General features: G+C 43.8%; 16 protein-coding genes across 16 annotated transcripts; 4 read left to right on the top strand and 12 right to left on the bottom strand.

The window, feature by feature from the left end:
- Positions 1-4,939: 4,939 nt before the first annotated feature.
- EV420DRAFT_1652635 (uncharacterized protein) lies at positions 4,940-6,679 on the bottom strand (the record flags this gene model as incomplete). The annotated part of the gene is made up of 7 exons (XM_060478677.1): positions 4,940-5,188; positions 5,249-5,325; positions 5,378-5,567; positions 5,623-5,815; positions 5,879-6,177; positions 6,231-6,431; positions 6,488-6,679. 7 exons carry the CDS (start codon positions 6,677-6,679, stop codon positions 4,940-4,942), a joined length of 1,401 nt encoding a protein of 466 aa, XP_060322210.1.
- Positions 6,680-8,594: 1,915 nt separating this feature from the next.
- Positions 8,595-10,678, bottom strand: EV420DRAFT_1487615 (uncharacterized protein; the record flags this gene model as incomplete). The annotated part of the gene is made up of 6 exons (XM_060470541.1): positions 8,595-8,766; positions 8,801-9,771; positions 9,819-10,264; positions 10,314-10,328; positions 10,358-10,619; positions 10,670-10,678. The coding sequence occupies 6 exons, from the start codon at positions 10,676-10,678 to the stop codon at positions 8,595-8,597; spliced, it is 1,875 nt and encodes a 624-aa protein (XP_060322209.1).
- A 445-nt stretch (positions 10,679-11,123) lies between these two features.
- On the top strand, positions 11,124-12,507 carry EV420DRAFT_1652633 (uncharacterized protein; the record flags this gene model as incomplete). The annotated part of the gene is made up of 6 exons (XM_060478676.1): positions 11,124-11,215; positions 11,263-11,430; positions 11,481-11,895; positions 11,955-12,180; positions 12,231-12,375; positions 12,426-12,507. The coding sequence occupies 6 exons, from the start codon at positions 11,124-11,126 to the stop codon at positions 12,505-12,507; spliced, it is 1,128 nt and encodes a 375-aa protein (XP_060322208.1).
- Positions 12,508-16,635: 4,128 nt separating this feature from the next.
- EV420DRAFT_1652632 (uncharacterized protein) lies at positions 16,636-17,061 on the bottom strand (the record flags this gene model as incomplete). Its single annotated transcript, XM_060478675.1, has 2 exons — positions 16,636-16,722; positions 16,777-17,061. 2 exons carry the CDS (start codon positions 17,059-17,061, stop codon positions 16,636-16,638), a joined length of 372 nt encoding a protein of 123 aa, XP_060322207.1.
- A 430-nt stretch (positions 17,062-17,491) lies between these two features.
- EV420DRAFT_1673529 (uncharacterized protein) lies at positions 17,492-17,764 on the bottom strand (the record flags this gene model as incomplete). The annotated part of the gene is made up of 1 exon (XM_060479118.1): positions 17,492-17,764. A coding segment is annotated over one exon (273 nt), but the record flags the coding sequence as incomplete, so codon positions are not given.
- A 5,138-nt stretch (positions 17,765-22,902) lies between these two features.
- On the bottom strand, positions 22,903-23,176 carry EV420DRAFT_1281273 (uncharacterized protein; the record flags this gene model as incomplete). Its single annotated transcript, XM_060468256.1, has 2 exons — positions 22,903-23,022; positions 23,078-23,176. Coding segments are annotated over 2 exons (219 nt in total), but the record flags the coding sequence as incomplete, so codon positions are not given.
- A 773-nt stretch (positions 23,177-23,949) lies between these two features.
- EV420DRAFT_1232057 (uncharacterized protein) lies at positions 23,950-24,346 on the bottom strand (the record flags this gene model as incomplete). Its single annotated transcript, XM_060466547.1, has 2 exons — positions 23,950-24,011; positions 24,067-24,346. Coding segments are annotated over 2 exons (342 nt in total), but the record flags the coding sequence as incomplete, so codon positions are not given.
- A 2,870-nt stretch (positions 24,347-27,216) lies between these two features.
- On the top strand, positions 27,217-28,154 carry EV420DRAFT_1487611 (uncharacterized protein; the record flags this gene model as incomplete). The annotated part of the gene is made up of 6 exons (XM_060470540.1): positions 27,217-27,253; positions 27,294-27,316; positions 27,356-27,424; positions 27,501-27,569; positions 27,613-27,669; positions 27,720-28,154. 6 exons carry the CDS (start codon positions 27,217-27,219, stop codon positions 28,152-28,154), a joined length of 690 nt encoding a protein of 229 aa, XP_060322203.1.
- Positions 28,155-28,575: 421 nt separating this feature from the next.
- On the top strand, positions 28,576-29,564 carry EV420DRAFT_1652630 (uncharacterized protein; the record flags this gene model as incomplete). Its single annotated transcript, XM_060478674.1, has 3 exons — positions 28,576-28,599; positions 28,648-29,164; positions 29,407-29,564. The coding sequence occupies 3 exons, from the start codon at positions 28,576-28,578 to the stop codon at positions 29,562-29,564; spliced, it is 699 nt and encodes a 232-aa protein (XP_060322202.1).
- A 13,517-nt stretch (positions 29,565-43,081) lies between these two features.
- On the bottom strand, positions 43,082-44,308 carry EV420DRAFT_258314 (uncharacterized protein). The gene has a single exon (XM_060481455.1). It carries the CDS (start codon positions 44,255-44,257, stop codon positions 43,331-43,333), a length of 927 nt encoding a protein of 308 aa, XP_060322201.1. The 5' UTR covers positions 44,258-44,308; the 3' UTR covers positions 43,082-43,330.
- Positions 44,309-44,621: 313 nt separating this feature from the next.
- Positions 44,622-46,105, bottom strand: EV420DRAFT_1673527 (FabD lysophospholipase-like protein; the record flags this gene model as incomplete). The annotated part of the gene is given in 5 exon segments (XM_060479117.1): positions 44,622-45,279; positions 45,295-45,530; positions 45,585-45,825; positions 45,879-46,017; positions 46,066-46,105. 5 exon segments carry the CDS (start codon positions 46,082-46,084, stop codon positions 44,622-44,624), a joined length of 1,293 nt encoding a protein of 430 aa, XP_060322200.1. The 5' UTR covers positions 46,085-46,105.
- A 1,009-nt stretch (positions 46,106-47,114) lies between these two features.
- Positions 47,115-47,423, bottom strand: EV420DRAFT_1652627 (uncharacterized protein; the record flags this gene model as incomplete). Its single annotated transcript, XM_060478673.1, has 1 exon — positions 47,115-47,423. The coding sequence occupies one exon, from the start codon at positions 47,421-47,423 to the stop codon at positions 47,115-47,117; it is 309 nt and encodes a 102-aa protein (XP_060322199.1).
- A 3,173-nt stretch (positions 47,424-50,596) lies between these two features.
- On the top strand, positions 50,597-51,477 carry EV420DRAFT_1281267 (acyl transferase/acyl hydrolase/lysophospholipase; the record flags this gene model as incomplete). Its single annotated transcript, XM_060468254.1, has 3 exons — positions 50,597-50,739; positions 50,795-51,031; positions 51,075-51,477. Coding segments are annotated over 3 exons (783 nt in total), but the record flags the coding sequence as incomplete, so codon positions are not given.
- Positions 51,478-55,703: 4,226 nt separating this feature from the next.
- On the bottom strand, positions 55,704-56,951 carry EV420DRAFT_1673514 (uncharacterized protein; the record flags this gene model as incomplete). Its single annotated transcript, XM_060479116.1, has 8 exons — positions 55,704-55,842; positions 55,892-55,939; positions 55,989-56,065; positions 56,115-56,206; positions 56,613-56,629; positions 56,686-56,751; positions 56,805-56,812; positions 56,865-56,951. The coding sequence occupies 8 exons, from the start codon at positions 56,949-56,951 to the stop codon at positions 55,704-55,706; spliced, it is 534 nt and encodes a 177-aa protein (XP_060322197.1).
- A 3,458-nt stretch (positions 56,952-60,409) lies between these two features.
- EV420DRAFT_1770348 (uncharacterized protein) lies at positions 60,410-62,744 on the bottom strand (the record flags this gene model as incomplete). Its single annotated transcript, XM_060481070.1, has 4 exons — positions 60,410-61,672; positions 61,734-61,778; positions 61,807-61,901; positions 62,444-62,744. 4 exons carry the CDS (start codon positions 62,742-62,744, stop codon positions 60,410-60,412), a joined length of 1,704 nt encoding a protein of 567 aa, XP_060322196.1.
- A 2,046-nt stretch (positions 62,745-64,790) lies between these two features.
- EV420DRAFT_1281272 (acyl transferase/acyl hydrolase/lysophospholipase) lies at positions 64,791-65,668 on the bottom strand (the record flags this gene model as incomplete). The annotated part of the gene is made up of 3 exons (XM_060468255.1): positions 64,791-65,193; positions 65,237-65,473; positions 65,529-65,668. Coding segments are annotated over 3 exons (780 nt in total), but the record flags the coding sequence as incomplete, so codon positions are not given.
- Between the last annotated feature and the right edge of the window lie 4,527 nt (positions 65,669-70,195).

Here is a 70,195-nt window from a genome sequence, read left to right as displayed (position 1 = left end):
CACACCTTATACGTACCGTTGCCTATGATGCCTTGTAGTACATTTATAATCATAGATATTGCACAGGATAACTCTAGTATTAGTTTGAATAGAAGGATTTCTTTCCATCCTATTCAAGTTCAGTGTGATAAAAATACAAAACCTGAGGATACTTCTCATGGTGTAGTAAGTAATTTTTATAATGATTTGAAGGCTGCTATTGCAACCTTAAGTCTTCCTTTACAACCTAGAGAATCTGATGTCGCATTCTCTCGACGTCAAGATGCTTGTGTATGCCTAGCTTCAGAAGACTCATCTGTTTAAAATACAGTACCTTCCTAGTTACAAAATGCTAGGAGGAGTAGTGGGAGTAAACGATTATGGGACGATTATGAAAACAATTATGAGGTCCATAATCATGGGAATAATCCTAATTGACTATAATCATATAAGCGACTCTGGAGGTGCTTATATGATTATAGCACCGATTATGAACGGCGATTATGGATCCTCTCCTTTACATAATTCTTGGGTCAATGTAATTGTTACCCATAATCGGTACACGGTCAGAGTCAGAGCAATTATGATGACAATTACAACTCATAATCAGACTCATAATCGACCTCATAATCATTGATAATCGATCACTCTGACTCCCACTAATCTACATGATTCTTTAATTCTGACAGGGGGAGAGCTCTGAAAATCAATCCAACACACAGCCTTCCAACTGAAAAGCCTGCTTTATATTAAGCATGACCCATCCATCTCGAGGTCAGGTAAATGCAGCTGACTCAAGTTTCCTGAGTCGTGTTGCCACAAATTCAGGGTCTAGTCCCCACCACCCACATTCAGCTTCGTGGTCATCCTCCAATAGCATGCCTCACCGTTCGCTTTCTGCTGTTCCATTTCAGGACTTGCAACATCAGTCTGAAAATCTGATATTTAATGACAAGGAAATATTTGAATATCATCCTGTTTCCCAGTGAGGCTGATGTCATGCTTGCCATTTTCCAGTGTTTCCAGTGTCTCATAGCTTGGAGCCTTCTTACGCCTCAACGTGGACTCAATTTTCCTGTCCAACAGACACCTCTGCAAAGTATTCCATGACCCCACAAGTTCTGAGGGAACTTGGATATTATTGAATTTGACAATTGGCTCTTCTCAGTCATTCGCTTGATAAAGATTGCGAATATCTGTGGCCCTGTCTACCTCACGGATGACTCAGGCATTTCTCAAGTCTCAGATACTGATGTTCAATGTACTAACACACTCACAACATTTTTAGCTGGTGATGCGTGAACTTGGTACAAGAATTTTGTAGAAGATTCTAACGGAAATGTTTACGATGGGTTCCTGACCTTTATGCAAGTCATAAATGGTCTCTTCTGATAATTCATGAATGAATCTTCACTTTATGACATCATGCAACACTTCAAGAGTTTTAACTATGTGTCAAATGGCAGTGTACACCAATTATTTGCTGATCTTACTTGATCATTAACTGGGCCCCAGGTAAGCCAGAGATGACCAATCAACTGGCACGTGATGAAGTCACGTCTGTGTTTTTTTTTTTTCCTTTCATTTACCTTCTTTGACACGTTCCTTGGCCACTGAACATAACATGTCCCTTGCAACATTGTCTACAGCCTCAATAAGAGGTTAATACACCAACAGCTCAATAGTGGAGCTCTCAGTACCTGTAATAACACTTGAGGATGTAAGGGACTTTGTACTCTTGCTGATCAGTGAAAGGAAGTCACGTAATCCTCCTTCTGTTGTGGTATACATCAAGATATAATGGGCTTGAGTGCATCAGAGTTTCCATTATTTGTCCATAAGAATTTTGTATGCATAATGGGGTATATTGAGAATGAATAAAAGATGGATGCACTGTCATAAGCAATTCGAGGATTGGTCATAACCCCTCTTATGTGGTTCCATGAGCGTGACAACTACAAGACTAACTTTGATGCTTATCATGATTTTCTTCTGCCCCATCAGTGTCCTGGCACGAAATTCGACCTTGGGAAAGACAGGTTCATTGAGAGAAAAGGATGTCCATAAGTTATCCTACATGAACGAAGGAGTGGATGTGTTCACAGATGTGACGCTGGCTGCAGCCATGCAGCAGGAGTCTCCCTTACTGGACGGACCACTGACAAATGGAGTGGTGGTAGCAGCCAGAGTTGGTGTTGGGTGTGAGCTTCATTGGAATCAGTCATGAAGAATATGAAGAGGAATAGGGAGCATACCATTTGATCAGTGAAAAGCATGACCAAAAACCCATCCATACATCCATTAGCATCTCCAACAGAGCTCTGAACACCATCTTTAATGACAGCAATCTCTGCGGCCAGTCTAACAATGGCAGGAGGCTCATGTGCAGCCAGAGTATTAGTGACATAGATTTGCAAGCAGTTAATCTTGCAAAATGCAGGGAGGATGTTGGCAGCCATATTAGCAGCACAGTGGAGATTTTGATCGAGGTGCTTTGGTGGTCTCATGAACATCGGGGGGGATAAGCATGCCATAAACTTTAGCACAAGTCGCAATCTCATTGACGGGAGGAGGTACATCCTTGTTCTTTCCTTTTGAATTAGTTGCAGTATGACATGAGGACATTCAGAGAGGGCAGTCTGTTAGTATCCGTAATTCTGCCAAGATTCTGCTAGAGTTGAGATGCTGCCGACATGCTGGACCCATGTTCCTGTGTTCCGTCATGAGCACATGACAATTCCTTTCAACCCAATATGACGTGTACTGTGACCATTCTTGACTGTTTACCCTGGCATGTTAATGAAAGGTATACTATTTCACAAAATCTGTAAATTTTTTTGCAATTAATTACTCACCAGACATGTTCAACCCCTATGCCACTGAAGGAGGGGATGTATTTGACTCCACAGAAAGAGAGAAAACCACCCGAAAAACCAGCCAACTTAGTATGTCCCTCCGTTACTTGCTCATACAAACCACAACCCACTTTCATAAGATAGTTGGAAGACTATATATGAGGCAACTTCCTGGAAACTATTCAACTGGGAACCGAAAGTGCAGTGGGTTGCGCAGGTGCACACTGATGATGGAACCATCAAACCATTGTCCAAACAAGAGGCTGGGGAAAAGGCATACCAGCAAAAGTACACTGCTCTGGGAAATGTGTGGGTTAGTGCGCAGGTTGATCTCAACACAGCTGAGGTAAATTAGACACTTTTGGCCTCAGCATCCAAAAACTACTGACTTGCATGTGATAGATTCCATCAGAGAGATGAGACTGGTCTCCATGCAGAGGGTGCCACGATGCGTACGCATCATTTTGCTGTGTCCAAATGCTAGAATTGACCATGACATAGGAACATACCAGTGCTAGTCTCACCACATTCTTGTCCAATCCAGAGGTGAAACAACTTCTGGACATGCTAGCTCCCACATTAACATGCCTTCACGAGAAGGACATTCATTGAGAAGGTGGGTGTAGGGGGGAAGCGATTCACAGAAGGACATCGGAAAGTCTCAATTTTGTGTATATAGTTCTATGAGTGCAAATCACGCAAGGCTCCTGTCAGGATTCAAAGGACCCTCAACTGTGTGTTCAATTCGATGAGTACTTCTCTTCTCTTTTCATTATAACATGATTCTATGCCTTCAAAAATCTTCTGGATAGACTCAAAAGGACTTGATCATTCAACTTGTCATATTGAAGTGAATATCAGACTATTTTTCGGGGTTTTCTATGTATATTAGGATTACAGAAAGTCAATAAATGAAATATTAATCCTTGTCAGGCAAAGAGATGACTGAAATCGTGTCGATATGAAGAAGTAAGTGAACAGGTCAAAATCTCATGTGGCGCCATTATGTAATAAAATTGAACTGCTACCAAAGGGGTACATAAACAACAGACTACATACAGACCATCCCTCCCTCCGATCAATAGGTCTCTGTCTATGAGAGACTAGGTTGTTGCACCTTGCCATAGATGGATGAGTGGCTATCTGGTATGGCCGGATTCGCATCAGTTTCATAGTTGCTCATTTGACTCGTTAGCTCCACCGTCCATGAATTCAACTTGACATCAGTAATAGCTTCTAGTTACTGGTTGTGCTTACAACCTAACACAGCAGTAACTTCACCTTCTGCTGCCATGTCAAGACAAATGATGGCCTGGAGACAAAGCTATTGCACATTCTATGAACAATATATTGTTCCATCCAGTCCATGGGATGCTTGCTGCCTGCGGTAATTTGCTACTTGTTATCATTTTGAATGCCCTGTATTAAAGTCCTCAGGATCTGATAGAACTATTCAGTTCTGGGATAAGGATTGCTGAAAGGCTTTGAGGAATTGCATTGGGTCTTTTGAATTCGTACCCACATACCTTAACCCAGTTTCTTGTTTAGCACTCCAGATCTGTGAAGGTCCAATCTCATGTTGCAATTTTAACCTTGATGGCACGATATTAGTGAATGCTGTCAATCGTCAGCTGTCAGATGGTGCTCCAGCAAAGTATGAGGTCAAACTACATAAGTGTAAGGACGTGGAGGTTCTTCCGCAGTTGATGTGAGCAAGGTGCAAGGAGGGGTATACCAGCTACTGGACTTGAAAGTGTCGTACATAGCCTATAAGGAGCACCATCTTCAAGGAAAGGGGCAATCCTAAATCGGGGGTTTTGCAATCATGGCATATCTAGCCATCTGCCTTTCCTAGAGCAAGCTAGAGCGATAAGAGTAGAGCAGTTACACTACCTACATTGTGAACTCCAGCTATTTTTTCTTTAATGGATAACCTTATTCTAATCAACACAATGCGAGAATTGGTCTCTCACCAGATGAGGTACCTGCATTTTTCATTTGTGGCACTGTACTTTGACCAAGGAGCTTGATAGTGAGAAGGCTTTACTTCATTACATAACATTGCGCATTACAAATATAAATATGTATGACAAAATCCCACAAACTTAGGTTTCCATTACTTCATCATCAGTCCCTTGGCTGCTAGCACTGCTGCCTTCCATGGTTTCTGGACTGGGCTTTGTGGACACTGAACTCGTTGAAGATGTATGATCATTTGCCAGGTGACCAATGTATGCAGGAGATAGATTGGGGTCATTCAATTTGAGCAAACCCACTTCAACCAAGCGCTGAAGAAGAGGATACTTGCATACCATCTCCTTCAATACAGGAATGGAATCTCCTGGAGTTCCATCCTGTCAGATCGAGAGCAGGCTACTCATCAAGTTGTTAATGAGCACCTTCATGTTGCTGACTTCGAAAGCAACAATTTGAGACAGGCCAGATACTAAGGACTGACAGTGTTCAATCTGTGCTACCTGATGAGTGATGGCTGAGAGATGTGTGAATTTGTGTCAAGATCAGAAAAGGCGATAATTACTCACCTTCATTACTGCTATGGGATGCTTGAAAGACAGTATTGACCAACTGCCTTTGGTCGCCAGGGGAGCAGGCAAGCGATTTGCAGCCTCTATGACCATCGTGGCAGCACATGCAAGTGCCTGAAGTAAATTCATCATGGTCACAGGACACCCCATGACCAGCCATGAAGCAAGAATAACACATGGCCCGCTGCTGAAAGAGATGTAAGCTGACACGTCATAAAATTCCACTAGGTGAAGTTACATACAGGAGGTCCTAAATCCAATACACGGGAAAGCAAGACCGGGTCGAAAGAGAAAGTGCTGGCAGATGATGCATCATTTGTCTCCGAAGGTGGGAGTGGGATTTGATGCAGATTTGATGCCTCAAGACAAGCAACTTTCAAGACATTTTCAGGTTCAGTAAATGACTGAAATGAAGTGTAAGAGATGGAAAGCTGCCTAGAAGCAAGAGATGACTTACATCTCTTCAAAGGGTTTGCTATCGACGACCTGATTTAACACATGCTCTCCAGCATTTGGACCTTAAATTGTCCGTATCTCTTTGGCTTCTGTGAGGCTTTAGCCTTGGGATCAGTTTTGGTTTGTCCAGCTACAGCAAGCAGCTTCAATTTCTTCTCCTTGAGACCTTTTTTGGCCTTCAATTCTGTGGCAGCTCTAGTCTGTTTGGCTTTTTCGTGAAGCTTTATGGCTTGCTCGTGACTCTTAAGCGCATCTCTGTATGCTTTATCACTCTCGATCCACTCCATCTTGTATTTGAGGTACTGTGCCTCGCGATTTTTGTAGCGATGTGTCACAGAGAACTGTTCAGTTTCATCAATGGCCTGAACAAAGAGTAGTGCATAAGTTAGGCAACAAAATGCAAGAAAAGGAAACTAGCCTTGTCTGGAGGTAACAAATCATACTCCTCGGCTGTAGGGGCCCAAATGCTCCACTCCTTCATCTTATGGTGACAGGGAGGGGTTTGACAAGCAAATGAATAACAAGTTTGGCACAATAGTATGCCTATGCGATCGCTTTTCTGATTGTTCTTCTTCAACTCTTCTACATAGGCCACCTGCAAAGCAATACTCAATTAGTATGAACACGTAAGAAGATGTGTGGCCATCTCACCAGCAGTGGATGAACTTGCTCTACAACAGACAAAATCTCTGAAGTAGTGGAACAACCACTGTCAGCGAGTAGAAGAGGGCAGATGATCTCTGAGATTTCATGCGGGTACTTGAAAGGGTTGCCGAATTGTTCTTCACTTTCCAATAGCGTGGGTGGACAAGGTTCGGGAGGGATTGGTGGCAGGTCAACCATGTTTGTTGAACTTGTGGATGCTTGTTCCATTTCCCATAGGACACAAAAGTTACAGCAGCAAAACAGGGTGGGAAGTTAAATGCTGAGGGGTGGAGAGCCACAGTTGAGTACAAGCAGGGGGGAGTGAACAAGGAAGGGTGAAAACTACAGCATATATTTGCCAAAAAAACTGACCAGACATGTTCTCCTCCTGGAAAGGAAAAGAACCCAGAAGACTTTCCCAGGGGATCTGGGAACGAGTCGCTGCAATGATGTAATTCAAACTTCAAAGCCTTGACGTCTGGTGTCTCTAGCTGTGACATCAGAGGCAGGTGCAGGGTGCTTGATTGGCCATCTCCACTGATACAGCTCAGGTAAATAGAATTAAACTACTCCTACCAACCTCGATGGCTCATTGTGAGAGGATCCATAGGATGGTGTTGAGCATGGTCCGGTCCCTCTGCGACCACATGTGTTCTAGGCCCCAGCTGAAAAAGGTTCCCATGATTCCATCTTGGAAATCAGATTTTTGGCAGGAAGAAAGTTTGTTACCTTATGGAAACGGTATAAGGAAAAATTTTCAGTGCCTTCCTCTGTGTAGAAAATCAGGCATGATCGGAGTGAGGGCAGGTTTCGGAAGCTTCACCGTAGTGTCTTGCTATCCATTCAGTTTTGCACTATAGCATCCAATTGCCTAGGTTTGGTACTATAGCAGTTATTAGTGGTACATCTTATTTTTATCTAACTGTAGTATGGATGTCGTTATGTTTCTGTTCAGGAGCACCAATGACTAATAAAACCTCCTTCCTTCCTTCCTAGCAAATCCCACAACACAGTTCCACTAGTACCAGTACAGAGGATATGTTTGAGTTGACGATCTACTTAGAAGTGGCCTAAGGGAGGTTCAATTGACATGCAGGACACATATCATGATGCAAAGACAAAGTCCATGTCATCATTATCATCATCATTTTGCTCATTGAATGATCACCAATCGGAAGCTGTTCAGGATTTCTCCTATCCAACCATCATCAATTTCTGGATTTCCTTCATTGATCTTTCACCTGCACATGTTCTCATGATATGTACATGAAGCTTAGTTGGTATCTTACTGGAAGAGTGCATATTGGTAGCGCGATGGTTTAGAGTCTTTTTAATCTCGCTGGAAAGTTCTGAGAATGTTTTGTTTGCCATCCCTCCTCTGGATCACATTATGCCTCCATGCATTCATGCTTATGGCATTAATACACACCATACAATGACTGCCATCCATTGAGGCACCCCTACTACTACTACTACTACTTTGCTCATGTATTTTCTGAACCATCAGGAGGATGTCTTTTACTATGTTATCCGCTTTCTGACCTTAAACACAGGTCATGTTCAATCATAGGCAATCAAAAACCAGTTTTGAGGAAGGAAGGAAGTCTGATTAGTCATCAGTGCTCCTTAAAAGAAACATAAGGAAGGCAAATGAGTACAGAATACTACAAAACTAGCCACTTAAATATCTTTCTGTATCTTCTAGTACTTTCTTTCTCTTATAGTAAACTTTTACTCAGCAAGACTCGGACTAATGTGCCAGCTTGCACAGCCACAGGGACATCAATATTCTACACTCCCTCATGGCATCAGCAATGGCAAGGTGAAATATCAGAACAAAGGCACTGATTTCCATAAGGAAAACATGTTGTGCATGAAGCTAGCTGTATGAGATGCCTGCATTGGACAATGCCAAGGCAGAGACAAAGTATGCACCTATGAATATAGGGGCAAACAAGGGAAAGGTAGTGTGACATGTGGAAGCTTTGTGACAGCTCTACATGGTAGCAGTAGCCTTGCCAGGAAATTGGCACTATAGCAAGAAGCTATGGAGCACCAGCATGCATTGACACTTGGAGCAGACAGCAAAGAAATGTTGCAGCCCCTATTTATACTAGGACATCGCCTGCATAGCTCGCGCAATATGTGCACTGCCCATCAGATTAAGGTCCTCCTGAAGTATGTGCAGCATCGCCAGACACACTCGGAGGCCATTCGCATGAGAGGAATCAGAAACCGCACCCACGAGAATTGATGATGGTGCAAGGAATTGCATCAATGAGTGGCTATAAATACAACAAAACAAAACATAACAATCACTAGTAATCTTGAGAAGGTAATCGTAACTGCTTCTTCAAATTTAAGTTCAATGCCTTAGATTCCTTGGTCTCGTCGGCAATGGTCATCTTCGAATTGTGCAAGATCAGCTTTTTGTCAGTCACATCATCTGGGAGGTAGGGAGCTCTGGGAACAACAACAGCAACAGTCCAATCAAGATCTGAGTTATCGTTGTGAGAGTGCTTTTCAAATTTGATGCTCCTGACCCACTTCCCACAATGCTCTCCCAAAATTACCAAAAACATGTCATAGTGCCGGGTTTTAGGGTGGATTGCCAGCACTCTTGAGGGATCCAGGGCTTCTTCTAGTGGTGTATCATTCCTGACACAAACTATCTTCCCTTGGTAGTTGTGTTTCACCAAGACCATGATTTTGCAACCATTGTACTGCACATGGAAGTTGGCACCAGGGAGGTGAGGATCAAGGCACCAGTGCGACGGTGGGTCTGGAGATGAGGGATTCCACGCTGGAGAGAGGCATTGTTCCAAGGGATCTGGTAGAGGAGTAGCGTTGCCTGGCTCTTCTTCACGTTGTGGAAGAACGTGTCTGCCCTTCATTTCCAGCACGTTGGTTTCCAGTATCAAATTATGAAACAAGTGATGGTCATTTTGCAATGGTTGTGCTTCATTGAGGGGTAGCCATGATTCCTCCTCAATGATATCAAGGTATGAGAACCATAGAGAAAGGAAGGGGGCATTTGGATTGTAGTGTGTGAGCTGTACAAGCACTTGTAAGACTGGCACATCAGTATTAGGATCCATTATGCAGTTTACATCAACCACATATCCCATCTTTGTATGCCATATATGGCCTGCCTTTGTTACCTGGACCATAGTCCCCTTCCATGGCATGGAGTGTGTTGATTCCACATCCAGAGAGGTTGTAGCTGAGAGGGCACACAAGTTGTGTGGAACAGGGATCGCAATGACAGCATTGGGGTGAACACCACATACCTGAAAATGCCATGAGATGGAGATGAAGTTCTATATATGTGACATACCTCAACTTGGTGATTTGTACACCCACGAGTGGAAATTAAATGTAACATATCATCTTCAACAGCACTAATCCATCTGGACCATCTATCCACCAATGCTCCCTCTGAGATCTCGACATACTGCCCTATGTTAAATTCCTTTCGATAGTCGGCCCATCTAATGGGGAGAAGTCCTTCAACAAATTCTACCTCTAAGTTTTGTTTGCCAATGCTACGGATGATCCCTGATTGGCCTCTGCTGGTGTCTGTGATGGAGATAGCATGAAGCAGCACCTGTTGATTGCGACAGATAACACCAGGTATATCAGCCAGCTCTTCAAATTGGCTGACATATCGGCCTCTAGCCACACTTGTTTCTCCATATGTGGCATAATGAAGGGGGCCTTGATGCCCTGTCCTGGTCAAATGCAGCACCCAATGTGGAACATGACAAATTCCTCCCAGCCCAGCTTGGAGATCAATCAGAGATGAACAAAGAAGTTCAACTTTTCTACTCACGATGCACGATAGGACCTAAAGTTCAGGGGCAGCGTCCAGAAGACCAAGGTCAAATCCTTTGCTACCATTCGGCAGGCTCTCAGGGGTGCTTGCACAAGCTCTTGCCCTCTCCAAGAGGCTGCCCCATCTATCTTCCTCCACAAATGGAGCGGATAAGTTGGCAATGAGGTCCACATCCGGTGAATCGGTTGTTTTGTCCCAATCCTCCTCTTCAACAATAAAGTTATCTTCGCCTTCATATTCTGAGTCAGAGGACTGGTCATCTCCATCATGAGCTACACCGGCTTCAAGATCCAGAAATGCAGACTGCAATCAGAGTGAGCACACCACATTGCACTTATATGACAGCAACATACCATTAACATCACACGCGAGATGGGGTGGGTAGCTCTTCACATGTTTACAGCTGTCATTTTGTGTCAGTTTCAAGATTAGCTTAACAGTTTTATCGACCAGGATGTTTGAATGCAGTATTCATGGTGTCTTAATATATATACAAGCTCTGTATGTTAAAATTCGAAAACTTACCATACTACAAGTACAATGAGCTTAAGTGGATCGAAAGGAAGAAAAAAAAAATCCACGTGACCTCTACCACTGTCTGGTATAGGGACATCGTTTAGATTATATAAGCTTTCCCTGCTTGGCTTGCAATTTTTAGTTGGTAGACATCAGATGTATGCCTTGATGTCAATCAATCATTTATGTGAATTATGAGTAGCGCAAATGCAAGAATGGATGTGCTGAATGTGTTTCTTAGTACTGCTATCTCCATCTCCATCTCCAAGCCCTTTGACCAACGACACACCAATGGAATGGCCAGGACATGACAATGACATGCTATGCAAAGAGCAGACTCATAAGCTCAATAGCATTGCTTCATTCAAGAGAAGGAAACCAGAGTACATAGTGGTAGCTTGTAAATTCACAATTACTGAGGCTATCCTAGTGTAACTGAGGAAGAGCTCCAAGCCAGATACCCAGTCATTCCAGAAGTCCCCAGGAAGAAGAGTAAAAGAGAGATTACAGCCTGTCAAAAACGTGAAGGAGAGAGCAACGATGCATTTTCAAGGTGTTTGCGAGCCACAGAGAATAAATGGAAGAGGGATGTGCAACAGTACATCTGCAGGTTTTCTCTGCATGAACCTTTGATGACGATGAGGGCAGATCCGAAGTAGAAAGTGAAGCTCCTGCTGCAGGTCCATCCAAACGGCAAAAGCGCACTGAGGAGGCTTCTTGGAACATTCCAAGCAATCCTGATCTACCTCCTCATATTAGGGTTTGGTCTCCCTCCATCAAGACCATCAATAACCTATCAGCATCATGTTCGGCAGGACCATGTCCTGTTGTTGACATCCCTGCTCCTTCTAGCACTGACAAAGGGATCCAATGCGACCTCAGAATGCCCCCACGCCATGTAACAGATTTTGGTGTCAGTGCTTCTGGTGTATCCAACGACATGCCAACCATATCCTGGCATCAAATACGTATGCCTGGCAACTCTTCCATACCCCCGGCTCACATTGTACTACTGTACATTCCTGAAGGATCAGAAAATTTACTTCAGCACATGAGTCCTTTGGTTTCCTGGAGTTAAATCCATTCATATATCTACAGCATGCTGACAATGTTCGTAGCCAGGCCTCATGTCATCTCATTCTGGAAGATACCAATGAGCATATCATCTTTATACACCCACCCTTCCCAGACGATATGCAATTGATTAACACCATTCTCAAGCATTTAGCACACAATCGAGGTGTTAAACTAGAAGGATTTCGCAAACCAGACATCGTCGAGGCATTGACATCAGAGTACATGGCAAAGCATTGGAATGTTCAGCCTGCACAGCTCGTCGAGGTCCATGGTATGTGTTCTGCATGTTCAGTGTGCTCCTGCATCAAATCAGTGCCACAGATACGTTGCAAAGCATGAAGAAACCTGCTGACCCATTCAAGAAGATGCTGCATTCCGAGTTCATTGAAGGCGTCACTGATCCAACATGTAGTGAAAAGATCCTTGATGGTCCCATGTCACATCGAGGAGCCCCCCCTCCTTTTGGGTCCATGCTTTGTTTCTTGCTTTCTAATGCTGCTTCTGATGTGCAGATAGTCTCATGGATGACAGCTATGGCGCTTGGAATAATATCTCATCGCAGTACAATTGGCCACATGGACTATCCAGAGAGCAATAGGCTGATATAAACTGGAGGCTTCTTCATCACGCCCTCACATGGACTGATGAACACCATGATGCAGATGGTAAGATTATGCTTATAGCCGCAGAACAAGGTTGCAAACTTTGGATCGCGATTTTACCTATGTGAGCCCTCTGTCGCAATGAGGTATACAAGTTTTACCATGATGCCCTCAATATCAATGAGCATGACAAACTAAGATGTGGACAAGATTTGTGTGTGGGATTTACTCTAGTTTTGCTACCAGGAGATTGCTAGTATGCCACTCTGTCTATTTGTAGAACAGCACTGATACGATGCTCCCTAGCTTCCAGCCTTCTGGCACAGTCCACACCATATATACCCCAGAGCCTAGCTTCACCCGAGGAGCATCATTTTGGTCCTTAGCCACTATGCACCAAGTTGAAGTATCTTGTTTATATGACATTGAGGGAGGTATTTGGTTGACAAACCTTGACCACGATCCTGAATGTGTGTACGAGGCACTGGTACATATGATGTTGTACCTACTGACACACCCCGATAAGCATATGCACCATTTTCTCAACATAGCTGCTCTTCACATCTGATGAGATCTTCAGCACTCTATAAATGGAGCCTAGCGTCCTTTTTGCTTATGGTACTGGACCCCATGTCATATGTTCCAACACATTGCAGAGCATATGGATTCCCCCTCAGCAAAGATCAGGCTGCTGAAAAAATTGTGTGTAGGCTTCATGAGCAGGCATTGTCCCATTCATGGAAGAGAGTGGCTCATTGTTCCTGGGCTTCTCTGGCTCAGAATTATGCCAGAAGGGTCGTCACGTTCATTGGTTTACCTCATGTAGAGGATCTGAAAATGTTTCTGGAAATGGGTGTAGCACTCTCTGATCCTGGTGAAAAGATCTCCCTTTCTGGGGTTTTGAATGAGATATTGCAAGAACAGAAGAAGCAATGGGAACAAGAGGGAAAAAAGCAGCTTGAAGAAGATTGAAGAGGAAGAACAAAATCCCATAAAGGCAAAGGAGACACAAAGAGGACGGCAGGGCACGAGGAGGCCGAAGAAAATTGAAGAATCAGGAACTAAAATAACAGCAATGATAGAGTCATATACAGTAGTAGAATATTCATTACGAGATGTGTCGCAGTTCACTAATCTAGACTATCATGATCCTTGATGATATGTGAATCTATACTTATTCTCTGTTCAAAAGTGAAGTTCCAAACGACAAAGAACGATTACTGAGGTGACAACCTTTCCTATCTACTTGTTTGGCATGATGCTTCCTTCAGATTTTTTTGAAAAAAGTTACATTGACTCGTTTATGTAGATGGATGCCATGTGTTCGAATCAGTGAGTCCAAATGTCATCCTCACCTTCTGCTCCTTTGGGGAGTCTGAAGAAAAGGCACCTTTAAAAGTCACTTTCAGGACTTGATTGGGAGGTGAGCATGGCTGATGTTTGCAAGAGAGAAGGATGTAACATTGGGTGTTCAGGTATTGATCATGCTTTAACAGGTGCAAAAGCAAGGGGTACCTGGAAAACAAATTGTCAGAAAAAGTGTCGAAGCTTAATAAGGTAAATGAAATTATTAAGTAATACAATTGTGTGACAATGAGCTTTATCACTCTTATCAAACCGAACACCCCTAACAATGGCCACTCTGTTCCTCAAAATGACAAAGTCTTAGCAGAATGTCTGGCGAAGTCACATAACTCAATGCCTTTCAGACCGGACTTTCATCTGGCAAGGCCTAGTCAGGCCACTGGCTGCCTTTCAGCATTTCAACCCTTATTGTGTCTAAAAAGCCAAATGCAGAAATTCCGACAAAAGAACACAACATTCTTGCAAGATTCATAACGAATTAGCATTGGAGTAGTTTGGTCAGCAGTTAGTAAGGACCAGTATGCCTCATAGATAGCTATCCAACATAATGCAGACGTTGCCCATGTTAGGAACACGGAATGCCTTTGTTTGTTTATGCTGCCTCTTCCATGTTTTTAGCAGAAGGAAGGAGATTTTATTAGTCGTCCATGCTCTTGAACAGAAATGTAATGACATTCATACTACAAGGAGATGTTTCAAACATTTGTTATGCAAGTTCCACTTGAATTTCCATACAGAGTAATCTGCAGGATTGTTCTACCCAAAAAAGCGCATATAACTCTGATATCTCTCAGACTGTCTTTCCAGATGGATCTGTTCAATATATTCAACATTTGGTCCTGTAGCAGGTAGAGATCTGCCGATTATCATTGACACTTGCAGAATGTAATTTTTAGATATCTACCCATAGTATGGACATCATTATGTTTCTGTTCAGGAGCACCAACGACTAATAAAACTCACTTCCTTCCTTCCGAGTGGGCTAGATAAAAACATTGGTTGACAGTCCAAATCAGGTGACCTCCTCCCAACATTGAGGAAAATAAGCAAGCTTTAGAAAATGATGGAATCGTTGTACTTACGCGATTGTATGGAAGGACATGCTGAATGCATTGACCACCTATGATAAGCTTGATTTTGATAAAGGGCAGATAATTTAATCTGTCTGTATCACCTGCAGGCCAGATGGCAGCTGCAGCTCTAAAGACATCAGAAACCCCATGTCGAATGTCCTATACATATCTGGAACAGGCAGCATTATACTCAGGCTCCCAATAGTACACAACAGTCTAACTGCAATATATATGCCTTTGTTCGGGCTCCCACAGAGCTGTGCAGTGAAAATCCATTGTGTCTGGGTAGTTACTGTGAGAATGTCTGGATGGATTGAGTGGCTGACGAGGACAGGGCTTCCACACAGCTGGTGGATGGAATATTCTATGCTGTCGATGGCCGTTCTGTGCAGATCCCTGAAAGCCCAATCTCGAAAGTTTAGGTGTTCGTCACATCCATGAGTGAGAATGTACGAGCTGAATGGCTCCAGAATACTATTGTCAGGGAAGTATTCCTGACTGTGATCAACAGCGTTGTCGAAGGAGAGATCCTCAGCTAAGATTCCCACACCAGCCCTTGTTTCCCTTTCAATCTTGTGGTACTCTTCAATGAGTTTGGGCGCTTGCTTGTGGATATCAGGATCCCCTTTAAATATCACGAGGAAATTAGATGCTTGTGTGATGGTACATGTGAATGTAGACTCCCAGTTCACCTGCAGTATGTGCTCAGCAGCAAGGGGAACATCAGTTTGAAAATGTTAGCCTTACCGGATTTCAGGTTGGTGTTTCCCTGCTGCATCAAAAAATTGAGGTGCTCAAAAGCAGGTACACGATATGAATGAATAGGTCCTATGCATCGCATGAATTCGCCTGACGCCTAGATGGAGGGAAATTTGATGAATCAGCTTCATTTTGAAATCTTTATGTAAAATTTGGGCAGTTTGAAGATAATGAAAAGCATGACGTTCGTAGGAGTCAACGAAGATGGTAGATATTGTGCGATTATGGGTGGTGTCTATAGCCTTGACCATATCAAGAAAAATTTCCAACATCACCCTCTTGTGTCCTAAATCAGAACCCCAAAGGTGCACCAGGGTAATCAGTAAATGAATTGAACATATCATTTTCCATTGATCAGCACTAAGTTTTCCTCATCGGGAGGTTCCCCAATCTAGCAGTACTGGATATAATGCAAGTGGAAGAACACATTGTATGTCCCTTCTGAACTTCTTCCATAATGGACTTGCCGAGGACATGCCATGGTGGTCATGGTATATTTTCGACATCTTTCATCTAAAATTGGGGCTATAAGCATATGATAGCAGGAATATAGCCACCCAAAGTCGAAGGAATGCCCTTGTCTGTGCACAAGGCCTTGGGATATGTTTTCACGAGTCGGTTCAACTGATTCTCAAACAGTTCACCCACTTCTCTCGATACAGATCCTTGTCGAAGATGAAAGGTGCACTGCACCTTCGCTTATTCAGCAAGTTAGTGACAGGTTGGAAAGACTGAACTGACAATGCGAGCATGAGTGATTGGTGTCCGGAAAACCCACCAAGCATTTGAGGTGGTGTATAATACAATTCTGACATCACTGACAACGTAGCATGTATATTTCCAGGAGACATCAAACCAGAGGTGGTTGGGCCATGAGGAACTGAAAAACTAAAATGATCTGGAGCAGTTGTATCAGCAACAGCAGGCCTAGGGAAGGGGAGTCATGGAGGCCTGTAGCATCATTTCCTCAATGTCAAGTTGGGGGTGGAAGGTAAAATCCTCCATTACTTCATGCTGAAGGGGGCAGGTTTGAGGGGTGTAGAGGACTGCATTGAAAAATACACTTACCCAACCCACAATCTCATCAATTAACTGACTTTTGGTTTTTGTGTTGGGAAGGTCGTTGTCGTAGCATATATACCATAATATAATTTTGGTAGCTTTCATCAGCTGCTTCTTCAGAGCTTTGGTTTTGGGCATATCATTGATGATTGATATCCAATGTAGAAGGATGGCATTGCTGGAACAATCTTCGGGCGGCGTTTTGATGGTAATTCTGTCACCTCCTTCAAATTGTACATCAATGCCCCAAACAACATGACAGTGTTTCTTGAAAAGACCCAAGGAGCCCATATGCATAGATTCAACTACCATATGTATTCCAGTACGGTAGCCTAAGAAGGGCAGACCAGTGAACATAGGTCCGTTTGAATGCCTTCACTTGGTCTTCCACAGCCACCACATTCTTCCAAGCTGTTGCATCCATGAGATGATCATGAACATCACATTTAGGCCATCTATCTCTGTTGAGGTTGTTGATGTCTTGTATCGCTAACTTGCAACACGTGCAAAAGAATTTCGATGTCGCACTTGAGAAACTGCCTGCTTGCTGTGCTGCCAGCATATCACAGACAACTGGAACCAAAGCTGCTCTGCAGAGACAACCCCCAGCAAAGTTATGTGTGCATGTAAATCTAACACCTGGCTGCCAAAAGTCTAAGAGGTTGTCGACCAATATGTCCAAAGCATGGTTTATGGCATCCAGCGGAGGGTGGCCTGGTCCAGGAATGACATCGACAAAGTACATATTTTCAGGAAGGTTGTGAAGGTGAGGGGGGGGGGGGGGGGGGGGGGGGGGGAAGTTGAGAAGAACCAGGTATATAGCAGTGCATGATGTGGTTTGCTTAGCCTCTTTGACTTGAAAAGGGTTGAAGCCATCCATTCCAAAGCTGAACATAAACCTTCCTTCCCCACTACCTGTGCCAGTTGTCATAAAAGGAAGGTTATCAGGGCTAAGGAATGCATTCCAGAAGGGCGAGTCATGAATATCTGACATGTTCTCCTGGAGTATTGCTTTGTTTGCTTTCTGCAATATCTCTTCAACACCCAGCTGAGCTAATGTTACGAGGTCCAGTCCAGTCTTTTCTAAAAGTCACAAGTGAATTGTCATTATGAGAAGGATAATAGGCAATGAGACGATGGATGTAAGCATCGATTTAACAAGATACTGGTAGAGTATCGAAGTGATAATCGCAAGGAATGAATCAAATGAGAGCAGGCAGAAGATAGTACTTTTCCAGACATACGTGAGCAGTCAGGGTTTCAGTCCACATGAAAAAATACAGCCATAGACAAAAATAAGAGAAGGTGTGAGGATTTGGTACAGTTGTGGCAGCCAGGCATGAAGAAAGCACGTCGCGATGATGGTCTCACTCCAGGACACAAAATGATATTCAAATATCTCCTTGTCATTAAATATTGGGTTTTCCGAATGATGTCACATGTCCTAGAATGGAGCAGAAGAAAGTGAACAGTGAGGATGTGAACTCATGGGAGTATGACTCAGGACTATGCTAGCATGCACATTGTCTCGAGCCAGAAATTCATGGGGGATTGATTATAGCTTATGGTTTCACACTGTGCACTAGAACCCTGTTGTTGGTATAAGTATTGACCTTGTGACAACTCAGGGGATTGCGATTTCTTCAACGAAGCACATTCTTGAACTGGGTACACTTTTCTTCAATTGAACCTTGAGGAGAGAACTGCTTAGGTTCATGAAATGAGGATGATTCATACTCAATGAAATTTGCAATACAAAAATAGACTGTTGTCAAGCATAAGGTGTGATAGGTTCCTAGAAGACAATGGTATTGCGATACTAGTCTTAAAGTTCTACATGCATTCAACAAGCATTCAAGTATATCTAATGAAGACAGTTGTTCTTATCAGCTAGTTTCATTCGCTGAGGTGCTTGAACACTTTCTATATGGGGGGGTTCAGGTCAGTTGGTCAGTCAGTACATTGAAATCCCTGAATACTGTCTGGTGATTCCAATCATAGAACAAGTCATGGTATTTTTGCTGACAGTGGCTTGATCTTCTTGACCAATGTATTACATCTTCGATGGTATTTGGGCACATCGTGCATGAATGTGCAGACACGTATCATGATGCAAAGACAAAGTTCGTGAGTTTTTGCAGGAACATTGAACCTAGGTCAGTTTGATCCTGAATCGACTGGGAGACGATGCAGAGATGTCTAACTGATGCGAAGGATATATATCATGACTTTACAAAGCTATGGTCCAATGTAGGGATGATCACCATACCGTTACAGGTATGGCCATAGGGTATATGACCTGCTACAGACATGGTTGGGTCTGTACTGTAATTTCCTAGTCAGGCTTTGCAACAGTGCTAACAGTCAAATATATGTCCATGACGGTCATACGTATGGCCATATGCATTGCATGTACATATTGCACCTATAATGTCTATGATGCAAGGTCAGTCATTAGCAAATGTAGCAGCAATATCACTAAGTGTGATGCAAGCTTTTATATTAGACCATGCATGCAGTTTCATTGACTTCTAAAGGCTTTTTGTGCTTAGTCATGTCCATAGTAAACTCATGGCATAGTGTATGCTCGATATTTTTGCACAAATAAGGACATTGCACATTTAAATGTGTGAGCCTGTGAAACAAGGTACCATATGTGGATGCTTCAAGAGAGCAGCGAGCATTGCCACATTGATGTCCATAAACAGCCATATACAGCTGAACTTTAACATGAAATATGGTCCATAGAGGTCAATTGCTGTGCCATATCTGTACTGTAGGGTCCTTCATCAGTGCACTCACGGCACTAGGACTGTATCCATAGGGACCGTCTGTATACACTGTACTATGGTCATGGTGATCATCCCTAGTCCAATGTCATCATTGTCGGTCAGTTGTATAGGATGTTGCTAATAGACTGACACCTTGTCTGCTGTCGATACTTCAGAGCTCAAATGCAGATTACAGACTAGGAGAAACATCATGACACAAAAAAGATAAAGTTAGTGAGAGGTTGCAGGACTTGGAATTAGAGGTACATGTTGATAACATAAAAATTATATTATCATAATTACATCGCTACATGTCTCCTAGCTCATATGGTACCATGGCAGAACCTTTACCAGAAACAACCTGTCCATTATACTTTTCATGATTGATAAGATCAAATTCGAAGGGTGACTGGGCATTCCCCTCACCAAAGGCAATGTCGGTTTTGTGAGAAAGAGATCAGCATCAATGACATGAGAAGGCCTGGAAGCCCTACTCATAACATCAAGATAACCCTCAAGTTCCTTGCAGGTAATTTAGAAAATGGGTCTGAAAGGAGCATCTATGACAGCATACTAGTTGAAGATGGTGCCATGCTTGGTCATCTTTCAAGTCTCAAGGGAATCATCCCTTCCATGCACATTGTACCAAAATCCACCAGTGATGAAGGTTTGCGCCACCTTTGATGTCTTGGTATGATTTCACTATGTGCTTGATGAAATTGGCTCTATTAGAGTGTTTCATTAGGTGCAGAATAATCTACAGGGAGACAGGATCAGAAAGACACAAGTCACACATTAACGCTATGCAAAAGCTTACAGGACCCATGGATCAGATGGCAGGCAAGTAGACAAGGGAAGGGTTGAGACAGCAATAGCAAGCAAAATGACAAAGGAAAGTGAGTGCAAACTTGGGTGGAAACAAAAATATGGAGGACTTTCCAACAGCTCATCGATATACTAGTAGCAATAGAAATGGATTTAAGAAGGCCAGCAGAGCATGAAGGTGACACCACAATGTAATACTACGTGCTATTGTCGGGTGGCTCACAGAAGCGGGAGCCTTATTCTGAGAGGTATTGATGGCTGCAGCTCATCATCAGAGAGTCGGTTATGTTGACCAAGCATCTCTGAGAGTTATTTCCCAATCGGGAGCCACTATAAGATATCAAAGCAACCTCTTAATTCTAGATTCTTCCACTTGTGGAGAGTCAGTTATGTTGACCAAGTGTCTCCTAGTAGTTAGAATGCTAGTCGTCAAGGAGGTGAGGGAAAAGGATACCTGGTCATGCCAACCTGGATGTTGATAAATACATTGCGAGCATGGCAGCTGTCTTGCAAGATTCCCCAGCGACGTTTTGAACTGTCAGTGGTTGCAGTGGCAACCAAATAACTAAAATGAGATAAGTCTGCCAATCAAATGTCAGGCTCAACAGCTGCGATGTAATTGCGTCGTTACCAGACTTCTCGATCCCATAAGTACTCGGCCAAACAGTATCCCATGGATTACAGAAACAGCGAACCCTGTTTCCCATCCAGAAGACAATAATTCAAAGCCCATGGCTAAATCACTGTTCTCTGCAGAGAAGCAATGGCCCCTGCCCAAGGCAAGAGGACTTGATGGAATGCTTTCACCCAAAGCAAAGCCATCTTCAAAATGGCAAGCAAAGATATACCAGTCTAAGAAGGACAAATCAGGAAACACGAAAGCAATGGAAAAAGAGAACCCTTACTAAGTATCTGAAATATGTCCATCACCTAAAAGGTGATGTGACATCCACGTTCATATCATTGGCATGCTGTTCCAAATCTAACAAATGCTGGTTAGTCCCAAAGCGAACAAACATTAACGATGCATATGCACCAGTAGTCACTGCCGTAGAAGCAAGTACCTCATTGTAATAAGTAAACACACTTCTTTGAACCTCTCAAGAGCGGTGTCAAGTCCAACACATTTCCACAGATCATTCCCTACCTGAACAGCGGTCATAAAACTATCATTCATTGCTCGACTATTGACCAGGTCTATCGTGTTTATGTTTACCTCTGGGCCATGGAGCAGGATGACACAGACCACCTATGATGTGTCCACATGTACTTCTCCCTTTCCTCGGATGAATACAACTGCGAGACAATCTGTCTACTTGAGGAGGACCCCTACTGTCAGGTAGTCATTGCAACAGTTGCATTTGCCAATGGAATCGACTGTCGTACTCTTGATAGTTTATCTATCGGAGTGGCAAAGGCATTAGACTAAATCTGGCAGGAAAAGGATGCATTGCTCAGTTTCTTGAATTCATAGGACACGGTATAGTGCTTGTCCAGCTGAGCAACTTCAAGGCAGCTGAGAAATTTTTGAGTAGTAGTGGATTGTCTCCAGGAAAAGAACGAAGAAATTGAAGTTTGAAGACTCCATGGATTATGCCAAGACAATGCTTCTGGTTGAGAAGATTTCCTACATTGCCATGATCAACCACAACCCACTGACCAAGAAAACATATCTGGATTGTCTGACTGCTAAGCGATGGCTCCCTTGCTCGTTATGCTGTCTAGAGGAAAGGTTACACTTGAATTTGCTGCACCTTCGTATCCTGAGGAAACTGACCTGCCTCCGCCTTTTCTTCTGCCGAATGGAGTTGCCGCCAAACCTCGTTCCAATACCAAGACTACACTGACAAAAAAAAGTCTTTGCAGGTGCAGGCATCTCTAACGGAGTATGGAAATCAGCTTGATCAGCAGGAATGCCTCTTGAATCCTTTCTTGTCTCGAGAGCGCTACTTCCTTTTGACTCCATGCCTAAAGATCGCTAGATGTCTTCTTACAATTACTTCTGGTCCTATTCCCTGTCATCTTAAGCGATGCCTCCTGGCATTTCACTTTAAACATATGAAGACAATCTCTATGAACATATCCTAATGCAATTAACGTGATAAAACCCGGATCAAACACAATGCCAAGAAGTGAGCTCGAAAGGAGAAGCAGCTAATGATCTCTGATGAAGATTCAGGGGAAGATTCAGCACTGATCTTCAAGTTCGTTCTGATCCAGATTCGTGTCTCCAGTGTCAAGCTTCAAACGGTCCTTCTTGATGACTCTAGCAATCCCATAGGCTGAATGCATTTGGGTCGCAATCCTTGAGTTGAATGGCAGTAGCTGCAGTTCCAACCTTCAAAACACTTTGATACTCTATCCCTGCCCCCTGGACAAGACAATACCCCTGAATATTGTCGATAACACAACAATATCCTGCTCCTCGACATGCAGTATGGTTTGCAATAAATGCTTGAAGCGCAGAACGACCCTTATCCATCATGGAATTATGAGCTGTTGTGTCATGAGATATCATCTGAAGACAACATGAAATTCATTTGACGTTGACATGAGATTGGCAGGCAAAATGAAAAACCGAAAATGCAAGGGCAAAATATCCATTTGCATGAGAGTTCTGGCTCATAATAGCAGAGTTGATCATGGAAAAAGCAACCTTAAGAGGATGGTAAGTGTTTATTTCTGTTTGTAATCAGTATAGAATGACATACAGGCAAATATGGCCTTTGCTGGTGAACAACAAGGACACCATTCTTCATTGGTGCTGCCATTGACTCAGTCATATCCCATACAATCTTCTCCTCTTGCTTAATTCAAGCGATGGATGCCTCCAAGCTAAAGTTCTCAATATCACCCCAAGAAGCGGTATCTGGATTTTGAACATGACTGTTTGTTGCTGCAGGAGGGTATCGTCACATTTTGTTTGAGGGATCTTTCAGATGTGCAAGATGGTGAACTCCGCTATTCAAACGGCACTGCACAAGCTGCACAGCCCAGGCTGATAAACCCGGGTGAGCATACCGAATAGAAAAAGGATTTTCGGTGGTAGAGAAGGCATGATGGCACTCCGAGATGTACTTTGATCGAAAGGAAGCTGTCACGATGCTTGTATACCTTGTTGATGATACTAGCAAAGGAGTCAGTTTTGACCTCTCAGGTAGGCTTGGACCATCCACCAATGTCGAACAGAACAGAGATCAGCAAGCTCCTCTACTGATCTGTTTCAGAATAGGACATCCAGAAATGGTCCTATGCTGCCAAAGTCCTTCTGAATAACACCAAGAGCACCATGGGCCCTCTGAGAAACACTCCATCAAGGAGCCTTCACTTTCAGGCTGGTTTCAGCTCTGTAATCACAATGTTCTCGATGTGGGTTGGGATGGCAGAGAAATCAACTACAGGTGAGTCCAAGAGATCTAAGCATTCCCTGTTTACCGATGTAACTGTTGTAGTGTAGTATAACAAAAACATTGCTGTAAATGCATAGACTGGAGGTAGAGTCAGTACCAATGGTACAGGTGATGTTGCCATACAAGAGCCAGACAGGTAACATGGGAACCTCATGCACATCATTCCTTGGAATTTTAAGTGGATTCAGCTTGTCCAAGGCTTTCAGGGAGTCCAGCATATTCAGGCTCATAAGACCTGAAATATCACGCATGATAAGTCACAGCTAAGATGGGTGTTAAATGCAACTTACCTTCCATATACATTGCGATAAACACCAGAATGTTTGTGATGGCCAGACCCATGCCCTGGGTAAGAAAGGTGTCCATCATCATGCTGAGAGATTCTCTGGTGTTCACGATACACAACCCATTCAAGGCAGTTATGAAGGAGATCGAAACTGTCTTCCCAAGATTGGTGGAGATTAAAACAAACAGTGAATAGATCAATGCAGTTATGACCTTGAAAGGGTGCTCCAATAAGGTGCATGAGGTTAAGAACACCTCCACAGAGTTCATGCTGTCTTCATATTCCTAAGAGAGACAGTCGCCCATCAGCTATACCTTCAAGGGTATCTCTCTCTCTATCCTTCTCTGTCGGCCCCTACCAGGAAACCAACTGAGTTCGCATTGCAGGTCCAGCACTTCAAAAAACTTGGGTGAAGCTGTGTTGCACTGGGAACAGAACTTATTAAGTACAGGAGGGCGTAAACTTGGGTTGTGCATGAACACATTATTGTGTTTGTGTGTTTACGGACTTGTGACCAAAATTGGTCACTTGCGCTCGCTACTAACCAACTTGCCAATGGATAATGTGACTTGCACCTATATGAATTTTTGCACGCTATTACACCTATAGGAGTGCGACTTAAGCCATTTCCTCCATCCCAAGCACCAGCCTTGGTCTGTATGCTTCACCATAACCTCCAGAGTTAGTCGTGCATTGGGTCAGCGCATTAAACAAAAGTAAGAAAGTCGATGTATATCTCAGTATGTTGTGAGTAGAATATCTGATATAAAGTTCATTCAGATCTGTGATGCCAAGAAAAGGACATGATACAACATCTGTTATACAGTCAGAAAAAGAGCGAACTATAACTACCAAGAAGTGAGAGTATACCACAAAGGGTGTCTAGGAGGCAGATGAGTAAACCTGGAAAATATTCGTCACTCAGGAGATGTACAATGATGCATTATTATTGAAGATTCAACAGTTTAAGTCTACTGTTCCACGACATTGGTGCCTCTTGATGCGTTTGCAGAAGAGGGCCTTGAATACCATTCCCAACTTGGGATTGATGGGGGCTTGTGGTATGGGAGCTGATCCCAATGGCTGTGGATGTTCTGCGCTATTTTCCATGATTTGAATGGCGTTGGCATCATTCTGAGAGGAGGTGTGTGCATCTGTCTCAGTGGTGTTGCAATCTCGATCTGCATTGACGCATATAGGCACCCCAGTGAATGGTTCTGTATTAGTCAATACTGCCAGCAGAGACTGATTGCGTTACCCAAACCCACCTATCGTCGGGTGTTGAGTCCAAGGGCTCAGAAGATGCTGCAAGAGGGCAGGGTGATCAACGTAGGTTGAAGCAACGCGAGCCACCCCCCATGGTGGGACCTAGCGGCGGACCCATGGAAAGCAGCCAACGGAAAAATATCCAAGGAAGAGTGAGAAAAAGACAAAGTAGAGGGTTGAAAAGAAAAGAAAGTTATGGTAAGAAGAAGCTGTGTGTGTGGTGGGATCAGATAAGGTCAATGACACTGACATGCACATACAAATGAAACTCAGTAAAAGAACTCAGTCTCAACCTTGGAATGATTACAGTGACACCCATACACAAACCAAAATCTGCTGAGTAGTGGGATATCTTTTTCACTAACATTTAGTCTTGCAGTTGCACACACATTTGACAAGCATTTAAATACCTCTAACTAAGACAATCACTCTTTCAAGCTCATTTTGTGCACCAAGGCACTTGCCCACTCAGAACCTTAAGAACACTTACCATATTGGGGGATCAGGGTGCTTCATTGGTCAGTACAGACAGTGGCTCGCTGTTCTCCAGATATCTGGACAGGATGCATGGCACAGTTCAGACATGTATGGACATCTATCAGTTCCGCCATTCTAAGGGAGGTCTCAAATGACCGTTTCTTCTGGAGTGACCGATCTGAGACTGATTTTTGCTGATGTGACCGTTTGAGATAACGTGACTTGGAAGTGAGCAGGAAAAGAAGTCCCCCTACCTTGAAAATGTTTTACCTGTGCTTGGCATTGACACAGTCTTCTCTGTTCATTATTACTGATTTTGGAAGCGGAAAAGCTGATGCTAATTTTACATCTCTGCTCAATATTGCCGTTAAACGAGGCTAAGATAATTAAAAGTTATCTCACTGTACACTCAAGGTATGCTGGCGAATCATACAGCAATGTTGTTTTAATTCTTATTAGCTGATTCTTTGCCAGGAAAGGCTGATAAAAGAGGTCTGATTATTTAAAATAATATGTTAAATTTTTCAGTTTTTAACGTTTGATCAGAATTTTCCGCCTTCGATTGACTGATTACCCCCATAGTTAGTCTCGTTATCATCCTGCATATGAAGCAAGCTGTCGATATACAGTCTGGTCATTCTGAGTTTAAATTTGACAGGCGGTACAGATTTCGCTCAAAAGGCTATGATTGGGTTTCGCATGGCATGCAAAGAGCACTATTTCAATGTTCAACACTGTTTTTGCACCTAAGGTATCAGTATCTGTAGAAATACCCAATAAATGCATCAAACTTGCAAGTATGTCTTTTTTTTCACAATATCTGACTGCATTGTGCAAAAACACATGAAGGTACCAAAAACTGTGAGATAGATGTGAATTGGGCAGAAATGAAGCCGTGGGCAACCAAGTAGATGGAACAAAGAATTAACATACTGCATTCTGCACTGTTTCCAAGGCCCTATGGGCACTAATTTGAGTCCAGGAGAGTGTCCAGCGCTCTGAGAGGGTCCATTTGAGCCACGCAAAACTTTGATCATAGCCTTTTTAGGCAAAATTTATACTGCCTGCCAAGTTTAAACTCAGAAAGCCAGGACCTTCTATCATTGGCTTGCCACATAGAAGGTACTGTCACAGGACTACCCTGTAGTGTAGGCTCATGTGGCTTTGCTGATTACCCAATTACCTGTTTAAGATACTGCTGGGAAAGTCCAGGCGTAATGGCACTTCCCGGCGGTGTTTAAATGCATGACCATTACCAACACTGCGCAAGGCATTACGTGTCCTTTTCCTCTTCTTCTTTCGACTATTGTACATCGTAGAGCGGTCAGTTTTTGAATCCAGCATACAGACGTTGTACATGTATTAAGACTTCGTGAATACAATATTCAAACATTTTGGTCCCAAAAAAATTATGAGGGTCCTGAAACTGATGCCAATTAGTGACAGCTGTAAATGCTTTTTGAGCTACACACACCATTTTGCATGTAGTATTGATGGTACATTGCTCTGTTGTGTGTGGGGGTAATCTAGTATGCTCATTTTGGTCACAGTCGCTGTTTCTGGATGTTGAGGCCAGTGTTGATCATGAAGATGTTGAGTCCTCCAACTGGGAGGATAATGTCAAAGATGATTTTATCGATGACGATTCAGAAGATTGGGACAACACGACCAGCTTACTGACTACCGACCTCTTAGCCAACCCATCTGCTCCATCTATGGAGGAAGATAGATGGGGCAGGCCTCTTGGAGAGGGCAAGAGCCCATGTAGGCACCTCTGAGACTAAGTTGTGTGTTGATGGTATGCAAGGATTTAATCTGGGTCTTTTGGATGTCTCCTCAGAACTTTGGGTCCTATCGTGCATCAGTGAGTAGTAACTTTTTGTCTTCTTCATACATCTCTGATCAATCTTGAAGCCGGGCTGGGAAGACTATGTTGTGTTCCACATAGGACGTTGTGCTCAACAAGAACAGGGTGTAAAAGCAGCTTTTGTCATGCCACTTGTGGAAAAACAAGTATGGCTAGAAGCCAACATGTCGATGAGTTTGAAGAACTGGCTGGTCGATATACCTGGAGTCATCTGTCGCAATCAACAGGTCCTGCTTCATGCCATCTCTCCCAAAGAAAGTCAGCACATGCTGTCAAGCACAGTAACACCTCCTTCCATTCCTGGTAGCTGGGTCGAAGTTCGCCACGATCAATTAAAAGGCAATGTCGGGATGGCAGGTCGGTTATATCCTTGGGGGTGTAAGGTTCTTTTGGTCCCTAGACTCTGTCATAGGGCCAGGGAAGATCAGTTGACACACCAGCTATTCAACCCTACAGCAGTCAATGCCACTAAGAAGAGGTAGTCGCGCTACCACTTCCAGAGGTCAATATATGAACACGATCTTCTTACCATGCGGTTTAACTTCTCCCAGATTCAGACTGCCTACCAAATTTCAGACAATCTCACCACTCTTTTTTCCCGATCTTGGCATCCCCAAGTTCACCAGAACTTACGCAGCTTGCCCAAAATCTCGGAATGGTGTTTTCAAGTAGGAGAAGCAATCACCGACACCAGCAGAGGTCAATCTGGTATTATACATAGCGTCGGTAAGCAAAACCTAGAGGTTGATTTCATGGAAGGAACATTTCCCATTAGATGGATAGACTGTCAAAAGCAATTCGATGTAGGACAATATGTCGAGATCTCGGAGGGAGCATTTATGGATCGATGGTCCGGATGGATTAGTGCAGTTGAAGACAGAGTGTTGCACTTAATCTCCCATCATGGTACTGGATCACCAAGTTGAGGTACGTCGAATATATAGAACTTCCTCGCCAATCTCACACTATTTTCAGGTATGCAGCATTCACCCCAATGCTGTTGTTGTGATCTCTGCAGATAATTTGTGTGCTCCTCCCACTACAACTGTTCATACTACAACGTCGATACCTTCAGAGCCACCATGGAAGGGGACCATAGTTGTGGTAACAAAGACGCATCATAGATGGTATGTGAAGAAGGGACATGTGACTGATGTCATATGCATATCAGATTCAGTGACAGGCAGGCCAGTCTTACAAGTGCTTGTACAGCTCAAGCACTACAATCCGAATACCCCCTTCCATTCTTTATGGTTCTCTTACTTCGATATTGTCAAGGAGACATCGTACCTACCTCTCAATGAAGCACGACTGTTGCAAATGAAGGGCAGACAACCTCCTTCCAGGCACCCATTCTTCCACAATGAGCAGAATCTGGGAATGCTACTCCTCTACCAGATCCCTCTGAATGATACATATCTCCAGCATGGAATCCCTCCTCTCCAGACCCACCATCATACTGGTGCCTTGACCCTTGCCTCATCGGTGCCAGGTTCTGCAGTGCAGTACAATCAGCACACTGATCGTTGCCTTGGTCAAACGCGACAAGAAAAACAAAATTTTATGTGTTAGAGATGATACATCACTGGGAGAAGTCCTGGATCCTGCAAGAGTACTTGCGATTCACCCTAAACCCTGACACTACGACTTGTTTTTGGTGATTTTGGGAGAACATTGTAGGGAAGTGGGTAAGGAGCATCCAATTTACAAAGCGCTCTCACAACAATAACTCAGATCTTGATTGGACTGTTGCTGTTGTTGTTCTCAGAGCTCCCTACCTCCCAGATGATGTGACTGACGAAAAGCTGATCTTGCACAATTCGAAGATGACTATTGTTGAAGAGACCAAAGAATCCAAGGCATTGAACTTTAATTTGAAGAAGCAACTATGATTACCTTCATGAGTTTACTAGGGATTGTTATACGGTTTTGTTTCTTGTATATAGCCTTTATAACCACTCATCGAATCATTGTAATGGAAATCCTTGAATTTGTGAAGCGATATGCGCAGTATTCTATCTGGATCTGATTGCTAAGCTTAAGGTCAACCATAGCAATATATAAATAAGCCTTGGAGGTGACTATCATGACACTTTGATCTGATTGTAGGAACACTGTTGAGCATGGTGATGATATTTATTATTCGATTTCCTTCAAATACAGCATGATATCTCTTTGTATCATATTGGTTAAACGGTAGTGAAAGCATCAGTGCAATCTTGCTTGTGGACTATGAATATGGTCCCTTCCCCTTGAGGCACACATTTCCTCATGAAATAGTTGCTAAAGGTATTACAGAAATCTCCTTCAGCACATGGTGCCCACCCTCTGATTGAAACATAGAGCACGAAATCACTGCCACCATCTGGGAGAAACAGGGCTTGGAGAATGTTGATAAGCAATGGAAAGGACATATTTCCTCCCTTTCAGCATAGGATCTTGTACAGATCCATGTTGAGCTCCTTGTGGTGACTGTTTTCTTGCCCTCATTCATTTGAATGATAAGCTTCACGTTCACTATCTGTATGCATGGGAAAATCAATGAATTCATCAGACACTCAATGTGAAGAGGAGAACAAATGTCTCCTTCCATCTGGAAGGAGCGGTATACAAGCACACTTACATATATTTCTCCACGTGAAATTTTGACAATGACGAGAGCAGGCCACAACTGCAGAGTGGAGTTTCTGCCATCAAACAATCCAAACAGACAATACATACTGAGGATGAGGTACTGTGATAATTTCCAGACAATTCTGCTATACTTTCCTAGTACTAAGCATCAGCAGTTGTCCAGATCTGTACGACTGAACAAGCCTGGTAGATTGTCTTGTTCAGACAGACTGAGCTCACATCTCCATTCATGCATATCGATGTATGTTGTGTTAGCTTAGTTGTGGTTGAGCACATCGTCGCAATTATACAATATGAGGGAGGTCTGAATTATTATTCTGTGATTTAAGCTACTGTCTCTGATGTCTTCACTCTGCCTGGTCATGTACACTCTCACTACTTCCAAGTTCACTTGCCCTGTTTCTCGAAGGCTTTGTCTCTGTACTTGTAAAGGTGAGCATCGAATATTTGAAGATAAAACCCAAGGCGTATCTGTATCGCTTCTTGTAGGATGCAGTGAGAGCAAATTCTGGCATTGAGTAAGTACTGTTTGTAGCATCTGGGCATGGGTTCCGATTGAATTCTTCTGCTAGAATAAGGTAGTGGAATCAGAGGTCTGTACAAAGGGAGCCTCACCCTCTCCTCCAGCTCTGCAACAGTAGCTGCAAAATGTGCCTTGACACCTAACAAGTGTTGTTTTCATTGCTAGAGGACCATAACACCTGCGTTAGGAAATGTAAATGGAGGATGATAGGATCCAGCAAACCTTGAGCATGTCATTGAGCTGCTGGAGCTAACAATCTTAGGTCAGAAGTCTGTTCTCCTCATAAAGGAAATGCTCACAGAGTTCTCTGAACTAGAGACTGTCCTTTGGTCTATACTAGGTAGTGGTGAACTGGCCAAAGGTTCTATGAAGGTCTTTGCCCCTTAATTCCAGGCTGATTTTATTCAGAGCATCAGCACTCAGGCTTCTCAGGTGGCCTTTCTTCAGCAACCAACTGCGTCCTGTGAAGATTGGGGTTGATTTTGAGAAAGGGGAGAACCCTGCAAATTTGGTGTCAGTAAACAATGAAAATGTATCTCCAAGAAAACAACACACAGACTGTTTTGTTAGGAAGCCCTAGTCGAGCCTTGATGCTATGTATCAACAGAATTCTTGACCCTTTTTTGGACCAAGCCTCAGTCTCTTAAATACTCTTCCCTCACCTGTCGAACTCTAGGAGATGGTTCAAAAGGTGAAGGATGACATGGAGACCAATGAAGACTTACAAATCCACACCAGTATTGGTAAGTCTAACATTATCTTTTTGGGACTGCAGGAGTCCCATTTTGACCTGAAATGTAAACATGAGTACTTAGATAAGATTAAAGTTCAAGACTGGTACTCGCCCCATGGGTGATTGCAATATGTAGGTAAGCTTCAGTATGTAGACCTCTCCATTCACCAGCAGCTTTGCTCAGGGCGATGGCTGTGGAGATAGCTTAGTTACAGGTTGTTCCAAGAGGAAGATTGCATACCCCTTTGGACCACCTGACTTCTTAGATGACCAAGTCTGGTCTGGGGAGCATCGAAGCCCATAGCTCTATGATACAGAAACAACAAAGTTTTGAATCGGCAGTTCAAAATTCGACCATGGTTGACCTACTTTGCGCATTGGTCAGGTTAATTGGGTGGTTGGTTATGTGAGCCATGTTATGAAGTGGGTGAGAAGATGGGGATGAAGTGCTAGGAGAAAGACAGAAGGGGCAATATATGCTGGCATCTGCCAGAGAGTCAATCTACTATTGGGATGCATATGTCTTTTCGGAATGCTAAACTGTGGCATCCAGAACTGCCAGTTAGAGCTGGACGCATCCTGGATCCTAATTGTCAACTGTCTGCAAAGGGTGTTTAAGAGTATTGATTAACTATCTCCACTTATCCCAGTTAAACAGAGCCAAACTGATTTGAAACTGATCTGGATGGCTTGGAATGAGTGTCCTTACGTAGCAGGAACTCAGCCACAATTTTTGGTCCTCTCCATATCATAACTCGACAAGTGCAGATAGTGCTTGTGATATACTTTGTTACAGACTTGCTGCACTACCATCTACTAAGGAATGGAACCGACTGTTTAATTGAGCGATGGTCCAGAGAACACTTGCCATGAACAAGCTTGGTGATCGGTTCCTACAACATGAATGTAGTAATAGATTTCTAAACTCTAAACTCTAGAGTAAAGTGTTGGTCTAAATATGTCATCAGTATGAATTGTTGAGGATCGACGATTCGCCCATTGTGTGGACTGGTCACAGATCTGAGATTAATCAGATATCAGACATACCCACTTGCCATGCAAGCATTACCATGTGTACATTTGCTGACTATGGCAAATGCCCCATCTGAAAGCAGGAACCTTGAAGACCAAAGGTCCGGAAATTTTGTGACATCAAAGTGCATCCCGTAGCTTCCTGATGAGGACAGGATGTAAGAGTGACTAGGTACCAATCTCTGAGACCAACAAAAGTCGGACTTCCTTTCTGTTCTGGTGTATCAATGACTAATCAGAGTAATCCATCCTTTCTGGACTTCTGAAAGCAGGAAACCACGTGTTTTTGTATTTGTAGATATTGTTACTTGTCCTGTTATAGCGAGTTAGGGTGTTGTGGCTATAGATGTTTGAGGAAGGAAGCACTAGTAGCCACCACCATCTAATACCACTGTAGCAGTGCAGTTTCCAGCATGAACCTGAGAGCCATTAAGAGCAGATCAATTGTTGAACTGCAGGTTGCTTGGCCTGGCAGGTGGACAAAGAACTTCGCAACTAGTAAGATGTGGCTGTGCAGAAATGTATGGGTGTGTTAAGTTTTTGCCATTGTTTCCGACCTAGTTGTTCGGCACGCAGGTCTACCACACCTTCGAGAGAAATACGCATCCCTACCACTATCTCCGAAAATTTCTTCTCAAGCTTATGGAAGCCATGTTCCATGGCCGACATGTGCTGTGGAAACAGCATGTTTTCTGCCACCCATTTTTCTAACAGTTATTTTGGGGTTGTTCAGCTTACACTGTTGACAAAGCTTTTAGCCACAGTGTCCTGTAATTGAACATTGCCCTTCCGTAAAAAAATATTTAATCCTGACACCTTCACATCTCATTCTCTTCTTTCATGCCTTTCCCTCGTCCTTATCGCACTCTGCTCACACTGACCTCCACATCATCATCCATCATTCCTGTCTTTTGAAGGAGTCGTTTATGTGTGCCATGCTCATATTGATGGAACATTCCTTTTGATGGGCTTTCATAACTTTCAAGAAACCAGAGTGGAGCGAGGTTGAGGTCGAATTATTGAACAGTGCACAAGGTCAGCTTCCATGTCTCCTGAATGCTGGTATTCCAATACCCATATTGATATCTCTTACCTCCTGATGAGTTGCCAAAAGCCATCACTGCATTTCATGCTGCTCCTCAATTATAAATGCTTGAGCTGCTGGGCTTGACCCAAGGTCAGGACTTTAACCTGAAACTGTCATGGGACCAGTTGACCCATTTTACTTGGTTGTCGTACCTGCCTATGCCATCCGCCATTCTCAAGGACAGTCTACACGTTCTTGGAAGAATGGGTGGCTTGATGAACTTTAAAGTTGCCTCCAATCAATCTGCCTCACCTCTCAGTACCTCTTTGTCATGTATTTGGCATTCCATGTTAAACTCACTTTCTGTAGTGGACACTACAGTCATGCCCCTTCTGACACTTCCCAGCTTGGAAAGCCTCGAATTGATGTTGGACTATGGACAATGTCATTCCTTCCTGTCGTGATATTTTCTGGAACTCATCCAAAGGTCAGAATGCATGTTAAAACACCTCAGTTTGGGGAAGTGCATCAATCTCGATGATGGTAAAGTTGACCAACTGCTGGCTTTGTGCCTGTTACTCGAAACATTCCAGTGGAAGAGCAGCACTTGGTCAAGGACATCCCTTTCACACCTTGTCGGGAGATTGTCTGATGATGCTGGATCTTGGCCTTGTCTTCACTGCCTGTCCATAGAAAATAGTGCAACTTTTAGCATCGAGCACTGTTATGAGCTCATCCATGCAATATTGGCCTTAGCAGAGAATGGGGATCATCTGTTATGCATTGTAGAGTGCCAACTCGGATTGTTTCTTGTTGAACCCCATGCCTAGCAAAGTCAGATCTGTCAGTTGGTGAAAGATGACATCCGCCATGTGATGGCATTAGGCATCTCAGTCTTGGTGTTGATTGACGACAATAATGGCATCCATGAGTTGAAGTGCTTGGCAGATGTTGATGACAACCTTGGCCCAAAAAACAGTAGGGGAATCTATCATCCATGATGTTCAGATGTCTAAACTCTGAAGTACAAGATGTTCTCTCATTTGTCAGATATATTGTCTGGTAGCTACATATGCCTTTACATGTTATCTGGGTAAAATGGCACACATGGATGATAGATTCCCCTACTGTCTTTTGGGTCAAGGAATCCGAATCTGATAGTCCCCAGACCATAGGAAGAACAGAACATCGAAATGTGGGATGTGCTCCTCCTGTTTTGTAGAATGATCTGCTTATATCTCTTTCAATACATTTAGGATGGCTATGTGGCTTTGTACACACCATTATACAATGTAGAACATCTGTTATATAACAGGAATACCCTCCCTAACTATTAGAAATGCGAAATATAAAGCATGTCTTCTCCATCCCCTATTACTCTTTTCACCATGTATTTCTGATGGTTTTCTTTGTCCTGTGGGGTATTTTGAGTGTTATTTTGGTCAAGAAACACAATAGACAAAACTCCGAAGTGGTCCGAAGCCCAGAAATAGGATTTATTACATGTGCTCCTCCTAAATTGTAATATCATTATTTCTGTCGTTTTTGAGACCCTATAAATGAAGGCTGGAGTCTTTTGGAGGTTTTTAATATCAGGAAATCCATTGGTGATGCTCCCCAGGCCACCCGAAGTGCGAAAAACAAAATAAGCGATGTATACCCCCTAATACCCCCTTTTATACTGTATTATACTGGTCCTATATTATGAAGGAGGATGTATTCTAGAGTTTTTATAGCATAGGAATTGACTGGTAATGTTTTCAAAGCGATCTGGAGCATGCTGCACCCTAAAAAGCAGATATTTTCATTTATTCCTGAGAATAAAGTGCACCCAAAGTACTGTGGAGGGGTTGTTTGGGTGTGTTCAAGGTCAGGGAATCGATTGGTGAAGTCCTCCAGCCGATCCAATGCATGCAGCAGCCCCCAAAAGCGAATATTTGTGTGATTTTCATTACATTACTCTTTTAGCCCACTATCCAGGGCTCCTATGCATCATTAGAGAACTCTATTTTATGTTGTTTATGTCTATACAGATTATAGTACCATCCTCTGGCCCAATAGCTATTTTGACCAGAAAATAGCCCCTATTTTGGGTATTAAAAATGTGGCACTGCCACTAGATCCAGCTAAAATTGATGGGATGATTTGGGAAGCCCAAAAAGGCAAAAGAGCACACCAGAGCAGAGCAAAGGGAGGGCATCAATATGAGGTCATAAATGTTAAGGGAGGGAGGGTATATACCCATACCATCGACACTTTGGAATATAATTTTTATGGCCATATTTGTATGGGTATTGTATGGGTAGGTCAAATCAGGGTGCATACCTATTCTTTTAGACATGTCATGAGTGCAATTGATGAAATAAAATGTTTTGACCACCAATCTCATTCAAGATAGGTTACTGTCCTCCTGAATACCACCCATATATGGTATACGGTGAAGAGGCTGGCTGTGGGCACCTGTGGAATAGTGAGTGGGCTAAAAGGCGAACCTCAAAAACCCACACACACACTCACACAACTACACAAACTACAATCACCCTCATAAGTTCTAGGAGAGTGATCATTCCTAATGCGATCTGACTATACTTCAATATCTCAAAGAGTTTCTCAGTGCTCTTAGCGAAGCTAAGCTTTCTCTAATGAATCCCTAAGTCTAGGAACTTTTACAGGAAGGTTGTTCACTGGCACGATGCAACCTTCAAGGCAGATTTGAGTTAAAATGCACAAGGGACACTGATCCCAACAGAAACAGAGGCAATACATGCCGAAACTTTAGTGAGCTCGCTGAAAGAACACCACAGGCAAGCACTGACTTAGCCTGCTCACTACACAACTGTATGTAGGGGTTCTCCAACTAACTTCAACTGATGATCTCGACTCAAGAACACTTCAGAAGTGCTCGGAAACAGATTCAGAAAACAGAAACTCGAAACAGAACTGATGCAGAACAGACTGAACAGAAACAGAACAGAACAGAACAGATCTCGCTTTTCCTCTTCAGAACATACTCCAAACGGACTTATCAACACTCAATGGAACAGAGCAGCTTCACTGATTCTTATTCTCTCAGAATTAAGTGCACAAAAAGTCTTTTCTCAAGGGTATCTCGTATTTCTCTGAGTGAGCTCACTAACTCTACGCAAAGCTCAAAGTCACAAACTGATCCTTTGTTACAGTACCACCTTCAACACATGCACGGGAACTCGGGGGCTTAAAACTTGGCTTCTACCTACTGTAACCAGCCTACTTATACTACAGAGAAATTAGAATTACAAATGTTGTGCAGTACCCAGACTCCTACATGCGTAGCATGTTGCCACTGCCACCTTACTGAGCATCCTGGTCAGACTTCCCAGTTTTAGTCTCATTTCTATAGTGAGCTCACTAAATGCATGCCAAGAGGTGCTCTCCCGACACCTGCAGGCTTGTTCTCTAGCGACTGACAGGTCTAGGCACATGGAACTATCAGTCCTGGCATATGTCATTCAAGACTTCTTTTTTGGATTCACAGAGGCTTCTCATAGACACGGCAACAAGTGAGTCTTCTAACAATGGGACTCAGAACAATGGGACATGGGCTCGCGGACTTCAGCTGAAGCCCATTGCCCAAGTTCGTGCTGGTGATATCTGTCATCTCACTTAAGGATTTCCCCAGATTTTCAGGTACGACTAGCGAGTGCACTAAGTATTCTCAGTGTCACTGCAATCTTCAAGGTTTTATCTAGCTCCCATGAGCGTGCTTGTAAGTTAGAGCCTAAGGCATTGGGTATAGGGTTTGGCCTTCTCATCACACATGCCCATCAGGTACAGTACTGTGACTAAGTCCTGTTTAGAATCCCATTGCTTCTTATGCCATAAGTTATATTCCATATCATTGCACCACGTAGCATTAGTGTTGATGTGTAGTTTTAGTCTGCTCACTCACTATATCTCAGTATGCATGTAAAACACGTTAGATTGCAAAATTACACATGTAAATAGGCTGCAGTCGCAACAACGGGACAGGTACAGGACAGTATATGGGCAAAAGCCATACCGTTGATGAGCCTAAACTTCCATGGCAATGGCAAAAACCAAAACTCTAGAGGAGTTCACGGCAAATGGTGTGTAGCAGCAATAAAGGCTTTTGTTGTTGTGCGAGTGTTTCAGTGCACCTCCGTGTGATGAATTCCTCAAGAACGCAAGTATACACTGCGACTTTTCAGTCAGCAAAGTAGTACCCTTAACGATCAAGTACTAGAAAGCATTGGCTGTAAGCCGGGAAGGGTCTCGATAGATGAGAAGGAATGGAATCTGGTATAACTGGAAATACCGGCAAGCCGTGAACAAAGTGATGGCAATTAACTAGTAAAAGCCATGGGCAGAATTGGCGGAATTAATGGAAATGCCGTCAAAGAGAAATACCGTTGGCAAGATAACAAATACCGTGATGGCAAGAGACAAAGACTGTAGTCAAGAAACTGGCGGTAAAATGAAGAGAGACTGGCTGGCGGAAATATGAAAGAGAACTAGTGACAGCAAATGATGAACGGAACTGAGCGATGAGGAAACTAAAACTGGACTGAGGTTAACTGCGGTAAAACGAAACTGATACTGATCCTGAGTCTACACGGAGACTATCCTATACTGAAGCTGACAGCAAGATAACAAATACTGAGACGGGTGATCCTATGCTGAAACTAATGGCAAGATAACAAATACCGTGACTGAAGGTCCTATACTGAAACTGTTGACCGAAATTCCATGACAGACACTGCTGGCAGCAATAACGATCCTAATCTGTGTCCACACGGGGACGTAACTGTACTGAGCTGAACTGGGGTGAAACGATGGCGACGTAGAAAGTGAAGACTGGTAAAACAATGCTGGCTGGTGAAAGTGAAACAATGCTGGCAGAATAAAAGATAAAAGCGAGTTGTGGACACCAAATTCCATGTATTGGCACAATATGAGCATACACCAATACCATTAAAAGAAAAGCCATGCCAGAGAGTATAACTTGAAGTGACTATGCTGTTATTGTCTGTCTCCTAGTGGGTACAAGAGATAGCAGTTGTAGCAACTTAGTTACTTGTCGTTGATAATCTGTGTGTCCCGCAACTAACTATTTTCCATGGTGTATACTAGCTTTCATACTACAAGGCTGGAATAAATTTAGAATACTTGAAGTGAGTCCTTAGTAAGTCTGTAGTACATAGATTGGTAAGAAATGATACAAAATGCATGCTCCCAGAGTTCTAAAGTAACAGCACCCACACAGTTTTACTGTATACTGTGGTTCGAAAGTAACAGCACCCATATGGCTTTTACCACATATAGATGAAGTGATTAGCAAGAATGCCACCGATCCCCGGAATTTTGTGCTGCTGTGTTGCTGTGGCAAAGTACATTGAAGCAAGTGTACTGAAGTAGATGCTTGCAGCAATATCTTGGCGGTATAACAGCCTTAGTAAAGACTGAGGAAAGGTCACGGTATTAGAGCTAATGCCATGGAATTGCTATTTGAGCTGCAGAATTGTGGCTGTGCTAGGCAATCAGATGGGATTCTAAATCCGTGAGATTGACAATCAGATACCTGGCAGATTTAATAAAAGAAGACTGGTGGAATTAGTGAAAGGGGCATGTAATTGATGTGGGGTACAAGTGGGGAAGGATAATTGGCGGCATTAAGCAATATTGCTGGGATTGAAATAGTAGGTTTGTGTGGTGGCTGGGAAATTAAATATCTGGTAAAATCCGCAAATTCTGAGCATACAGAGCCTGGAGGCTCATCACTGTACCATTGAGACTCTTTTACCATATGGCTTATGGCTGTAACTTGTATGGCTGTAACTGTATATGGTATGGTGGGTATCCCTAAGTCTATATACCATTTCTAGTATTCTTGTGTTTAAATTCTTCATAGAACATTTTAAACTTATCACTTAATAAATACTAAATATTCAACAAGTTTGATATAGGATATACTTGCCAGGAAAGCACTAAGATAATACAGTCAAGGATCAATCAATCAGACACTTGGCCTGGGTGCTTCTTTTAGGGTCAAATTAGGCTCAGACTTTATGTAGAAATCATAATAAGATATATACACATAGTTGTAATAAACTTCTGAAGCAGTTGAGAACATACTATGACCATAATTATTTTGGAGACAGTTTATCATGTCACATTATAGATTACCATATTAGTCACAGTTAGAAAACCTCTTTGTATTTTTTCTATCACACATTGCTAATTAAATGATATTCATATCACATGTATTCTACTTTACAAGGCTAAGGTTTAGACACACTCTAGTAATACTAATGATAGCAAGAAAGAAAAAAAAGAGAAAATTGGCTTTGATAATGAGCAATCTGATTAGATCATAGTTACATATAATTGCTATATTTAGATTTGCTAATAGATTGCCAGCATGATGTAATGTGTCTCATTGAGTAGTAACTATACAATAAGACAATTTTGCACTAATGTCCTCTGGCATATAGAGTTTTTGCTCTTATCTCACCTAAATTTCTTGTCATTATATTCTTATCATAGCTTTCCTTCTACTACTAACAGCTAAGGTAAGAAACTGCATTTTTCACCCTTCTGAAGCCCTTCTATATTTGAGTGTCTCATTGACCAGTCCTTGACTGTATATATATTATTCACATTTTTACCTTCTGGAAATATACAAGTTCATTTTTAATTTTTTCAGGCTTTAGCATAAAACTATCCTTATGTATGTCATGAGATAAAATAAATAATAATTAGCATTCACTTAGATCTTTCAGAATTAAAATGTTCTGTTTAACTTCTAAAGATCCTCAGCATAATGTCATTAGGAAGATCTTGATTGCTTTTTTTCTTTCACTAGATTATTATTATCAGGGATTTTATGGCTTCTTTTAAATGTCACTCAAAACTACTTTACTATAGACTCACCAAGCTGAATGTGAATCTGTTTAATCTATAAACACAATATAAGAGCAGCAGAAAACTATTGCTTGATACCTGAAGAAGTACAAAATTTGTACACAATATCAGAGACCATCAATTTGAGGCAAAAAAAACTATCACATCAGAGTTGACTTGACATTATAAAGGACTATCTGGTCATACTATTCCTGTAGTGTGAGATGCCATAGAAAATGTTTGACTGAAACATCTGCCACTTTAAAGATACTCATAATTTTTCAGAGTATATTGTGTGCTGGTTAAATGAATACAAGATATTGATAGACATGAAAAAGATAGTTTATTAGCATAGAGCTACCAAGAAATGAGAAAAAGCAGCAGAAAGCAGTGAGCAAGCACAAATGCTGCTGTCAATATAGCAGCATAGAACAAAAAGAGAATGTGAGAATTCTCTATAAACTGATTGATAATGATGCCAGAATAATGCTAGAAAACCCATACAAACAGCTGTATATAGCTATTTATCATACAGATAGTATAGGTGAAATCTGTACTGTATACTACATTATAAAGTGAGCTTTGAGATCACATATAGGCTAGTTATAATACCTATATTAACCATCCTATAATATTATAATTACAGGTATAGTGCAGATCTCTAAATATATAGACTCAATACATGCACCCTCATAGTCTGGATGTCATTGTTCACATCTTGAAGTTCAAAGTATCCTTATGTACAAGGTCTTTGCTTGAGAGGATTTAGAAAGAGAAAGTTTTAGAAAAAATTTCTTCCCTCTCATTAATATTTCAGTAGTTGAACATACATCTTGGATGTTGTAAAATATGCCTATATCACCAGAAATCTATAGCAAAGTTTGCAAAATTATTAAAACCAAAATTGAAGCAGGAGTCTACAAACTCTCTAATTTCTTATATTGTTCATGATGGTTTACTGTCCTGAGAAAGGATGAGAAAAGCTTATGAATCATACACAGCTTGAAACCTCTTAATAAAGACACAATTACACATTCAGGTCTGCCTCTTACTATGAATCAGCTATTAGAAAACTTCACAGACAGAGCTTGTAGAGTGACTTTAGATTTATTTATAAGATACAATAAGTGCATACTTTCTGAGTTGTCTTAAAATCTCAATACTTTTCAAACTCCTTATAGTGCCTTGAGACTTGTAACATATGAGATGAACTAACTCAGTTCTAATATTCTATGATAATGTTACTTTTATTCTACAACTTTAAATTCCTAAATATATTATCCTACATTGATAATGTTCCTGTCAGAGGACCAGCCACCTGTTATAAGACCTTTAACAGTTATAAAACTATACCTGAAAATTTAAGTATTCAAAGATTCATCTGAGAATACTATGTGAACTTAAATAAAGTTGTTCAATGTATGAAATATTGTGGAGGGATCTTTTCTGAAAAGAAAGTGTACTTATATTGTTCAGAAATTATAATCATTAAGCATCATTATACCTATCAAGGTCAACTACCTCTCAAGCATTATAGATTAATACTTCACTAGAGACCTTACAAAGACCTCTTAAACATACAAGTTTTTATAAGAATAGAGAGTGCACATATTCTCAAGCCAAAAGAGAAATATACAGTCTCTATTAAATATTAAAAGATTGTAAACTTTATCTAATAGACTTACCTACTTTCATGGTAAAAGTGGGTATAAATGCAATTAAGAAAATGCTTAAAAATACAGACATTATATTATCTGCAGCCATAAACTGCTGGATTATCAAAATTCTCTTCTTGCATTTTATTTTTATTCACATCTCTGGAATTAGACATAATTCAAATAAATTATCAAGATAATCACTCTAAAAAGGAGATTCACCACCATCAGAAGATGGATTAGATAATTTCTTACACACACATTACAGATTTATAAATATGATTCACTTTTACAAACTGCCTGTCTTATTGCTTATGTTTTATGAAGTTAAAAGTTTGCAAGAAGAAAACTTTTTTCCTATGATGATATTCCTTAAAGCAGGCAACAAAATTTGCTAAAATAAGTGATTAGGTTATATATTACCTTAGAACTTAGAGTTCAGACAGCTGCCAAGATATAATGATAAAAAATATACAAACTTCACGAAATATACATTAAACTTCTTTGAGAAAAATGAAAAGCACTGGTAAATATTCACAAGGGAAACATCTAGTACTGTCTCAGCCACAGTAAATTGAAGTGATAATAGCCTGCTATGATGAAGCAGCTGATAAGGGTTTGTACATTACTCATGAGTGAATAAAACATGATTACTAATGACCAGATATGAAATTCAACATTGCTTGATACATGCAAACTTGTCACATCTATCAAGTTTTCCAGAGTAGACAAATCAATGTCTTGAGATGATCTTCTTATTAAACATGCTTTCTTCTTAATAATACCTATATATTCAGCTCTTTGGCCTCTTTTCATTGACCTTGTTTTCTATATGTTGAGGCTAAATTACTCATAGATGTCTATTGGAAAATGCGAGATAATTCTGGCAATCTGGCATTCCGGCATGCTGAGTAAGAAATTGGTAAGAGAATGATTGTATAGAAATTACTAGAATAGGTGTAGTTTAGTATAAATATGTGAAGTAAATGGGTAAACTCCTCACGAGTTTGTAACCCAGAGACTAGAGGTCTCAATAGCATTGTACTAGGATATAGTTCAAAATACAACAATGTCAATGTGTCTGGATGATCTTCTCCTAAAGCATGCTTTCTTTCTGATAACGCTTTTAATTGCAGCTCTTCTGCCTCTTTCCATCAACCTTGATTCCAGTATGTTAAGGCTAAATTACTCATAAATCTCAATGTGTCTGGATGATCTTCTCCTAAAGCATGCTTTGTTGCTGATAATACTTTTAATTCTAACCTCTCTACATCTTTCCATTTACCATTATGAAAAAATGCTTTTACAAACTGTTTAATTATATAAATATCTTTATTCAGTATGTTATCTTTTAAATGTAAACTCAGAGTTTGAAGAAAAATATAATCCTCTTTATTCCATTTATTTGGTACTGATTTTGCTATTATAATTATTGCAGTATTAAAAGCACTTTGTTTTTCTACCTCTTGTAATCTATCAAGACACCATTTGTGTACTAATGAATGTATAAAATATATAGGAATTCTGTTTTTTTCTGTTTTTTTAATAAGTGAGCAAGCTAATAAAATTGATATGCCTTTTCGAAATAGTTTAAAATTCCACTTATTACTTTCAGTTGTCTCTAACAATTTATTATAGCTGTCTTCTATAATACAATTATTATCAGAATTATTTGTTGTAGCTGCACGATTAAATATTTCTTCAGATATATTTTTATTGTAGAAAAATGCAAATAGTTCTAATATTTTCAATGCATATTGTGCATCAATTGCTGATGAGTCATTTTTTTGTGCTTGAGATTGTATTGCTTTTAATGATAGATTCCATGCTCCATATATATTTTGCTTTTTTTCAAAGAGACCTATTTCTGTTAATCTCTCTTTACGATTTTTATCAAACAACTCAAGATAATCATAAATTGTATAATAGCCATATTGAATAGATGATCCAGCAAGATCAATTGCTAATGGTATATAACCAAGCTCAAATACTATAGCTTTAGCATATCTATTAATTTCATTATTTATTTCTTTAAGATCACTAGCATTAAAAAGCAAGTTTATAGCTTCTTCAGATTCCATTTCAGATACAGCTATTCCAGCATTTCCAGTAATGCAAATCAGATTAGGATTACGACTTGTAATCAAAATATTTTCTTTTTGTCCAGAAGGTAAATACTTTTGTAATAGACCAATGTTATAATAGTCTGCATTATCATATATCAAAAGCCATTCTTATTCATGAATTTCTGAAATCCAATCAAGTGTTAAACTTTCATTGTATGTCTGGGAGTTTAATGTTTTTTGTGGTATATATTTAATATAAATATTCTTGAGACTTTGAACAATTGTGCTTTCTGATGATGCATCAATCCAAAATATAATAGAAAAACTAATAAAGTTCAAATATTTATATAAATTTATTGAAAAAGCATTTTAAACTGACTTACTCTTTTGACTCAATCATATTTTCCACAAACTTTAAAGCAATCTGACTTTTATCAATTCCTCCCATTCCATGAAGTAGAAAAAGACGTCTTTTCCATGGTTTTTCACGAGGAGCAAAATATTTTTCAAGCTCAGACAGATATTGCTGACATCCTGTAAACAAAGGTAGCACAGAACCTGGCAAAAATGTCATGGAAGGCTTTGAAACTGAAGTTATATGTCCAGCTATAATCATATTAGCTTTTAACCTATAAATCCTAAACAAATAAATCCTACCAAATGTCCCTAATGTATGGGTTCTCTTCATATTAGGGCTGGAACAGAGACATTCTACAACTCCTTCAACTATTTTAGATGTATTGGGTTCTCTCAGATAGGCACTTGTATGAGCTAGTATAACAGCTCCTCCTTCCTGCCAATCATCTACTTCCAATACTCCAGTTCCATGTGTAACATTCAACCTAAAATATGTTCCTGGACTATTATCATACTGTTTTGTGAAGTCAGAAGAGACAGACTCGCAATCAGTAGCAATCTTTGTGACAGTCTGTAATAGCAGAAGAGGTAAGAACTTCCTCATGCCTCTTGGTTGCTGAAATCCATTAGGTCCTGGATGACCTGTTCCAACACTGAGAAATACTCCAATAGAACAATCACTGCCAAATAGTTACATTGCCTCCTCTCTGACTTCTTTTGAAGGATTGTTATGACCAAAACCAGCATCAGTATATAAAGAACTGATCTCTCCTAGACCAGCAATCATGATAGATTTAAAAATCTTTTGAGTAGCAGTTGTAGCTCGGACAGCCTCCCAGACCTTGCAATCTGGTCCTTGATTGGAGAGTCCTGCATATGTCCGAAATCGCTGTGGAGATTCCAGATTGGCAGTAGTTTTAGCACAGACAAACTTAATGTAGAGATGAGTATAGAGTAGAGGAATACAGCCATAATCAACATACACATTGCCAATTGAGTCCTTTTCTGCATTTGGATCAAGCAAACTCTCATCACCAGTATACCCCCCATGGCTATGCTTGACAATCTCCTTAATCTCTGCTTTCAAGGTACTAGCCTTAAACTTTTCATCCTTGTAGAATGGTTTATGGTTGTCAGGGCTGAATACAGCAGCTGCAAGGTTGTTATAGCTTTGCAGTGCATCTTCAGTTGACATTTTCAGTCGACCCAGCATGATTGCATTGAGACTACAAGACTAATATTAGCCTCTATGGAGCCTACAGTAGAGCACACAACTCACCCTCCAGTACCAGAACCTCCAATAAGATGGAAATACTCATAAGGTTTTGGTACCTCAGGCAATTGCTTCTTGGCTTGGATGCGCTTCATGATTTCATCAAGAATGATGAGCTGAGACACCCCACGTATCCCGCCGCCATCTATCTCATGTATTAGTAAACACCATGCAAAGAACATGGAGAACGCACCAAGCGACAGCAAGTTCATGGGGCTGTTGTTAGAAGTGTTTAAATTGGCCATCGATGAACAAGATTCTAGACATTTCGGGTCAGTGGACATGGTATACACTCACTGAAGGCCATCGTACCTTTCGATAGAAGATAGATAGCTGGATGCTTTCAGATGAGAATGCAGATGAGTGGTAAGAGGACAAGTTGTCATGGGAAAGGCATGGCGATTTGTGCATTGCTGTAGAAGGATCACGGAGGAATCGATGCACCAGTAAGTTCATCTTGATGGTGGCTTGATCTGTGATGGCCTGAATTGGCGCCACGAACGATGTATGAGAGAAAAAGAAATAGTATTCCAAGTACGGAAGACATAAAAAAGATATAAGGATTAAGCCAGTACAGTCCCCGATGCCAGTCTGAAATTCTCTGCATCGCTCAACAATAGATGGAAAGAATGACCACGAAATAGTGGAACTTTTACCAGCCTTGTGATGGTTCAAGAGTGATGAGACTGAATTGACCGCATCGAGTTGTGCAACAGCCCTGCATGATGGGCACCTCACGGGGACGGCAGCAGGTCATACCTGCTTGAGATTAACAATGGAAACATGAATGCAAAGACGCCAATGAACGAGTAGGCCAAGAAGACACACCATGCGTATAGGCATGTGCCAGACCAAGTAGCTTTCAGATATGTTCATCAGCGGCTTGATATATCTGAGGCTGGGTTCTAGTTTGCCTTTCTGAAACACATTCATCACATCAAAGGAGAAATGTGCCCAGCCTACGATGCATGTAAGTCATGTTGGAGAAAGGAGAATGGCATGCACACACAGACGCAACTCTATATCGTCTATCAATCTACTTCTTCCCTCCAGAAATGGTGCACCGAAAACACATACACTGCCAGACAGTGACAAGAAACATGCATAGCACTCCCAGAGACGGTGGGGGGCCAGGTCCGAGAGCACGACATCCACCAAGCCTCACCCTTCCTCCGTTGTCTGAGGTCCATTATTGCTACATCCATTCTGCGATCGAAACAGTCCTACTGAAGAAACCAAGCATCAGGAATGAGATTCATTAAGGTCGACGATGATGATGGCCCGAGTCCCGCAACCCTGACTTTCACAACGAGTAAGCACCTCTTCTATTTCGTTGATATTGTAAGGAACGTAGTCGCTGCTGGGGCGAGAGCTCTGCCTATCCTCGTCTGGGCGGTACCCCGAAACGCATGATGCAACTGGTTCCTTGGGTGTTGTAGCGACATCAACAACGACATTGACATCCTCCCAGCAGAGAAAATCTAGCTGGCTATCGAGTTTGAGAAGTTTGAACGACAGAGGTGCATTGTGGTCATGGTGCCGTTGTGCCATCAGTTGCGGAGACCAAGAGCGAGGCGAAGGAAGGACAAAATGATATAGACGGCCAGGAAGAGGGCCTTTTGTTTGGTGTAGTAAACAGCCCCTGCTCTCTCTCTTACCAAGATGTCGCTTTGCTCGGGATATCAACAAGTTGGCTAATTTGCCGTTTGGACCAGACGGCGACGACGAAAGAAACTTCTATGTTGGGCTCGAACTGAGACACGTCATGCCAACCCTCATCCCGAGTTGTGAGAGTTATCGATTGACTGTTCACAGGGCTGCTGTCTACTTGGATTGAGAGTTTGGACACCCCAACGCCATTTCTGCAGCTGGCTAGCACAGTGCTATGAAGCTTGACTTGGGTAGATCTTCTCAGGTGCATTGACTCATCCTCTTGAAGCTACAGTATCTTAGCATACCAACAGAACGTCTACTGATCACAGTAAGAGCATAGTAGCCTACATGATGAGCATACATATTGACAATGAGTTTGTTTTAAAGAGGTGCGACTCGAAGAGCAGGACAAAGTCCAAGATGCACAACCTTTGCGCTGAAATCTACACGTGCCGAATCACTGACAAACCTAATCCTACACCATGTCGGTGTCATCGAGACGACTATTGATTTCTGGTGAGGCAGTGCCCATCGAAGGTAAGTCCAATATGTGTTCTATCACGGACTCTCAACTTGAACCAGCTTGAAGGTCTGTCTACAAGTCACTGGGTCCTTTTCCCAGAAGGCCTTCATTATTAACTCTGAATAGAACAAATTGCCTCTGTTCAAGACCACCGATGCCTTGAAACAAACCCCATATGCATTAAGGCCGCCAAGCTGAGGCTGCCTGGATCGTCGAAGGAGGGATATCACCAGGCCTTTGAAGCGCAAATCTTGACGAAAAGGCTGGGGAGACAGTTCACGGGAGGAGTTCTGGAGCAGTATGTGGCTACTACATTCAATATTTCTCACACCTGATGCTTTATTTTAGTCGACGTTATCTGCGCTAGCTATATATCCAAGTTCCAGACATAGAGGTCGTAGTTCCCTTCATGTCAAGAAAAAGTCGCGAAAACCTTTTCCTTGCGTGATATTATTCTGCCTTGCCCATATCCCATACCCTGACATTATACCGGAACAACCCTTCAGAGTCCAGGCTCCCTTCTAACACGAGATGTGGATGTATGCTGAGCAAGCACATGTCTATGAATCCTTGTTGTTAGCAAGTCATACTTTCGACCTAGATATCCGTCAAGCCGCGCGAGGGAAGACCACCGGCAGGAGCAAAAGGTAGTATGCTCTTCTGGCATCACCTCTCATTTCCCTGCTACAACCCCATCCTGTGTCAATGATGTTCACATCCTGATTTGACATGTCGTCCTTCCGAGCCCATCTCATCCACCCTCAACTCCATTACTCAGCAGTCCATCGCTGCTGTTTGTCCTAGAAAAGGCCTTCATTGTCGACACAGAAGAATCAGATGCCTCATCATGTCCCAACGTCGTCGTTACGATTCTATGGGGGTGAACCAGAGCTAACGATCACCGCATGAGTTGAGATATGATTGCTACCTTTTGGATGAAGCCTGGATGCCACGTCACTCGTCGTCGCTCGAGGTCCTACTTTGAATATCGAGTTCTTCAATTAAAACAGGATTCTCTCTAAGTGTTACAGCATCTCTCCCAGTTGCACCTTTTCATGACGTACACAAGGCTTTTGTCGTTCCTCTTTCCACAGCTTCAGAACACGAAGCTCAGTGCGGCCAGAATCGTCTTTGCGCTCATCACAGTGACCTCCCTTGGGCCTTCCTCTGATGCAAGGGGCAGAACCTAGATGTCGTTGACATAGTGCTAGGCCGTCCTCATGAGCGCAGAAGCTGGATACAGGTGGACAGACATACCTTGACTCGAGGCACGCGTAGCAAGGATACCGCATCGAAAACGACTCAAGGCCCATTGAACTGGTGAACGTGCCCTCATCATCAGCCAGGAAATGTATAGCTGCGAACCACAATTAGTTGACACCCCATCTATAGTCGAACAAATACACATGGGTGCCATTCGGAACAAGCTTCTCCTTCCAAGCCTTATGCATCAAAAAGGATCAATTCTGGTGCATATATGGAGGGGGAAAGATCCACGAACTGTTCACTGACCGCCATGACATATATATCCCTTCCATCGCTTTAGCTCATACTCCTTGATATACCCCGGGACCTGGGTTCCAGTGAACATTCCTGGTACATCTCTTAGAGTCAAGTATGACAACAAGGAAATCCTACACTCACGATGATGTTCTTCCCTTCCCAGTTAAAGACACGGTCTTGGTGCATTCTCCTTGACGGAGGGGGTTTGCACTGAGGTGGGAGGCTGAGGGCTCAACGACATGGCGGCGGTAGTATCAAAAGCGGGATGTGGAAAAGGCAGAGAACTACATTCGTGTCTCTATGTAAATTTCCTGATGTCCGAGTCAGTCAAGTATTTACATAAGGAAATGGTACTAAAGCATACTGATACCAAGTCGAGTAAATCCCTGCATTGTGAGGACGTAGATAGAACATCCTAGCTAATATTCCCTTCTTCTTTGTTGTATTCACTGTCTGGTCTGAATTTGTTGATTTGGACATCGCAGTAAGAGGGAAAGAGCATGCGTTGTTTACGGTGCCAAACAAGTCGTCCTCCTTCCCAGCCACCACCTCCTCGGATTCCCACTATCAGGTGCATGCTACTCCCTGCATTTATAGAAAAATACCCAACCAATGTCCGATGCGACAAGAATTGCCTCTGACTCCAAGTCTAAATGGATGAGCGGCTATCACTACTTCCTCCCAAAGCACTTGACAAGGCCTTGACTCTGCGCAAAATACACTCGTATCCTTGCTCCGGTACAGCGTTATTAATCCATAGCATTGGAAGACACTGTCCTGGTCTGGGGGCTGTGCCAGGTACTGGGAGGAGACTCGTCGTCAGAGCACACGAATGCGAACGATCCGGAAGTAGATTCACGTGAAGCAGCTTCACCATCAACCCCATGTTCATGCTGTATACAATGCAAGTTCTTCTGTTCTTCCAGTACCACTGCAGTTATCGATGGCTATCAACACGAGGCCCTCTACACCAGATCTTCCTGTGAACTTGCTATCTCTCAGTGAGCACTCCATCTTGTCATAAGTCACTCAACTGACTCTCGTGGTAGATGGTGGTGGTATCCGCGGCGTATCCGAACTCTTCATCCTCGACGAGATTATGAGGTGCATCCAGATCCACCAAAACCTCCCTCAAACTCCCAAGCCTTGCGAATACTTTGATCTCATCGGCGGAACCAGCACCAGAGGGTAAGCACAGATAATCAAGTCACGGTAATGATAATTAATTGGCACCATTCTCTAGACTAATCGCAATCATGCTAGGAAGGCTAAAAATGTCCACTGAAGACGCCCTCCAAAGTTACAACAGAATCTCCAGCGCGGTGTTCAGCACCGAGAACAGGAAACCTTTCTACAGCGACGGAAAGTTCAAAGCAACTACATTGGAGAAGGAGGTCAAGAATGTCGTCTGCTGGGCTGGGTACAGCGATGATCAGAAGCTGTTGGATCCCAACACGGGGAGAAATTTGAAAGGAAACATGTATGCCCAACTGTTTCCTCTCACAAAATGTCGCCCTCATTAGCTTCAACAGTTTCATATGCTCCATGACCGGAATCAACCTTCGGTCTCCCCAGCGTTTCCGCACATACCAAGGACTCCCCAACCAAGGTCCTGACTGCAGAATACGGGAAGCCGTGCGTGCCACCACAGCAGCACCAACCTTCTTCAAAGCCATCAAAATTGTCGGACCAGGAGGGTTCAGGCCCGATTACGTTGACGCAGGCCTGGGGTTTAATAATCCCACCAAAGAGGTCCGCGACAAGCCAAGGAGCTATTCGGCAGTAACCAATGTATCGGTGTGTTCCTCAGCATTGGGACAGGCCACGTACTTGAGAGGGCCGGAGGCTTCGATGCAGATTGATAGGGTCGTAGCCTGCCTCTGTCGCGTTGGAGTCGGACAAGGGAAGACGTTGGTTTCTTTGTAGTCATTTGAAGCATACAGGAATGTAGAAATTGAATCCGAAAACTCAAGATCGGATTGTGGTAGACATTGACCGACCTACCGGTAGTTAGTCGACCATATGCCACTGGAAATGAGGTATTTGATCTTTGAGCACTGCTCCAGCTAGCTGCAGAAATGGCGTCGGGGTATCCAGGCCCTAGAACATACTAGTAAATGACAGTTCTACGACAGATGAAGTACTGACCATCTGGTAGTAACGAGAGACAGCTCAACATGTCCAAGTAGGGTAGCATATTCTTCTTCGTATTTGCTGTCTGACCCTGGTGGTAACTTGAGCGCAGAGACATCGCAGTAACAGGGAGAGGCGCGTTGTTTACTAAGCCAAACAAAAGGTTTCTTCCTGGCCACTATAACCAAGTACGCATACTCATGTTTGATAAACGTTGGCGAACCGATGTCTTCCATGACCATACTCAAGCAACCATGGTACGTGTACTACTCCCTGCATTTGTATCACTCATAGACTTCGCACTAGGAAATTTACCTAGGCTGACCTCATCAACTCCAACCAACAACGATGCGATCAGATTTATCTCTGCTAACACCAACGGACGAGCAGTTATCAATTATCAACAACATTCATCTGCAAGACCATTTTCGCATACCACATGGCGCTTGACAAGGCCTTGAAAGAGCTTGTCAAAACCCAAGAACATCCTCGCTCTGATACGGCACCTCCCCACCAAAATATCTTCCTCTATAGTATAGGAGGGAACGTTTCCCTGTTCTGGCTTAAACGAGGGCCTAGGAGTGGTTTGCCGCAAGTGGAGACAAATCGTCTTTTCTACCCCAGAGCTATGGTCCAACTTCACACTCTTTCGTTGCCTCCCATCTCCCTGCTTGACACCGCTCCCCGACCAGTGCAGCATCTCTGTTCATGCCTCAAGGACGCATCAGTGGATATCTTTATTTGCATTCTTGTCGTTGGAAGGGCATCCGTCTCAGAATGTTGCACTCTTTCGTGCCCCTCAAAAGACAGCCTCTCCGCCCTCGAAACACCATGCACGATCACGCTTCTCTGCGTCTCACACTGATCAACGTCGGGTCTGTGATCTTCCATATCACCTTCATCCTCCTCAGCCATGGTACCCCTCCCTCTCCCCCGCCTCTCTCCACGAGCTGGGCAGTTCCCTTTGAATGCATATCCCACTCTTCCCTCTGCAAGCTGCTTAGCACCGTATCCTACCCGACCTCGATCTCGTTCATGTTACCAATGAACACGGATGCTTCTTGCCAGTCAAAGAACATGTTACAAAAGTTCAAGATTACATTGTTGCACGCGTGTCAAGAATAATGCCCAAATGACAGAACTCACCATTGAAGCACTAGAGATGGAGGAAGGGTTCATGAAGGATTTCTTTCAAGCCGGGGACTCTGTAGAAGGTGTTGTTCACTATCGGCAACTTTGCTTCCTTCTCCAGAAGCAAACACCGCATCGGTCGATGCGATGGAGAGACGGCGGGGATCTGCAATGCGACCCTGCTATATCTCTGCGACGTGATGAGGATGAAGAAGATGCAAGAAAGGGATCTGGACCTCAGGATATGCTATGGTAAGTTTTTCATGCCTACAATTTTCTGTGGACTGATCCGAGAGGCGTTCAGCAAATCAAAGGGTACGATAAAGCAACAGAACCGACTACAGATTTGTTCAATCCACGCTGAACAAGCTCGTATTAGACTGCGAGGTTTTTTGTTCTGGCTTCATAGCTGGGGAACGTCTTTGATGCAGCAGGAGCACGGATTCATATAACACTTACGGTGGTACTCTTCATGAGTAGTTCATAGTGATGTCCAATAATATCAGGAATCCAAAGTGTCCAGATCAACGTCTCGATTGGGGTAACAATACTGCCTTGGGACCAACTCCCACAGCATAGTGATACGTCTATTGTGAAATGGAAAGACCGCGATTCTACGACCTCCCAAGGTAGCTCAAGACCAGGCATAAGGCGGAGGATTTTGCGCTGAGACGATGTATCATCTTCCGGCGAGATGGATTGGTGAGGATGACGTGTCGAGGGTTGCCATAGAGGAAGGGAGCGTTGAGAAGAGAGGTACATGATCAGTGAGCCCCTGATCACACCTATCCACAGTGCTCCACACCCGCATGTCGAGTTTCCTTGTTTCGTTTTCCCTCTCTAACGCTGACTGCAGAACGAGAATTGGAGTCCATTCCTGTGCCGTCCTGTCCCAGTCATCATCCTGCATATGGCAACATTTGTGCCGAGATGATGTATCATCTTCTGGCAAGACAGATCAGCGAGGAGAATGGCGTGTCGAGGAGGGTTGTGCAGAGAGGAAGGGAGGGTTGGGAAGGGAGGTGCACGATCGGTTAGCCCCTGATCACACCGATCCAGTGTTGTCCTCCACCTGTACGTTGTGTCTTCCCTTACTTTGCCTGCCCTATCTGACTCTGACCACAGAATATAAATCACAACACCTTCCTACTGCATGCCCTTCGTCTCGGCACATCCCCAACCACTCAAAATCACTGTATAGGGTGGCATTTGCACCGAGACGACGTATCGTCTTGTGGTGAGAGAGCGTGGCATGTAGCAGATGTTTGTGTGGAGGGTCGTAGGGAGGGAGGGAGGTGTGATAGGATCACACCGATCCACAGTGTTTTGCCCCCACCCATATGTTGTGACTTCAGTTGATTCGTTTTCCTTCTCTAACGATAATTCCAGGATGTGCATCAGAATACCTCCCTTCTCCTCGCAACTTATCCCAATGCATCCCTGACCACCCAGACTTGCTGCGCCCACGTTTGTGCTGAGATGACATATCATCTCCCTGCGACAGGGCATAGCGCGTAGGAAGGTGTGCGTGTGGAGGAAGGGTGGTGTTGGCAGGGGAGGAGTGTGCTCGAGTAGCTCCCTGAGTGCGACCATCTACAGTGCACCATCCCCATACTGAACATCTTCCTAGGCCATGTCTTCTTCACGTCGACCTGTTTTCGCACCAACACGACCATGATGTATCAAAATATGATGAGCATCAGCAGCGTGTAAGGGTTGTCTATGGAAGGAAGGAGGTGTCTGCATGCATGACAGGAGGGGGAGGATGATCGGTGTGCTCTGTGGCATCCAATCACACTCAGAAGCTGCATCTGATGCGCCGGTCGTGCAGTTGCATGCCTAGTATGTTTCGTTTTGCGTATCCCTTCGATATTCACTGACTCTTTCTTTTCAGTTCATCCTCGTCACAGCCGACTCGAGGCGGCCACCAGGAGTGAACCACCCTATGCCTTTGCTCACCCCCGTTTAACCCATTGTGCCTGATTAAATAGCCGCCAATTGAGGAGGACTTGGGGTTAGGTAATGGTGTGGGGTGTTTGACTCGATTTTGCGTTTGTGGGAGTTTTCGAGGTGAGCTAGCTTTGTTTGTGATTGAGGCCAGATGCTGACTTGCCTCTGTTCCAGCTCGTCATCTTCTCCTTCAAGGTAGATCCCTCGGGTTAGGGTTACTGAGAGCAGGTCGTCCTTCAGGACTCTTTTTTTTTTGGAGCAAATCGGACCCACAATGGCAAGCCTTGGTTTCCCGAATGGGAGACTGCACTTGGCCGGCGCACGAATGGGAGGATGCCCCCTCCCGTTCGTGTATTTTTTGAATATCTTCAGGTGGGGAAATTATGATTCTACGAAATTTGGCCGAGTTGGACTAAACAGTTTTAGGACCTGACCGTGGTAATTTTTTTTCTCTTCACCAACCTCACTTTCGATTCTGTGCCCGATCTAGTTACTTTATGTATCCTACCAGTATCAATATACAATCCATCTCTTTTCTTATCGCCCCAGTCCTCATCAAGAAATCATCCTTTTTCTCATCGTCCTCCCTATCATGCAGGGCCAGATGCAGAAGTAGTCTGCTTCGATCAGCACCAGCAGTGACGAAGTCTGCTACATTGAATTCATCGACTAAGCAAATCAAACACACGTTAACGGAACGCTCCAGCCACCCAATCATTCACAAAGTAGAATCCATAAACTTTGCATGGCTCGGGTTTAGCTAGAAGATGCCCCACAGATTCTTCCTAGGTCTGAGGCTAGATACCAATTGCGCACCACAGCAGGTAAGAATCTTGGTATCAGCTTCCGCCTCTTGACAATTAAATGCCTGAATTTCCAAATTATGAATAAGGTTCATGAACGTTCAAGAGTCACAAGCTCTAACTCACAGTAAAGATTTAGGGTACCTTCCGCTTGACAAGAAATTTGATCATGTCAGGCCACGTTCCGGCATTTTCCTTGGAGAGACCAGAGTTGAAAGCGACCGCAAGGTCAGAGTTTTCCAAAGCAGACTGAACACCAAGCTCATGGTACAATCTGGAAAGTTGAAGTCAGAATTACCCAGGCGAGATGCAGCCAAACGTACTTGTGATGATGCTCATGGATATGGGCGTGGGACTTGCTTCTGCAGTCTCTGCGGGAGAGTCAGACAACAGCGATGAGGTATGGTGAAGACACTGCACGAGCATGTGTCCATTACCATCACTTCGGACGACCACAGCTTCATCAGGTTCAGCAGTTGTGGACCGCAAAGGATGAGCTTGTAGCAATATCAACACGAGTCTGGTTGGCGACAAATGTAAGCTGACCTTGAGAGTCTTTACCTGAGGAAGTCCGTGAAGGATCTCCTCGAAGGCTTGACCAGTGAGGCCTGAGGACTTCTGCCACATGCACAGATGATCTTCAGGATTTTATAGAAGTCAAGATCAAACATTTGAAATTTCTTCGAAGGGTACTCACATGGATTGTCAACATCTCCTTCGTGGACCACACGTCACCCTCCATCCCGCCAACTTTCCTCAGGCAGTAAACTTCCCTTCATCGTCGAGGTCCTCCCTCCTTTCTGCAGGTCGGTCCCTCCATCTGCCCGAGCATGCACCCCTTCCTTCCTCTCTGCACACGTCATACCCCTCTCCACATGGCATCCCTCCCTTCCCCTCCGCATACGCTGCTGTCTCCTCCGTGCATTCCATCCCTTCCTATCTGCGCACTCCACTCCCGTCCTCTCTGCACATTCCATCCCACGCACACCTCCCTCCGTGTGTGCTTCTTCTATTCTCCTCCTTCCTGCAAGCAGCTGCACTAACGAGTCCCGAGAGCAAAACTGTAGGGTAAATGATCAGTCGACTTTGACTTGAAGTCATTCAATGGAACGCTTACCTCGACTCCATAGCCGCATTATTCCATGTGTGCTTGAGGGGCCGAACGCACGCTGCGTTGTGTTGGCTGAGGGAGAAAGGATTAGTTTGCAGTCAAGTTTCGTCCAATGGAAGGCGTACATCAATCTCTTGCGTTACACGTCAGTATCCCATTAACCTATTAGTAGAAAATCAACTCACCTGCTTACACACATACAGCTCACCCCAATCAAGTCTCGAAAGCTGGGCTGCACATTTACAGTCTCCCTCAAGCATCATCCAGTGCATGGATGAAAGTCTACGAAATCAGTTAGTAGCCGTTCTAGTCAAGAAAAAGGATTCTGCTTACACTCTCAATCAAATCCCACTGTTCTTCCCTCACACTAGCCGGTGATGTCGAGCCTGCTTTCCGTCACATCTACAGCCAGTGCTAGATCCTACACATGACGAATGGCACACAAATTAGTGCAAATAAGTACAGTGAAATCGAGCTTACATACCTGTTTATGAATAGCTTACAGATTCGCCATCTGAAGGCTTGACTTCAAAGTTAAGGGTTCTTCAAGTCTCGATAGACGGCGAGTCCTATTGCTAGCATCAACGCATCAGCTAGCATCGTCCCAACAACGAAGGTTTCCCTTACCTCGTATGCAGCCTAATTCACCTTTGAACCAGAAACACCCATCAATAAGCTAGCAAAGAGACACGTTAGATAGAGTCAAACGAACCAAGAAAAAAGGTAGCTTACCGGCCTGTAAGCATCGCATATGAATGGGGCCTTGTTGATCAACCTCCTGAATGCCACGTCAACATCTCATCGTGGTGCTGTGGTAAACCAAGCGTAGAACTGGGTTAACATGCCATGAAGCAAGCATGAGTATCCGTTAGTGCAGAAATATGTTCCCAAGCCACAGCCCGTCTTCGCTGAGTAGTCCTGCATGCACACCGCCTGCCAAACACCCAATTGGTGGGCATAACGGAAGACGTCGGTACTGGGGTATCTAAGTGACGCATGGGCTTGTGAAGTAGAAGAGGAATGACCTGAATATACCTAACTTTCTGGCTCAGTTTACGTGTTGTCTCCGTTTGAGCCTGGGAGTCGTCGCCATGATCATCGTTAACTAGGGAGAAAGAAGCATTAACCTATAAACCGATGCTGTAACCATTGGCGATGTACCTAGTATGTGGGTGCAGCATCGAAGCTATGTAACTAGTCAGAGATCAGGATGCTTGCTTGAGAAAAAACATTTGCTTACCTTTAGGATAGATGCTGGTGAGCAGCTGCGCAATCTCAGTAACTCGTTGAGGGGCCTAGAAGACGGAGCCTTCATAAGCTATTAAATGCTAGTAGGTCACAGCCAACATACCTTGGGGTGTGAACGCACCGAGTTCGTTGCCGTGCTTGCATTGATGGTTTATTCTATCCAGTCAGAAAGAAAACCTTAGCTTACAGTAAGATTTTTAATGCAGAAGACGTACCAAACCTACTGTTAAGCTTGCTGCTGGTATGGGAACCCTTGGAAGGGCTGATGACAAGGTCAGTTCTCACACCTTGGAGCAAACGAGTTTAAATTTACTGTATGTTCAGAGCAGAACTTAGTGAATAAAATGTCAGTAATGAAACGAGAACAGCCTTAGAACCGCATACCTATGCTCCATGCACTGTTACTCAGAATGCGCTGGTTGCCGGGCATGTATCGATGAGCTCGAGCTTGACGCGTCGATTCGAGAGCACGAGGATGGACCTACACACTGTCAAAAAGGGTGAAGACATGGAGATGAGAAAAAGAGCTCACCATCATCGACGATACGTCCAACAACGCCGTTGTGGTGGAAGTCCAAGTGAAGAATCATCGGATCAACAAACGAAGCCAAAAGGAAATGATGGTGGTCACGAGACCAAGCTCATCGAACTCGAAGAAATCAACGAGGAGGCATACAATGGCGGGAGACCCCCCGAGGACGTGCTCGACGATGAGAACATAATGGTGTGGGATGCTTGAGAAAAGGGAGGAAGAGGAGAGAAGCTGGAGAGGGAGGAAAGTGGGGATGAATGGGATGATAAGAAAGTGAGAACATACCCCGTATTTAAAGCTTTCACAGAGGCCTGAAGCACAGGGAGAACATGGGAAACCATGCCGATTGATGGAATATCGGGAATCCCCAATGCCCAAAAATTGGAAGATCCAAAGTTTAGATTGCGAAGGTAATATGAGTTACCCGTGTCGTTATGAGGGTAGTGCTCCCAATATTGCAGACGAGATGATGTCTAACCGTGTTTGAAGGAAGTGAGTCCATTCCTGCCGTCCGCCCCAAGTAGAATCGACCTGATAGAAAGATGAATATTAGACACTGAACACACAAAGACAAAGTACGCACTATTGAGGATTCCGACTTTCGAGTTGGTTGGGTGGCAGGCACAGGGTAGGTTCCTGATCACACGGTGACCCAGATCATGCAGTAGGGTCATCCTGAAACCAAACGAATATGAGAGCTTTGAAATACGGAAATTGGGGACTCGTGATGGAATGCTTCAGTTCTCATCTTTGACCAGTTAAGCTGTGAGGAAAATGTCTGAGCCTCATTGTCGTAGTTGTATCAATATAAACAGCACATGATGCTATATTTTAGGGGCTTGTAAGCTCAGATAATGACACACAAACATTAGAGAACGCACCAACTTTATACAGCGGCATAGAATCTCGATCTCAATCAGAACTACTTCCCTCCCTGAACGTCTGGAACACTATATTCAAGTACCTTAGACTGTAGCCGGCACAATGATTCATTCTAAATCGAATTCTAAGCCCTGGCGCATAGAACAAGTGAAAACTTACGCATTGACAGTGGAGCTCCTGTTTGAGTTCAGGGTTGGCACACGATGTCATGATCTGACGCGTCGTGCAGGGTCATATATAGCACTCAGAATCGTCAATAATCAATGCAAGTCGTTTCCCATCCCATGAAAGCGGCAAAAATCATGTAATCACGCGATGTTGATTGAGCAGAGTCTGAAGATAGCAGAATTACAAAACACAAGCAAAGTGAGGAGTAGATATGTGAAGAGTAGCTGAGGAACAACAAAATTGAAGAATGGGACAAAGTGGTAAGAGAGAAAACTGTGTCCGAGATTGCTCTGTGGGAGTCAACGGAAACGGCAGTTTCCTCTTTTGCTCATGCCATCATCAACGTTGAGGGTTCGAATCCTCTATGCTTAGTATTCACAGTGTTTGAGCGCTATGGATTATTGAACAACCACGAACTTGTATTGGTGTAGTATCAGACTGGTATCTAATTCCTCGGTAGAGATGGGGGTGCCTTGGCGACCGAGGTTCGGGCTCAGATTGTGAATTCATATTGACGTAGGCTCTTGGCCCTTCCTCTCTCACTCAATCTAACCAGGTTTTGTGCAGCAGAAACTGTGTACTATCAGGAACCCACTCGTCGATTCCAATAATTTTTATGTTGATTACTTATCTGGCGCCTGCGGACCTTCGACAACACTCAGGAGATCTGATACGAATCCCTGGCTGGGTTCATAGATAGAATGGTAGCGGATATTCGAGCTCTCAATGGTGACACTTTGAAGATGCTTGTCGAGGAATGGAATATTCCCGATGAAGAACATTGGCTAGTTTAGGGCTCGCGTCAGTAAACTACATAGGTACTTTCTCTTGAATACACGGAATATATGACCTTTTTTGTATAGTCAGTTTCCTTCCCATACTCTTTGGACATAATTACCATCACTTTCCCCGCTCCCTCTGATGCTGGTCCCACCGAATCGGCTGACACACATCCCGAAGGATCGAATCAACCTCTTTCCAACCTGACCCACCCTCAACCCACACTAAGGATGGAAAGATTCTATCCAGGAACCTTGCGATGAGAGCCGGCTTTTTTGCTATCGTATTCATTGACTTCAATATCTGCAGCTGATGTGAAAGCACCTCCTCTACCACCGGTATGTCAGGAAACCCGATAGGCATGGCTAGCAACACAAGTCTTGGACAACACTTGGCTAAACTGGGGAGCATAGCATATGAAGGAGGGTCTCCAGGCAACTGGGGCATTGAAATCGATTCAATGTCAGGCCATGACGGTGCGAGATGAGTTTTGATAGTCTCATCGTCCAATACCAGTTCGCCCACAAAATGGATGGATCTCAAGAGATGCAGCTCGTATAAGGGCTCAAACACCACTCTTGAAGAGGCCCAGAGTGTTCTATCGAACTGTGCTGACTGGTAGGTTATGGAGAGATTGCGAAGGGGGAAGCGCACTACCAGTTCACGGTAAAAGTCCATCATGAACTCTGAGCTGGTGCAGAATGCCTCGCTGGAGGTATCGACAAAGGTGAGCGTCTCCAGTGTACCTTGATGGAAAAGCCGGAGAATACGTGACATCTCCGATACCTTGGCAGTGATATGGAGAGATTTGAGAGAAGGGAAGCCATCCTGGACTTGACGGCTGCCGCTAGGTATGTTCGATGTAGTTTTCACGTGAAGGTGCTCAAGGTTGTCAAATGTAGAGAGGGCGATGAGGAAATCGTAGTCTACCAAGTGGGATTTGATAGTTAAAGAACGAAGATCTCTGAGACCCACGAAATTGGTGATGGAGCATAGATTGGTGAAGAGAATGGCTTGATATTGGCCATTGTCGAACTCTGGACAATAAATGTGGAGTGTTTGCAAGGCAGGTACTCGCCATTTGATGGCCCGCATACACGTTGACGACGTGGTGATGTCCGTCGAACCACGGAACGTCAACTGTATCTTGTTCAGTGGTTTTGCAGGGAGGAAGAGAAGAATGGAAGGAGAAGCCGCAAAAGATGCGTCACTTTTCAGATATTGCAATTTGGGAAATATGGGAGTTTGATACTCAGCTAGGCGGAGAAATACAGTCGAAGAGAAGCGGGCGCAACTAGTGGGATCAAATGCGATGCATCGAATACGACTTGCATACTGCCGGAAACAGACCCATGTCTTGTCAGGGATATCTTCTGGCAGTACCTACACACAATGTAGAAAATAAAATAAGAATCAGATTGGGAAGCCTAGACCAATTACAGACCTGCAGATTCCCTGAAGATGTAGGGGGGAAAATGCGTAGGATTGGCTGAAACCCATAAGCTTGGATATCTTACGAATGATGGGACAAATAGAATGCTGATGGGGTAGGAGGGGGTGCCACCGTTCCCACATGGCGAGGAATGCAGATATTTAGGAGCGTCTGATTTACCTGCTTGTATGTAAGCATGAAAAGGGCTTCAATTGTGCCCAGAATATAAGATATGGCACTTGAATCCAGTCTGCCGTCAAAGGTTTTTGAAAGCAAAGATTCAGGAATACTTAGTTTCCGCTTGAATACAGGTGCTCGTGATCGATTCCTTGTTTCTTTTCGATTTTACGGCTTCTCGAAATCTTTGGTATCGGACAGAATTCCAGTGAGTTTTATTCTTCTTTCGAAAAATTAACTATGGGTACCATAGTCAGGACGCCTTAAAATTTTGGCATCTGAAAACTCTGTCTCTGGTGCATCGGCAGATATATCAATATGCGGAAAAGCAACGATGAAACCATAGTGACGTCGACGGTATATAGGAGTAAACAGAAAGGCGACATACATGTTTATCGCTACAGAGCTATAATGGCATGAAGCAAGGCAATCCGTCACAACCCAACACAATCGCCAAGGTCCTTCGAGCTTTATGGTACCCTTCTATTTGCTGGGTAGCCCTTGTATCAGTCCGTGTGTAAAATTATGAAGTACGAAAAACCTACCATAGATTATCATAAGGTCCAGACCCTCTCCCCGCATCTTCTTAATCCTCACCGCGTCGTCATCAGCAATCTGCCAATCTACGGAAGGCGCAGAGATATAGCAGGATCGCATTGTGGATCCCCACCGTCTCTCTATTGCGTCGACCAATACGGTGTTTGCTTCCAGAGAAGGAGTAAAGTTGCTGATGGTGAACGACACCTTTTGTAGGGACGACAAAAAGTCCTTGGCTTGAAAGAAACCCTTCACGAACCCTTCCTCCATCTCTAGTGCTTCAACGGTGAGTTCTGTCAACTTGGGCATTGCTCTCAACACGTTCATGAGACCATGCAACGATGTGTCACAAACAATCTTGAACTTTCATAACATGCTCTTCAACCGGGAAAGAAGACTGCAGATGATATCTGCGCATCCCTACTCATTGGTAGCACCAATGAGATCGAGGTCACTAAGGGTGGGTAGGATAAGATGCTGAAGGATTGTTATATCGGATACCTGCAGCCTGCAGAGGGAGGGTTGGGATATGGGTTCAAGTGGGACTGTCCAGCTCTGCTGAACTTGTGTGCCAAGAGCCTCCAGTACTTGAAGGCATGGTGAAAGACGGAGAAGATGGATTACTTCAGGGAGGGTACCGTGGATGAGGAGAGCAAGGTGCGTGAGCTGGTGCCATGGAAGGCCTGCAGTCATCGCAGACCCGCCGTTGTTGATCAAGGTGAGGTTCGTCAGACGCGGGGAAGCATTAAGAGCCTCATAAGCATGGTCATGCATGGTGCTGGTCATGCTAAGAGTAAGCTTCTCGAGGGAAGGGAGGCCACCATTTGGCACTGCATCAAGAGGCGCAAAAGAGTCTGCCATCCTGAGACGGATGTCCTTCCAGCAATGAGAATGCAAAGAAAGATGTCTCCAAATATCTGCCAATGCGTCCTTGAGCTGGCTGATAGGCATATCAGCATAAACGGATATGTTGCACTGGCCTGAGAGTCAGAGAGCAGTGCCGAGCAGGGAGACGAGCATGGCCGGATCACTAAAGAGGCGAGGATTACCATGAGGGAAAAGAGTAAAGCCGGACCATAGCTCTGGAGTGGAAAGGACAATCTATCTCCACCTGCAGCAGACCTTTCCCAGTACCCACAGCCCTCGTTTAAGCCAGAATAGGGAAAAATTCCCTCCAATGCTATGGAGGAAGATCTGGATCAGTATTTCAGTGAGGAGGCGCCGTATCGGAGCAAGGATACGAGTGTAGATACTCTTGGTTTTGACGAGCTCTTTCTGAAGGGTCAAGGCCTTATCAAGCGCTGTGTGGTAACGAGCGACAGTTTTGCGAAAATCATCCTGCAGACAACAAATGTTGTTGCAGCACTCTGATAGCCACTCATCTGTTTGTGTTAGCAGAGAGGCAATTCTGGTCACATCGTCGTCTGATGGACATTGGTTGGAGTTGATGAGGTCGGCCAAGGTATTTTCCTGGCGGGATGTCTATGAGTGATACAAACGCAAGGAGTAGTACGCACCATAATCGCTTGAACATCCATATGCCTAACATGTCCGTCCACATACATGTGATGCCTTAACTCTCCCTGCTTCCGACCCATGGACCTGAGACCACCGTAAGCTTGGCCAACTGTGAAAGCAGGTTGTGTGAACACCGTGTGATCATTGTTTGGTGGACAAAAGTATGACCTACCACCGTTAACCTATAAGTAGTAGTGAGAGCTGGTGAGCAACAGATAGGTGTATCAGGCAAATGCAAAGTGCGAAGTGAGAGAAAGTGAATGAAGTGAGCATGCTAAATCAGGCAGGAGAATAAGTGAAAAAGTTCAAATAAGTGACTGAAAGTTAGCGCAAAAAGTCGCTCTCGCTTGAGTATGTCGCGGGATGCATCAATCCTCTATCATGCATCATGCATCATGCATCAGCTCACTGGGGCTTATCGATTTATCAAACGAGATTATGTGTAGTCATAGTGGCCAGGAAGAGACCTTTTGTTTGGCGTAGTAAACAACACGACTCTCCCTCTTACTGCGATGTCGCTTTGCTTAGGTTACCACCAGGGTCAGACAGCAAATACGAAGAAGAATATGCTACCCTACTTGGACATGTTGAGCTGTCTCTCGTTACTACCAGATGGTCAGTACTTCATCTGTCGTAGAACTGTCATTTACTAGTATGTTCTAGGGCCTGGATACCCCGACGCCATTTCTGCAGCTAGCTGGAGCAGTGCTCAAAGATCAAATACCTCATTTCCAGTGGCATATGGTCGACTAACTACCGGTAGGTCGGTCAATGTCTACCACAATCCGATCTTGAGTTTTCGGATTCAATTTCTACATTCCTGTATGCTTCAAATGACTACAAAGAAACCAACGTCTTCCCTTGTCCGACTCCAACGCGACAGAGGCAGGCTACGACCCTATCAATCTGCATCGAAGCCTCCGGCCCTCTCAAGTACGTGGCCTGTCCCAATGCTGAGGAACACACCGATACATTGGTTACTGCCGAATAGCTCCTTGGCTTGTCGCGGACCTCTTTGGTGGGATTATTAAACCCCAGGCCTGCGTCAACGTAATCGGGCCTGAACCCTCCTGGTCCGACAATTTTGATGGCTTTGAAGAAGGTTGGTGCTGCTGTGGTGGCACGCACGGCTTCCCGTATTCTGCAGTCAGGACCTTGGTTGGGGAGTCCTTGGTATGTGCGGAAACGCTGGGGAGACCGAAGGTTGATTCCGGTCATGGAGCATATGAAACTGTTGAAGCTAATGAGGGCGACATTTTGTGAGAGGAAACAGTTGGGCATACATGTTTCCTTTCAAATTTCTCCCCGTGTTGGGATCCAACAGCTTCTGATCATCGCTGTACCCAGCCCAGCAGACGACATTCTTGACCTCCTTCTCCAATGTAGTTGCTTTGAACTTTCCGTCGCTGTAGAAAGGTTTCCTGTTCTCGGTGCTGAACACCGCGCTGGAGATTCTGTTGTAACTTTGGAGGGCGTCTTCAGTGGACATTTTTAGCCTTCCTAGCATGATTGCGATTAGTCTAGAGAATGGTGCCAATTAATTATCATTACCGTGACTTGATTATCTGTGCTTACCCTCTGGTGCTGGTTCCGCCGATGAGATCAAAGTATTCGCAAGGCTTGGGAGTTTGAGGGAGGTTTTGGTGGATCTGGATGCACCTCATAATCTCGTCGAGGATGAAGAGTTCGGATACGCCACGGATGCCACCGCCATCTAGTGCAAAGGTCAATGGAGTAGCTGAGAAATGGCAGCGTGGAGGAGTGCTCACTGAGAGAGAGCAACTTCACAGGCTGATCTGGTGCAGAGGGCCTTGTGTTAGCCACATGGAAGAACAGAAGAACTTGGGTTGTATACAGCACAAATGCTAGTTTGATGCTTCATGTGAATCTACTTCCGGATCTTTCGCGTACTGATGACTTGTCTCCTCCCATGGCAGACCTGGCCAGAGTCGAGGCGCTTTGGGGTTGAGAGCAACGAAACAGCGAGTGCCACTCTTCTGTTTGTACTATCAGACATTGGTTGCAGTTGGCGAGATATTTTCCTTGGGATGCAGGGAGTAGTACGAGTCTGACAGTAGTGGCCAGGAAGAGGCCCATTGTTTGGCGCAGTAAACAATGCGCCCTCTCTTTCTCTCTTTCTTACCATGGTATTGCTTTGCCCAGGCTACCACCAAATCAACCTGACAACGAATACTACAAGGAGATGAGATATTCTAGGTTATCCTCACTTGGATCCATCATCCTGGGCTGTAATAGCTGTCAGTATTCCTCTGCTCGTATCAGTAGAACTGCCATTCACTCCGTCCTAGGGCTTGCATGTCCCAATGCCATTTCTGCAGCTACATCGATAGGTGAGTTCTCACTTTTACCATGCTCAAGATTCATCTAAATCTGATTATTAGCTAGGACACGTTCTATATACGTCCTCATGATGTAGCTCAACTTAGTATGCTTGTGTGCCTTTACATATCATTGAATGCCCAACAAAACCTGGATGTGTTCCCCCACCTTTCAGGCTCCCTGCATTCCGTTTTTGAGGCGTTCCTGTCTACCGTCATGCAACTCGGCCGCCGCCTCCCAGATCGTCCCCGGAAACTTCTTCCTCCTTTGTCCATTAAGTAGGCATCTGCAGAACGTGCCAAAACCGTATTTTTGACTGGGAAGGGAAGAACATCATCGTTAGTGCAGAATCTTCCTTGTTGTCATGCTTGGCTCCAAGAGATGTACAGGAGTGTTCACTGGAACGCATAGCGCTCACATTCTGGGGTATATCGAGGATTGTGAGGCACTCAAGGCTAAAGAATATATATGTTGTGGTGGTCAATGATCAGTTCGTGGCTCTTTCCCCTCCATATATGCACCAGAATTGACCTTTTGTTGACGCACAGGGCTGGGAAGGAGAAGCTCACTCCGAATGGCACCTGTGTGTATTTGTTCGACTATAGATGGGGTGTAAACACGTAGCTATACATTTTTTGGCTAGCGATCAAGGCATGCTCACTAGTTCAACAGGCCTCGAGTCGTCTTCATCGTCGATGCGACAGACTTAGCGCGCTTCGATCCAAGGTATGTCTGGCCACTTGTATCCAGCTTCTGTGCTCATGAAGATGGCGTAGCACTACGTCAACGACAACTAGGTTCTGCCTCTTGCCGTCGAGGAGATTCCAAGCGAGGTCACTGTGACGAGCGCCCTGGGCTTCATGTTCTGAAGCCGTGGGAGGAAAAAGTCTCGTGTACATCTTGAAGAGGTGCAACTGCTGTAATACCATTAGATTGAAGAATCCTATTTCAACTCCGAATATTTGAAGTAGGCCTAACCTGAGCAGCAACGCGTGTCCGTAAGCTTCACCGAAGACCGCAAAACTCGATGATCGTCCTGACTCCTCACGGCCGCAAGTCAGCTTCGGCCCTCTGTTGTAGAACTGCTGGACAACGCTGATATATGACGAGGCCTTTGCTTCCTAGAGCAGGACTCGAATTGGTCCACACATTCTTCGCATTCCAGCAACAACCGTGACCCTCTATCACATACACTCTGTCCACTAGAGATTACCACCATCGAAATAAGATCCGCTTCAAACAGTAGCGATGGACTGCCGAGTGACGGAGTTGAGGGTGGATGAGATGGGGACGACGCGTTAGATCAGGATGTGAGCATCCTTGGTACAGGATGGGGTTGTAGCAGGGAAACGAGAGGTGATGCCAGAAGAGCAAACTACCTTTCACTCCTGCCGGTGGTCTTCCCTCGCGCGGTTTGATGGATATCTACGTCGGAAAGTACAACTTGCTAACGACCAAAATGTAGACGTGTGCTTGCTCGGTGCACGTCTATGTCTTGTGTCAGAAGGGAGCCTAGACTCTGAGTTCCGGTATGAGGTCAGGGTACGGGATATGGGCGAGGAAGAACGATATCGTGTGAGGAAAGGGGTTTCGTGACTTTATCTTGGCATGAATGGAGCTACGTTCTCTATGTCTGGAACCTGGATACATAGGTGAGCTAGTAGCGGATAACGTTGAAGAGGCTGGCTGTGGGCACCTGTGGAATAGTGAGCGGGCTAAAAGGCAAACCTCAAAAACTCACACACACACTCACACAACTACACAAACTACAATCACCCTCGTAAGTTCTAGGGGGAGCGATTATTCCTAATGCGATCCAACTATACTTCAATATCTCAAAGAGTTTCTCTTATTCTCAGCGCTCTTAGTGAAGCTAAGCTTTCTCTAATGAATTCCTAAGTCTAGGAACTTTTTACAGGAAGGTCGTTCACTGGCACGACGCAACCTTCAAGGCAGATTTGAGTTATAATACACAAGGGACACTGATCCCAACAGAATCAGAGGCAATACACGCCGAAACTTTAGTGAGCTCGCTAAAAGAACACCACAGGCAAGCACTGACTTAGCCCGCTCGCTACACAACTGTATGTAGGGGTTCTCCAACTAACTCCTGCAGGTTATCTCGACTCAAGAACACTTCAGAAGTGCTCGGAAAACAGATTCAGAAACAGAACTTCGAACAGAACTGACACGGAACAGACTGAAACAGAACAGAACAGAACAGAACAGATCTCAGATTTCCACTTCAACACATTCTCCGAACAGACTTATCACACTTAACAGAACAGAAACAGCGTCACTGATTCGTATTCACTCTGACTAAGTTCTCAAAAGTCTTATCAAAAGGGTATCTCGTATTTCTCTGAGTGAGCTCGCTGATTCTACGCACAGCTCGAAGTCACAAACTGATCCTTTGTTACAGTACCACCTTCAACACGTGCACGGGAACTCGGGGGCTTGAAACTTGGCCTCTACCTACTGTAACCAGCCTACTTATACTACAGGGGAATTAGAATTATAAACGTTGTGCAGTACCCAGACTCCTACATGCGTAGCACGTTGCCACCGCCGCCTTACTGAGCATCCGAGTCGGACTTCCCAGTTTTAGTCTCATTTCTATAGTGAGCTCACTAAACGCGTGCCAAGAGGTGCTCTCCCGACACCTGCGGGCTCGTTCTCTAGCGACCGACAGGTCTAGGCGCACGGAACTATCAGTTCTGGCGTATGTCGTTCAGGACTTCTTTCTTGGATTCACAGAGGCTTCTCGTAGACACAGCAACAAGTGAGTCTTCGAACAATGGGACTCAGAACAATGGAACGCGGGCTCGCGGACTTCGGCCGAAGCCCATTGCCCAAGCTTGTGCTGGTGATATCTGTCCGCTCACTTAAGGATTTCCCCGGATTTTCAGGTACGGCGCATCACAGTTAGCGAGCACGCTAAGTGTTCTCAGTGCCAGTGCAATCTTCAAGGTTTTATCTAGCTCCCGCGAGTGTGCTTGTAAGTTAGAGCCTAAGGCATTGGGTATAGGGTTTGGCCTTCTCATCACGCATGCCCGTCAGGTACAGTGCTGTGACTAAGTCCTGTTTAGAATCCCGTTGCTTCTTATGCCATAAGTTACATTCCGTATCATTGCACCACGTAGCATCAGTGTCGATGTGTAGTTTTAGTCCGCTCGCTCACTATTTCTCAGTATGCGTGTAAAACACTCTAGATTGCAAAATTACATGCGTAAATAGGCTGCAGTCGCAACAATGTCGACTGAGATAAACCGTCAGGCTTGACAGCAATATCGAAGTAGTAGCCACATACTGCTCCAGAACTCCTCCCATGAACTATCTCCTCAGCCTTTTCATCAAGATTTGCGCTTCGAAGGCCAAGTGGGACCCCTCCTTCGACGATTCAGCCTCAGCTTTGAAGTCTTGATGCACAACATGTTCGTTGCAAGCCATCGCGCTTTTGAATGGAGGCAATGTGTTTATTCCATACAGATAATGAAGGTCTTCTGGGGAAGAGGACTCAGGTGACTTGTAGGCAGACCTTCAAGCTGGTTCAAGTTGAGAGTCCATGATAGAACACATATTGGACTTACCTTCGATGGGCACTGCTTTGCCGTTCCTGGATAATCGTTTGGATGACAGCGACGTGGTGTAGGTGTGGTTTGCCAGTGATCCGGCTTGTGTAGATTTCAGCGCAAAGGTTGCATGTCTCAGATTCTGTCCTGCTCTTCGGGTCACACCTCTTTGAAGCGAATACATTGCCGGTATGCTCATCATGTAGGATACCGTGCTCTTACTGTGACCAGTGGAAGTTCTGTTGGTGTACTAAGATAGCGTAGCTGTAAGAGGATGAGTACACACGCACCTGTTCTGTCCGAGAATATCTACCAAGCCAAGCTTCATAG

The sequence above is a fragment of the Desarmillaria tabescens genome (assembly GCF_030435595.1).
Source record: "Desarmillaria tabescens strain CCBAS 213 chromosome Unknown EV420scaffold_130, whole genome shotgun sequence".
Taxonomy (NCBI): Eukaryota; Fungi; Basidiomycota; class Agaricomycetes; order Agaricales; family Physalacriaceae; genus Desarmillaria; species Desarmillaria tabescens.
The sequence above is the reverse complement of the archived record's forward strand: the minus strand, read 5'-3'. Positions and strand labels throughout refer to the sequence as shown.

Coding starts and splice junctions, on each gene's coding strand:
- EV420DRAFT_258314 (XM_060481455.1), bottom strand. CDS start 44,257: ATGGAATCTGAAGAAGCTATAAACTTGCTTTTTAATGCTAGTGATCTT.